Source organism: Equus przewalskii, chromosome 28, assembly GCF_037783145.1.
Source record: "Equus przewalskii isolate Varuska chromosome 28, EquPr2, whole genome shotgun sequence".
NCBI lineage: Eukaryota > Metazoa > Chordata > Mammalia > Perissodactyla > Equidae > Equus > Equus przewalskii.
Window position 1 is genome coordinate 14,744,949 of NC_091858.1, and position 71,681 is coordinate 14,816,629.

General features: G+C 42.8%; 2 protein-coding genes across 7 annotated transcripts; one reads left to right on the plus strand and one right to left on the minus strand.

The window, feature by feature from the left end:
- The first annotated feature begins 5,827 nt into the window (after positions 1-5,827).
- On the plus strand, positions 5,828-49,610 carry LOC103557597 (low-density lipoprotein receptor-related protein 2-like). 6 transcript variants are annotated; one of them, XM_070599080.1, is made up of 33 exons: positions 5,828-6,404; positions 9,091-9,204; positions 10,906-11,025; positions 11,415-11,654; positions 12,485-12,598; positions 13,664-13,783; positions 16,899-17,024; positions 17,904-18,107; positions 19,090-19,258; positions 19,571-19,739; positions 20,587-20,812; positions 21,597-21,722; positions 23,519-23,743; positions 28,855-29,166; positions 29,835-30,047; positions 31,343-31,537; positions 32,095-32,310; positions 33,909-34,147; positions 35,056-35,185; positions 35,410-35,594; positions 36,190-36,376; positions 36,920-37,150; positions 38,178-38,361; positions 39,374-39,575; positions 39,664-39,828; positions 40,007-40,207; positions 41,085-41,634; positions 42,057-42,182; positions 43,239-43,349; positions 44,757-44,993; positions 47,042-47,519; positions 48,986-49,094; positions 49,531-49,610. In XM_070599080.1, the coding sequence occupies exons 1-33, from the start codon at positions 5,963-5,965 to the stop codon at positions 49,558-49,560; spliced, it is 6,696 nt and encodes a 2,231-aa protein (XP_070455181.1). In that variant the 5' UTR covers positions 5,828-5,962; the 3' UTR covers positions 49,561-49,610. The 6 variants fall into 6 exon arrangements, with proteins under 6 accessions (XP_070455181.1, XP_070455182.1, XP_070455184.1 ...); XM_070599081.1 differs by having other exon boundaries at positions 36,920-37,138; XM_070599083.1 differs by having other exon boundaries at positions 6,146-6,404; positions 9,088-9,204; positions 19,571-19,649; positions 36,920-37,138.
- Positions 49,611-55,782: 6,172 nt separating this feature from the next.
- Positions 55,783-60,790, minus strand: CLDN23 (claudin 23). The gene has a single exon (XM_008512564.2). It carries the CDS (start codon positions 59,722-59,724, stop codon positions 58,849-58,851), a length of 876 nt encoding a protein of 291 aa, XP_008510786.2. The 5' UTR covers positions 59,725-60,790; the 3' UTR covers positions 55,783-58,848.
- Positions 60,791-71,681: the final 10,891 nt, after the last annotated feature.

A 71,681-nucleotide genomic window follows, 5' to 3' on the forward strand; every position in this document is an offset into this window, starting at 1 on the left:
GTGTCTAATTAATTATTAACCCATCCAATTAAATTTTCTATCTCCAAAATTTCTTTTTGGTTCTTTTTAATAATTTCCTTTTCCCCCTTTATTATAGTGATGTTTTCCTTTACATCCTTGAGCATACAGAACACATATATATAATAGCTATTTTAAGGTTCTTTTTTCCTAATTCTAATATTTATGTCATTACTGTTTACTTTTTCCTCTGGTTGTTCTTTTTTCTCCTGCTTTTTTAATGTTTATTTTTTATTGGATATCAGATATTGTGAATTTTACATTGTTGAGGTCCTTGATTGTGTTGTTTTCTTTAAAAAGAGCATTGGGCTTTTTATGGCAGGCTAAGTTAGATTTGGATTAGATTCATCATTTTGAGAGTTGTTTTTAAGCTCCTTTAGGGCAGGTTTAGAGTACCCTTTATTCTAGGACTGTTTTTGCCTCACTTATAAGCTGTGGGCCTTCTGGAGTCTCTACCAAATGTCTTTACATTCACTGAGGTCTCTTCATTCTAGCTGGAGGGAACACAAATGATTCCCAGCCTTGCCTGAGACTTGGAAATTGTTTTACAACTTCTCAATAGTTATTCTTTCCTCAGAAATTGTTTTTGTCCAGGTTCATGGAGCTTCACTCTTTGCATACACAGATCAACTCAGCCTCACACTCAAGGGACTCACTATGCACATTTTTAAAACTCTTTTTCTTTACAGTTCCTTTCTCTTTGGAACTCTGTCCTTCAAATTCTAGCCTCCTTGAACTCAGATCTCTGTCTCCTCAACTAAGCATGTCTTCCAGGCTCTATTTAGGGTCCCTCTCCCCAGGCATCAGTCTGGAAATTGCCTCCAGGCAGAAAGCCTGGGCAATGAGAGGGCTCAATTCATGTGCTTCCCTTCTCTCAGTGGTCACAGTTCTGAATTGCCTGTAGTCCAATGTCCGAAAATAATTGTTTCTTATATTTTGTTCAGTCTCCTAGTGGTTTATGGTGGGTGGGCATTTTGAAACCCTGTTATTCTCTTATGGTCAGAATCAGAGGTTTTCTCTTGTCTCCTTTAAACCTTTGGCCAAGTGATACTTCTCAGTGAGGTCTCTCATGACAACACTCTTTGAAATGGTAACTCTTCCCCACCCCCACACCAGCACGCCATATTCCTTTTCTCTGTTTCCTTTTCCTCCATAAGAGTTAGTTATCACTTTATTACATACTATAAAATGCAATAACTTATTTCATTTATTGTCTATCTCTCCCAACCCCTTCCCCAACCACCATTACTAGAATGTATGCTCTGTGAAGATGCATAGTTTTGTCTGTTCTGTTCACTGATGTAGCCTCAGTACCTAGAATAGCACTTGGAACATAGCAGGTATTCAACAATTTGTTGAGTGAATTCGAGAAAGGCGTGAATTTTTTTCTTTTTATTGAGTTCATAATAGTTTACATCAATGTGAGGTTTCAGTTGTACATTATGTCTTGTCTATCACCACATAAGTACTCCACTTCACCCCCTCTGCCCACCCCACCCTCCTTCCCCTGGTAACCACTGAACTGTTTTCTTTGTCTGTGTGTTTGTTTATATTTCACATATGAGTGAAATCATCTGGTGCTTGTCTTTCTCAGTCTGGCTTATTTTGCTTACCATAATACCCTCCAGGTCCATCCATGTTATTATTGCAAGTGGGATGAATTTGTCTTTTTTATGGTATGGCTGAGTAGTGTTCCATTGTATATATAAACCACATCTTCTTTATCCAATCATCAGTTGATGGGCACTTGGATTGTTTCCATGTCTCAGCTATTGTGAATAGTTCTGTAATGAACATAGGGGTGCATATGTTACTTTCGATTGTTGATTTCAAATTGTTTGGATAGATAGCCAGTAGAGGGATAGCTGGGTTGTATGGTAGTTCTATTTTTAGATCTTTAAGGAATCTCCATACTGGCTGCACCAGTTTGCATTCCCACCAGCAGTGTATGAGGGTTCCCTTTTCTCCACACCCTCTCCAACATTTGTTGATTTTAGTCTTAGTGATTGTAGACATTTTAACAGGCATAAGGTGGTATCTTAGTGTAGTTTTGATTTGCATTTCCTTGATGATTAGTGATGTTGAACATCTTTTCATGTGTTTATTGGCCATGTGTATATCTTCTTTGGAGAAATGTCTGTTCATATCCTCTGCCCATTTTTTGATTGGGCTGTTTGTTTTTTTATTGTTCAGTTGTGTGTTCCTTATATATTATGGAGATTAACCCCTTGTCAGATACATCATTTGCAAATATTTTCTCGCAATTGGTGGGTTGTCTCTTTGTTTTGATCCTAGTTTCTTTTGCCTTGCAGAAGCTCTTTAGTCTGATGATCTCCGACTTGCTTATTTTTTCTTTTGTTTCCCTTGTCTGAGAAGATATGGTATTCAAAAATATCCTTTTTAGTTTGATGTCAAAGAGAGTACTACCAATATTATCTTCCAGGAGTTTTATAGATTCAGGACTTTTCTTCAAGTCTTTGATCCATTTTGAGTTTATTTTTGTGTAGGCCATGAGATAATGGTTTACCTTTATTCTTTTTCATGTGGCTGTCCAGTTTTCCCAACACCATTTATTGAAGAGACTATCTTTTCTCCATTGTATATTCTTGGCACTTTTGTCAAAGATTAGCTGTGCGTAGATGTGCAGTTTTATGTCTGGGCTTTCAGTTCTGTTCCATTGATCTGTGTCTCTGTTTTGGTACCAGTACCATGCCATTTTGATCTCTATGGCTTTGTAGTATATTTTGAAGTCAAGGATTGTGATACCTCCAGCTTTGTTCTTTTTTCTCAGGATTGCCTTAGCAATTTGGGGTCTTTGGTTGCCCCATATGAATTTTAGGATTTTTTTGCTCTATTTCCATGAAGAATGTCATTGGGATTCTGATTGGGATTGCACTGAATCCGGAGATTGCTTTGGGTAGTATAGACATTTTAACTATGTTTATTCTTCCAATCCATGTGCATGGAATCTCTTTCCATCTCTTTATGTCATTATCAATTTCTTTCAGTAACATCTTATAGTTTTCATTGTATAAGTCCTTCACCTCCTTGGTTAAATTTATTCCTAGGTACTTAATTCTTTTTGTTATGATTGCAGATGGAATTGTATTCTTGAGTTCTCTTTCTGTAAGTTCATTATTGGAGTATAAAAAGCAACTGATTTTTTGTAAGTTGATTTTGTACTCTGCAACTTTACTGTAGTTGTTAATTATTTCTATTAGTTTTCCAGTAGATTCTTTGGGGTTTTCTATATATAAGATCATGTCATCTGCAAACAGCAAGAGTTTCACTTCTTCACTCCCTATTTGGATTCCATTTATTCCTTTCTCTTGACTAATTGCTCCAGCCAAAACCTCCAGTACTATGTTGAATAAGAGTAGTGATAATGGGCATCCTTGTCTTGTTCATCTTCTCAGGGGGATGGCGTTCAGTTTTTGTCCATTGAGTATGATGTTGGTTCTGGGTAAAGGCATGAATTTTTATGCTTGCCCTTAGAGGACCTGCATCAAAATATTTGATAAAGAAACTATAAGAAATACAAAAGAGGTATACAATACAATTGCTGTGTTTAGGAAATTTCAGGTAAGAAATCAACAGATTCATTTCTGTTAAACCAAGGTCCTCATGGCAAAGTCTAATTGAGTGCTGCGATGTGTAGTGCAGGTGATACTCATTGAGGAGGTCTCCATGGAGAATGGGACAGACGGAGGAGGTGAGATGGGCCAGGTCTTGCAAGAACAATGAGGTTTTGTTAGGTATGGAGGGATCAGGAAGAGCATTCTGAAAAGGCTTATCTTTCTTTACATCCCCTAAACACATCCACTTCCATGATCCTTATGCTGATGACAAACTTAGAGGTTACTTTCTTTTAGTCAGAGGATGGGGAGAAGCAGAAGGACTGGTGACGGACACAATGAAGGAACAGTAAAGTTAGGAGAACAAGAATAAGGTCTCAGGGGATCTATACTAGTGCCCTGTTGCTGCTGTAACAAATGACCACAAACAGTGGCTTAAGACAACACAAACTTATTCTCCTAGAGTTCTGGAGGTCAGAAGTCTGAATAGGTATTATGCGGCAAAATCAAGGTGTTTGCAGGGCTGTGTCCCTTCTGGAGGCAGTAGGGGGAATTCATTTCTTTGCCTTTTCCAGCTTCTAGAAGCTTCTCACCTTCTTCGGTGCCTGACCCCCAGCCAGCAATCGCATCACTGCAACCTCTGCTTCCATCATGGGATTTCTTTCTCTGACTCTCCTGCCATCCATTTCCTTATATAGACCCTCATGATTACCTTGGCTCCACCTGAATAACCTGGACTATCTCCTCATTTTAAAACCCTTAATTTAATCAGTCCTATAAAGTGCCTCTTGCCATGAAAGGGAACACATTCACAGGCTATGCAGATTAGGTGAACTTTTTTGGGGGGGCGTTATCCTGCTTACCACAAGCTGACAACGTAGATTTAAAAGATGAAATGTCAATGTGGGGGGACACATAGGAGAGAAGGACAACACACATCACTAAGAAAGAGTGAGTCCAAGAATATAATAATTTAAAGACAAATATAAATGGTATTTAAATTACTTGTCACTCATCATCTATGTCTGTGGCTTCCTCAGCTGGTACGGGTCATTAGGAGCTGATGCTCACTGTTTATGACAATAATAAAGCTGCCATTTATATGGATTTATAATCTCATTCGGCTGAGATTTAAACCCAGGGTCTACCACTCTCCAATCTCAGATACTTACCACCAACTTCCACGGCTTCCTATGAGGAAAACTAGTCCATATTCTGATAACTCTGAATTGCTCAGAATCACGGAACACCATTAAGCATCTGAAATAATCTGGTGCCAAAGCAGCAACATTTCTGCAGAAGTCAATATATCTTAGGAGACTTTTATTAAAAGCAGAAGGGCCCTTTTAATTGGCTTATGCAATCAAAGCATACAATGAATTTAAGGAAAACTTCAGAGCATATGGCATTCCAATGTCTCCAAAGTGTAGTTTGATGGGACCGGCAGCGAACATGAGGAGGAGGTATGATTTTTGAAAAGCTGTTGGAGTATTGTGTTGCAAATAAAATCTAAGAAGGCATTTTGCAATTCACTTTTCTGTTTCTATTTTTTTCCCGTGTTTTATTGCTGCCTTTCATTCCCAAACACTATAAATGTTCCTTGCCAGCTTTACATTCCAAATTCTAACTCCATGTGTTCTCTCCAAGAATCTGACACTTACTTCTCCTGGTGTACTGGAAAGAAGGAATGTCACAGTTTAGCTAAGTAAGGAGGGGAGGGTGGCCGGTGCCTGTGGGAATGTGTCAAGAACTCTCATTTTTATCCATCATTTCAGCCCCAAAAGGCAGCATTTGGATTAAAAGGCCTCCAAATTCTTCCAGTCCTATGAGTCTATGACCCTACAGGGATGCGGTTTGACTCTGGTTTGGACCCATCAAATTCCATACGCGTCCAAGTTCAACTGTTTGTTAAGACATGCCGCTCCTGGCAGTGATGCAGTCTGAAAGGGGAGCAGTGTTTTTCAGGGCTTTTGTGCTGTTACTGTTTGTATTTACAGCTTGCTGATCACCAAACAAAGATGACTGAAGTCTCAGAGCTGTGATCACAGACCGAGGTCAGGAAGCCCTGATTCTGCCCAGGCGCGCTGGGATGACAGGAGGCAGACAGGGAGTCCTCGCAGAGCACAGCCCCAGACACCTGCAGTCACAGTGACGCCCTCAGCTCGGAGCTATTGAGCCCTTGCTTTCCAAAGTGAGGTCCGAGGACCAGCATTGAAGGCATCACCAGTGAGTTCGTTGGACATAGACTCAGACCCGCAGGATGAGCGTCTGAGCGTTAAGATTTCCAGATGACTTGTGTGCACATAAAAGTTTGAGAAATCTTGAGTTAAGTGTGGCTGACCACCCCTACCTTGCCCCTAAGGGTGGCAATGGCAGGCCCTGAATTGGCTGAGTGTCTGCTGTCCCACTGCAGGAGGGGACACGGAGCCTCGGCTACTCCTCGCCCCAAAGAGCGGCGGAGGGACAGATGCGAGGCGTTGCGACGCTGCCGCAGCCCCGCTCCTCCCCGGCCAGCTCTTCCCTGGGAGATTCCGCGTCCCCCTCCCCCCTCCCGGCCCTTACACCCCCGCCACCAGCCGTCCCCAATGAGCGGCGACGGCGGGAGTAAAGCCCGCCCCGGGCGCCCCCTGCGCCCCGCCTGCGGTTCCCTCGGGCGAGGGCGGCTCCAGCCCGGAGGCGCCGGTACCCAGGGCGGGCTCTCCCGCGCCTTGTCCCCTCTTGTCCCCTCCACAGGCATGGGGCGCCAGGCGCTCCTTCTGCTCCTGCTGCGGGTGCTGGCCGCGCTGGGCGGCCTGGGGGGCTCCGAAATGGGTGAGTAGGGCGCCCTGGAGAGGGGCTGCACTCCACGCTGCGGGGACCAGGGGTGGCTGGCTGCCGGGGCGCAGCAGGGCGGGGGAGGCACAGGGGAGCTTGGGGCACCCGTGCTGGGCGGGCGCGGCGTCTCCCCAGTCTCCGCATTCTGCAGGACCTTTTATCTAGGAGGGCGAACCTGGGCCTCCCCGAGAGGCGGCCGGGTGAGTGGCGTGACCCTCCTGCTTCTCGGCCCTTTGGCCTGGGTTGGTGGCAGGGTAGTGGGCTCAGGGGACGAATTCGGTGTCTTTTCCTCTCCTGTTCTCAAGCAGGTGGGAAAGGGAGCTCTCGCCACACCTGAGTGCGGGGTGCACCCTCCCTTCCAGGTTCTTCCTTCCTCCAACGTCGAGGGGAGGCCGAGTGGGATGCACTTTCTAGCCCTGGTCTCAAAGAGGCCCGTCGCCCAGGTCTACCAGGCAGCAAATTTAGCTTCTTGGAACCCGGTCCCTCGGGAAGACGGACCTCACTCCAGAAACGGATCTGGGGAAGTGGCGTGGGCCTGAGGTGCCGTTAGGAAGCAACTTCCGGGGGCACTTGTTGATAGCACTCAGGTTTAGGCAGACCCCAAGGCAGAGGAGAGGTGAGTCGGGGTCCCAGGGTAACCGAGACACCCACAGTTCCCAAACGGGCCTGGCTGGTGAGGTAGCCAGGTGTAGTAGGTGCCCAGAGTGTGTCCAACGGCCTGGCCTGCGGGCTTGTGGATCTGTCCTGCAGGTGCTCTGATTGCCCCTCACAGAAGGAAGGCAGGTTTTAAATCATTTTAACTTATGCAGACTCTCTTGGTCAAGGTACAGTTAACTAGTTTGGGGGAGGTGCCACTTAACAACTGGGTTGTTTATCTTCCAGGAAGGATTCTAACCCTCAGATTTTTGCCTAACCTGGTGGAGCATCTCTTGTAACAGGAAGTCCTTGTCCTGTGTGGTCTGTTTGCACCACTCCTGAAACAAGACTTAAAGTTACTTGTGTTTTTTACTGAGCAGTGATTTCCAATGCCTTCTGGTATGAAGACATCTTTATGAGGTCTGTTTTAGAGCAGCACATGATCACTGTACTTTGTCTATTGATAAGCTATGAGAAAGCTACCATAGATTTAATATGCAAATAAATACATTCATAAACAAATTTCTTATTATTCACAGTGAGCATCTACCTAAATTTGAACAGTAATGTTTGAGACCCATCTGCAGGTGACATGTAGAATCTGTACGCACATTGCTCTCCAGACTGAGACTCAGCAGGGCCAAATGTCGTTCAAAGTGTGACTCACCCCGCAGTGTGAGTCTTTGAGGGCTGATTGCAACCCTAATTGGGATCCTTCTGGAAGGATCTGCTGGAAGAAGGAGCAAAAGAGTTAATGCTTTGTGAGCATTTGTGTGGTGGGCGCTGTGCCAAGTGGCTTTGTGCTCATTTAATCCTTGAATCTTCTTCTTGGGATCACTTATTTACTAGCCTCATTTTATAGACGAGAAAACTGAGGTCAGAGAGAGGAAGTAACTCTCCCAAGGTTGTTGTTGGTAAGTGTTCTAACCCAAACTCCAGGCTGGATAGCCTGACGACTGAGCCTGCGCTGCCATCTTAGTGGTTGCTGACATCACCTCCTCTTGATTTCATGGTTTTGGTCAAGTCAAGAGAGATTGCCTGGATGGATGTGAGGAGATGACAAAGTTGTTAGCTATCCATTAATAAACAATACTTCCTGAGTATTTTATTAGAAATGCTTTTCATAAGCCAGGCTTTAAAATCAAACATTGAGTGGTAAAAGCACTGTCTTAGAGGGATACAAGACAAGGTATGATCCCTTACCGAAGAAGGTGAGTCTACGCAATGGCCTTCCATGGTCAACTTTCATGACATAGCTTTGCATACCACTTTCCATTCCATACGCACAAATTGTCCCTGGGAGTAGAACTTGCTGGTCTTCACTATATCTTGCAGAGACTTCTACCAGTACAGGCCATGTGGTTTATGTTTTCTAGGAACCAAGGATTGGCTTCTTCGCTTTGAAAGTTAGGACAATATGGTAAATTAAGTACAATCAGGCCTTCTTGATGCTTCCCTCTGGGGACCACATTCCATAACAGGCTTATTTTTGACCATGAATCATTCAAGGTTGACAAACACAAGTTCATGACTTGAATAAAATTGATAGTAAAAATCAATCTCATGTAAATAACCGAAAACTTACAAATATTTGTAACCAGGCTATTAGAGGCATTCTTAGAAAGATGGTAGGTAGGACCGAAAATCCTCCTCTCATTTTAAGATGTGTCTACACATGCCTAAAAGTGGAGTCAAGTACTTTGAACCTAGACCTCTAAACTTGCAACTCTTCATGCTCTGAGTCTTTAAGACCAGACCAGAGCTGGAGGAAGCCAATCTACCCCATTCTGGTAGGAAAACAGGGAGGCCAATGACAGTACTCCAGCAACAGCTCCACGACACCAGAAAAAATGGTTCCCAAGGATTGTCACTGGCGAATTTGTGTGGGTTTGTAGGGTATGGAATCCCCCTAGTGTTCTCCTGGACATTAGTTGAAAGAAGGTCTTTCAAAATGACGTTTGACTACAGCTTATCGTGAAAAGGTGCTCTCTTGTACCCAAAGGAGCCAGGAGCTCTCACGGCTTTGCTTCTTGGCCCTCCAAAGCAGATGAAGTCAAGTGTAACCTGACGAGGCAAGCTGCGTGTGGTGGAAGCTGCATTCCTGTGGCCTGGCTCTGCAATGGAGAGCAGGAGTGCCCAGATGGGACCGATGAGCAGTGTGGTAAGCTCTTGTCACCACTGTGCCAGGTACTCATCCACAGCTGGCCCTTGTGGCTCTGTGCTTGGTTGACAGCATCAGTTTGCATGGTCTGTACCCTCTTCAGGGGTATTCAGAAATATTGGTTGTTCTGGCTTGTTGCAGGCTTCCACTGAGTAAGGCCAGGGATGTTTCTTTAAGCGTTGGTACCACTATTGTCAAAACAAATGTAGCGGGCTGGCTGGGATGGAAAATCCAGCCCAAGTCTGGCTCCTCACCTTAAATTCAGGCTTAGCCATCTGTGGCAGGTAGTCAAACTGGAATAATACAGAGATCCCTTTATAGGAAACCCTTGCCAACTCCAACACACACAATTACTTTTATATACGATAAACTAGTTCAACTTTTATATGCTTCAAGATTTTTGTATGACTGAAAAATCACCTTGTAAATTGAGTACAAAGAAAACTACAAAACCAATAGAAGCCAAGTTAGCCATTCTAAATGACTTGCTAAAATGAAACTCAAATACTGGGGCCAGCCCGGTGGCGCAGCAGTTAAGTTCGCACGTTCCGCTTTGGTGGCCTGGGGTTTGCCGGTTCGGATCCTGGGTGTGAACCTATGCACCGCTTAGCAAGCCATGCTGTGGCAGGCATCCCATATATAAAGAGAAGGAAGATGGGCATGGATGTTAGCTCAGGGCCAATCTTCCTCGGCAAGAAGAGGAGGATTGGTGTCAGATGTTAGCTTAGGTCCAATATTCCTAAAAACATATAAAAATAAAACTCAAATACCTCTGTGCTAGGAGTGCTCAGAGCCCCAGAATGGACGCCTGAGCACCGGTATATGAGGAGCCGTCTTAACAGATACCTCACGTCGTAGTGTAGCGCATATGAAAGGGGGAAATCCCTCATTAAAGGAGGGAACCCCACCCCCACCCCCAAAGAGTTTGGCGAGGGCTATGTTCCTTCTCTCTACGTGCACGTTCCTGGGATGGTCACCTACTGTAACTCATTTAACATGAAACCTTTGATATTAAAACGTGTAACATTGCAGGTGGAATAAAATTTCATACTTGCAGAAATGCCCTGTATTCTGACCTCCATACACTTCAGCCCAGCCCCTCAAGTTTGCTTGCTTCTGCCATAGGTATACATAGGTGGAAATAATTGGAGGTCTCATTAAACCCCAAACCAGCAGTTCCCAGGTTGTTCTAGATCTTCATGCAGCCGCAAACGCCGATGGAGTTCAAAGAAGTGAACCAACGACACTAGAGTGTCCAATGCAGGGGCCACTAGCCACTTGTGGGGATTTAAATTTATTTAAATACATTAAATAAAAGTAGAAATTCAGTTCTGTCGTACTAGCCTCATTTCAAGGGTTCAGTAGCCACAGAGGACTAGTGGCTGCCATTTTGGACCACACAGATATAAAAAGCTTCCATTGTCACAAAGTTTTATTGGACAGCGATGTTCTAGAAGAACGATGGGGAGGATAAGCTTCATTGATCTGCTAGGTCATTGTCCCTTGGTCAGGTAGGGGTACTATGTGATGTCAGGGGTGACATGAAAACGACAGTCAAGTTTAGGGTTGACTCCACTAGCAAATTGGGAATTATTCTTTGGCTAATGAAAATACTTAATATGAAATCCAGATTTACAAGCTGCTAGTGTCCTGACATCTCTTCCTTTCTGCCTCTTCTCGAACACTGCCGCTGGCCCCAAGAGGAAATATGTCACGGACATCCACAGGCCTGGCAGTGTGATGACGGGAAATGCATTTCTGTTAGCTGGCTTTGTGATGGTGTTGGTGACTGCTTAGATGGCTCCGATGAGGTTGACTGTGGTATGTGTAACTTATTCTTATCTTTAGTCGTGTTCTGTTTCTTAGTAACATTGATTAACGTCAACCATATTAGGTAACCAAGTCACTCAATAGCCTATGCCATACGTGCTAAACCCAGATGTTAAATTGTCTGTGGCTTTACAGGTGACTTTTTTTACCCGCTTCTCCATTTTTCAAAGTTATATAAAGTAGATTATCAGCTTTATTGACTTTTTTTAAACTTCTTTAGGGTGAAACTTCAGTATACAAAGTTGTAGCCACTTCTCCAATGGCTACCATCTCTTTCAGTTCTTGGTTTTCCATAGGCTAAATCCATGAGCAAACTATAAGTCCTATAAAAAGTTCATAATATAGCAGTCTGTCTCACTGAGCCAACTCCTTCTTTTTAGAGAGATTGACAGGGTGTCCAGACCAAAAAATCCAATGTCCAGGAAATTCTCAGTGTCGTGATGCCTGGGAACTCTGTGATGTCCATAAGGACTGTGAGGATGGGTTTGACAAAGCGCGCTGCCCTCGGAACCATTGCCTGGCTGGCCAGTGGCAGTGCAAGAACAAGGTGTGTGTCATGGATAGCTGGAAGTGTGATGGCATCGACAACTGTGGGGACTCCTCAGATGAGGAAGTCTGTGGTGAGTCTCCCCTGATGCCCGACTTTTGTTTAAAGGGAAGTTTGTACTATATGGGCTGCTTTCTGCAAGTTGCATTTTAATGCCTATGACTGAGACTGCCATCCTATATCTAAAACAGCATCTTTCCTAGCAGTGGCCAAGAGTTAGTTATCCATGGAAACATGGGGCAGTCTTAAATAGTAACTCTGCAGTGGGCACTGTAAGCATTGCCTGGAATGCTTCCACTATTCAGTTATGGCCAACGCACAGAACACCTGAGCGTCAGCATCTTAATGAGGCCTCCTAACAGATGCCTCACCTCCTTGTGTAGTGCATACAGAAGGGGAAGATTCCTCCTGAAAGGAGGAGAACCCCAAAAGAACTTGGTGAGAACCGCATTTCTTTGGCCCATATACACAATGCAGTGGAGCCTCCAACTTCTTGGTCAAGCACAATCCCATTCAATCTTTCTTTTCTATAGTTAAATCTGCAATGTTGAATATATTCAAATTCTAACATTTTTCTAATAAAGTATAAGATGGTTTCTTGGGAGACTACTTCTTTTAGGGCTAGTGTTGACTAACTGTAACGCCATATCAATTAGAAATATTAATACTAGTTCACTTAAATTTTAATACTATTTCAATTCAGTGCCCAGAGGTCTTAACGTCTTTGTTATCAAGTCTTATGTCCTAATTCCCTGAAACTCTACTTAAAAAGATAAAACTTTCTTTCCTACCTAGACTTGCCTTGGGTTATAGAAATATTGCCGCCTTGCTCACTGTAAGACTGGTCTATTTCTACCCCCCACCATAAGTATTAGTGAAAAAGAGTCCTAACTTCCTACGCAGCTTCCTGTCCAGAAGGCATGGTTAGATGTGATGAAGGCAAATGCATCCTAGAATCCCTGATGTGTGATGGGGAAGCAGACTGCATGGATGGTACTGATGAACCCACTACATGTGGTAAGAATCCAGCTACTGGGCTTAACATACGAGTTGGGAGAATAAGATAAGTAACTCAATGCCTTGGTTATCATGGGGGTCTGCTCTCTGAGAGAATGCTTGGACCCAAACTCCTACATAAGCAGTTATCCTTCAGTGATGGATCCCTCACACTTTACAAGTTCTAGCCCTTGGCGTTAGTCTCCTGAGTGTGAGCAAATGTTACCTGAGCTGTAAAACTTAGAGAGTTATTATCCCTGAAGCTTCAGGGAAATAGATTAAACACCTCAAACTATATAGTGCTCCTAAAATTCTGGAATAAAGAATACAAACTCTGCCACTGAGAAGCACATCATTTCTTGAAGACAAAATAGTGAATTCTTTAAGGATTTAACAGAGAAAGGACTGAGGAAGATAATTTCCTAGTGCGGAGGGAGGTGGGGGTGGTGGGCACTGAGCAAGCAGCTCTGGCTCTTAAACCCTTGTGTTTCTGGCTTAAACCATAAGTAGGGGTAGAAGGAGAGCGAGCATCTGTCCCCAGGTCATTTTGTTGTCTTATTTTCCCCCCAAAATCTGGTCTTAGACATGGATGATGAAACCTCTTTAGTACTGTTAAAGGCTTTGAAAGAAGGTTTTTACTAAAGGAACACATAAGAGATTCTAAGAACCTAAACAATGGGACAAAGTACAGCTTTCTGGTCCTGTATAGAGAATTTATTGGGATTAGAAAATTATTACATCACTTCCTGACATAAAGGTCCCAGCCACCCATAAATTCTCTAGAGAAAATAGAGAAGAGGGTGCTGGCCTCTCCCCCCGTGAACAATATACTAGCACTTGGGATTGTCTAGACTGTGGGCCTGCAAAGAAATGCCTTTCCCCTGCTCCATGACTCCTGGCTTTCCCTCTTCCCTAGTCCTCCCTTGAAACCTCCACCTTCCTAGGTAAGAGTTCTGGGTTAAAGGTTATTCTTAACCAGTCATCTATTCCTCATAGAAGTGTAGAGGCTTGTGTCACAACATGGTTTGTAAAACGTTTGATCTTTACTGCGTTCAAGGGTGCTGACCATTGTCTTGTCTCTACCAGGTAAAAACTGCTCTCTGGCCAACGGGGGCTGTGAGGGGCAGTGCAGTGACACACAGTGGGGTGTCCAGTGTTCATGTGGAACTGGATGGCAGTTACAGCTGGACGGTCAGAGCTGTGGAGGTCAGAATTCATTTGGTTCATCTTTTTTTTTTTTTTTTAAGGTTGGCACCTGAGCTAACAACTGTTGCCATTCTCCTTTTTTTTCCTGCTTTTTTCTCTTTTCTTTTTTTCTGCTTTTTTCTACCCCAGTACATAGTTGTGTATTTTTAGTTGTGGGTCCTACTAGTTGTGGCATGTGGGATGACACCTCAGCATGGCCTGATGAGCAGTGCCATGTCCGCACCCAAGATCCAAACAGGCGAAACCCTGGGCCACTGAAGCTGAGCGTGTGAACTTAACCACTTGGCCACAGAGCCAGCCCTTGGCTCATCTTTTAAAAAAAGTTTTTATTGAGGTCAGCCCAGTGGTGTAGTGGTTAAGTTCATGCACTCTGTTTCGGTGGCCTGGGGTTCGCTGGTTCGGATCCTGGGCACAGATCTACACACTGCTCATCAAGCCAAGCTGTGGAGGCATCCTACATACAAAACAGAGGAAGACTGGCACAGATGTTAGCTCGGGGCTAAATCCTCCTCACCAAAAAAAAAAAAGGTTTTTATTATAGTGAAATATACATAACATAAAATTTACCGTTTTAATCATTTATTTGATCATGCCATCAGTTCAGTGACATCAACTACATTCACAGAGTTGTGCAACCATCGCCATTATCTGTTTCCAGAAATTTTGCATCATCCCAACAGAAACTCTGTACCCACTAAGCAATAATGCCCCAGACCCCCTCTTCCCCATCCCCTGGTAACTTCTGTTGACTTTCTCTCTCTATGAATTTACCTATTCTAGTACCACATGTAAGTGGAATCATAAAGTATTTGTGCTTTTGTTTCTGGCTTATTTCACTTAGTCTGTCTTTAAGCCTCATCCATATTGTAGGATGTATCAGAATTTCCTTTCTTTTAAGACCAAATAATATTCCATTTAATATATATACCACATTTTATCCATTCATCTGTTGATGGTCATTTGGGTTGTTTCCACCTTTTGGCTACTGTGGATAATGTTGCTATTGTTGGGGAAGTGGGAGAATTCCGCCTCCCCCCCTTCACTTTCCCTTAAGGTTCTTATGGCTGGTCAAATAATTGAAACGGCAGGTTAGCGGGAAAAAAATCAAACAAAGTTTAATAACGGGTATACATGGGAGAAACTCAGGAAAAACTGAGTAACTCAGCCGTCTGGCCAAGGCTGCCTGTTTAAATATCTTCAGCTCCAGACAAGGAGGATGTTGGGGGTAGTGATTTGGGATTTCAGAGGGGAAGAAGACAATTTACATGGAGACGGAAATGCAAATGTTTGTTAAACAGGTTTTGCTGGGCCAAAAAATGGGTTTGTTGGTGTCTTTCTATCACACTTATTTCGTATTACACTATAGCTGTCATATGGTATGAGCACCTTCTTGGAACAGGCCTTCTATGTTAAATTCAGTTAGGCAGTTTTAGTGGGGAAAGCTCGAACGTTCTTCCTGAGTCTTCTGAGCTTTTATTGTCCTCATCTCGAAATAACACACACACGAGAGTGGCGCATCTTGGGGTGGCCTGCCCTGAACCCCATCACTATTAACGTTGGTGAACAAGTATATGTTTGAGTCCCTTTTTTCAGTTCTCTTGGGTGTTCATTAGAAGTGGAACTGCTGGATCATGTGGTAAATTATATGTTTAACTTTTTGAAGAACCATCGAATTGTTTTCCACAGCCGCTGTATCATTTGACATTCCCACCAGCAGTGCGCAAGGAATCCAATTTCTCCACATCCTTGTCCATGCATGTTATCCTCCTCTTTTGTGGGAATTGCAGGTCAACTGTTGACTAATGAGAAAATGTTAAATTTAGCATCTTTCTCTTATGGAGTTGATGGGTTTCTGTCAGGGAATGAGTACAGCTATCACTTCACAGTGTGGGTGACAGGACAGATTCTGAAGTCAGACCTATTGTGTGTTTATCCTTGCTTGTTCCTGCTAGCTGACCTTCTCTGAGTCAATCCTTCAAGGCTCACTTCTCCCCTTTGTAAAATGGGATTATGACACCAGAATGGCTAAAATAAATTTCATGTATCTTCATTATTTAGTAACAATCTGAACAGGTTATGGCTGTTAATTTGTAGCACTTGTCCATAAAAATATGGGACTGTATTTTAGGTTAAAATGTGATTAGGAGGGTAAAAGACTTATTGTCTTGACACTTTGGCCTAAGGGTGGATCAGTGCTGCACCCTGAGCCTGGTCAGTGACCCCTATCCTATAGTTTCCTCCCTCTCCGTGGGTTCTGCCTGCAGTCCTACCTGCTTAGGTGGGAAAGGTTCAAGAGGAAAGGCCCTGGCTATTAGATAGCATCAGAGTTACCTTTACCAATGACTTTTATATTAAGAATTCATCAATAATTGTAATGACTTCCTCATTGGAAGTCTGGTCATGACCTTGGAGGGGGTCTGGGTCTTGTACACGTGCCTGGGCTTCGGCAGCAGCCTGTTGAAGTAATGGCCCATTGTAGGCCTTGATGGGCCGCTCAGCTTGACTTGTAGCCATGTATTGATTATTCTTCCCCTGGGCTTTGAAGGCGTTATACTACTTTAGGACTCCGTGGTTTTGGAGGAATAATATTTTCCTGGCATCGTTGACTATAAGGAACCACATTCCTTCCTGCTAAAAAAAAAAAAAAACCAACTCTCCCAGTTCTATGACTCATACCGTACAGGGTCCCTGCCATCCAGCTTTAAGTACTAAGAGAGGATAGTACCTTATCTAAACTCTGCCTGTTATACCTGTGAGGCTTAAGCCTTTTCCATCAGCTGGGTGAGATGTCACATGGCACAGTAGGGAACTCTAGGCCCTAACATTTGTCATTCTGAAGTAGGCTCTGGCTGGCTTGACAAGTGACACGTCCCCAAGAACGTTGCTAGGTAACATAGATTAGTATTCTGTACCAGCCAGACATCTAGGGTCCCTCTATGGACGTTTCTGCTGAATTATCTTCATGTGCGTGGGAATTGTAGGGAGGCAGGGGTGTCGATTGCAGCACCTGCACCCTGACTTCCACATAATACACGTCCAGTGAGCATCTGAAAAGTGGCCCCAAAGAACAAAAATACTCAAGAGATTGCCCTAACTTTTCGCTCTCTGTCTTCAGATGTGGATGAGTGCTCTACGGCCTACAGTCCTTGTGGCCAGCTGTGTCATAATACACCAGGCTCTTACTCCTGTGAGTGTACTCAAGGTCACCAGCTCTACAATGGCACCGACTGTCGAGTTACAGGTGGGTTTCAGTGCCTGAAGCAAAGCCTACCTCCTGCTCTATTCTCAGCAGTAATTATAGAGAAAAGTGATATAGATGATTCATTTGAAGTTCTAGTATCAGAGATGACTTTGTTCTTTCCATAAAGAAGGTGCTGTTAATAACATTCCGTGGTCTATTTGAATGTCAGTTGCTATTAAGTGTCTTTAAAATGACTTAGGGGCTGGCCCCATGGCTGGATGGTTAAGTTCGCATGTTCCACTTCGACATCCTGGGGTTTCATCAGTTTGAATCCCGGGCGTGGACCCAGCACTGCTCATGGAGCCATGCTGAGGTGGCGTCCCACACAGCAGAACTAGAAGGACCTACTACTGGAATATACAACTATGTACTGGGGGGCTTTGGGGAGAAGAAGAAGAAGAAAGAGGAGGAGGGGGGGAGAGGGAGGGGGAAGAGGAGGAGGAGAAACGATTGACAACAGTTGTTAGCTTAGGGCCAATCTTAAAAAAAAAAAGACTTAGTTATTCCATAGGCTACACAACTAGGTACTCCAGAGACCCAACTGATGCCTCAGTGTGGCCTGCGCTTTTACTGCTGGAACATTTAAATATATTTGGCTACTACGTTCAAGGCATGGAGAGGATTTCTGTCTAGGTGGGGAGAAGTGCTGAATCTGAAGTCAAATAAGGCAGTAAGGTTCCAAAGATTACTTTTAATGTGCTGGAGTTCAGAGGAGGAAGAGACGCTCGAGGCGGTCAACTAGATCTCCTCTGGATACACCTGCGTCTGGACTTCAGAAATAAGTGAATTTGGGCATGGGAGATAGGACAACGTATTTAAAAAGAATGATGTGGAAGAAAGTTTCAAAGTAATGTGTCACTGCTTCTACTTCTATTACAGGTGATGCTGTTAAAATTCTTATCGCAACAGACCAAGAGCTTGGTGTCCTGAATCGAAGAACAGGCAGTTATGAGACTCTGATACCTATAAAATCAAGGCCAACTTCTGTTGCATATGATCTTGAGAGAAACATGTACTTCTGGGTGGATGAAGTCTTAAATGTTTTTGTCCTTGGGAAGCCAAACTCTGTTTCCCTCTATCCAGGTATGTTTCTTGAGGTTAAGAGCCCTAGTTTCTTAAAGCTGCTTAAACATAATGTAAGAAGCACATGTTTCATCCAGACGTCTTCCTCTGTGACTTACTTGTCATGAATCGTGAGAGTAAATAAAATCCCGATTGAGATTAAGACTATGTAGTTTGGCCTTACAGGAGCTTGATAGAGCATAACCTGAGAATTAAATCACTATTGAGCAGTATAGAAGGTTTGGGACATGGGCTCAGGCCAAGGTTAGTCTCAGCCCCATCACTAGGTATCGGACCTTGGGCAAGATGTTAACTCCTTTGAATTTCCCTCTCTAAGATGAGGGTAATAGCCCTTGTCTCTTTGGGCAAGTGTGAGGATTCAACTGACAGTGCCTGTGAGGAAGTGCTTAGCATAGTCCTGGGCACAAAGAAATCCTCTGGTAGCAGTTAAGAGGGACTGTTCATGGGGCCGGCCTGGTGGTGTCGCGGTTAAGTTCGCACGTTCCGCTTCTCGGCGGCCCGGGGTTTGCCAGTTCGGATCCCAGGTGCGGACATGGCACTGCTTGGCACGCTGTGGTAGGCGTCCCACATATAAAGTAGAGGAAGATAGCCACGATGTTAGCTCAGGGCCAGGCTTCCTCAGTAAAAAACAGGAGGACTGGCAGTAGTTAGCTCAGGGCTAATCTTCCTAAAAAAAAAAAAAAAATGAGGGCGAGTTCATAACAATTCGCCTGAGACTTCTGTAATAAATATTGCCCCAAGTGAGGTCACATTCTCTTGGATTCCTTGGTTAGCTTCTGCTAAGGTCTTTGTTTTTCCTTACCGCCCACTCTATCCTGAAAACACCTTAACACAACTCTGGCCCCCACTAGCTGTGCTCTGTTTGCCTCATTGTATTGCTTGAAATCAGAACATGTAGAAAAGTTTTGTGCGAGTCTCTTTTCTCAAGGTAAGACAGGTGTAGAAGAATACAGGAACGTAACACTCTCTCCTGTTTCTCCAGAACTTAAAACAGTGAACAGCATCTCTTTGGACTGGGTCACGGGGCAGTTGTATTGGGCTAGCAGCCTCACAAGAGTCATCTATGCTGGTTTAAGTGATGGCAGAGGCTACGTCAAAATTTTGGAAAAGGACCTGGTGCCAGAGCAGCTGATAGTGTTTCCTGAAAAGAGGTAAGTAGCGTTTCTTTTGGAATATATCTGAAATCATTGGTTATCTTAGATATTTAAGATGACAAGAGAACACTTCAACCTTTTCAACCTAGGTCCCATTTGCTGTAAAAAATTCTGAATTTGGAAGTCTAAATTGTATATTATAGAGTCAAACTTTTCAAAGTCTACTGAGTCTAAGAGCAGGAATATCCAGCATTCTCTGCAGTGCAATGATATAAGGCCCATACGAGAGAGCTAAGCGAGCCTGGCTGTTTAGCATAATGTACATGCAACTGAGTTATTCTCTAACACCTGTGCTTGTGCTTTTCTCAGGTCCTTGTACTGGGTAAATCGAGGTGAGAAAGGCATGAGGACTATTGAAACTGCAGGGATGGACGGCTCTGATAGGAAGGTGCTTGCGGTTGTAAACATGGAGGAACCTGTAGGACTGACACTTGACCATGTGATGGGCAGGCTCTACTGGATCAGTAAATATAAAGAGGTACCATAGATAGGTCAGGAGGAAAAGGCAAACCCTTTTGGTAGGGGCTTGGGATGACGATGGGTAAGTGCAAATTTCTTTTGAGTCTTACACCAACTTGGTGAAGTATCTTCTCGCCATGAAAATTGAGAATAGCAAGCTATAATTGCATAGTGTGTTTAGGTAGAGCCAGATTGTATCAGCATAGGTTGGGAGACTTACTGTGACTTTCTTAAACATTCTGTGTTCAAACTTGGCACTGGGATTTCCTGGTAGCATAGGTCATGTTCTGTGTTGTATCTGGGATACAAAACCTTTTTAAGATGGCAGACCACTTCCTTGAAAGCATGCAGTTACTTAAGTACTTCCGTGTCTTGTACTCATATTTCTAGGTTTTAATATTACAGTTCATGTTATATCATTTTTGGAAGCATCAAACTAAAAGACTAGGATGACATGGTGGCTAAAAGCATAGGCTTGGGAGTCATATTTTTAAGCCTATGACCTCCAGCTGTGGTTTTGGCTACTTATGGTGCCTCTTTGAGCTCCCACTGCCCTCTCTGAAAAGAGATAGAATGCCTAACTCAGAAGGCAGTTGGAGAATGTAGTGAAAGGATCTGGTACAATGTCTGGTTGTGGACAGTAAGCTATAGTAGCTACTTGAACAATGTGACCCCAGTTTGTACAAGAAGCAGTCCATTCCCCTGGCTTTGGCATGAACCTCCATGAATCCTAAGGTAAGGTCGTCTCCATCAAGTTGATATCACATAAAGATGTTTAATCAGTGTCCAAGAAACTGGGGTTCCCTAACGTTGTCAGCACCTCTTGCTAATGCTGCCATGCTCTCATGAGCCTCTCTAACCTGCAGTCCATAGAGACGGTAAACGTGGATGGTACCAGAAGGCACACCTTTCCTGAGATCTTCTTGCCACATGAAGAGCCAATAGGACTAGCTGTATTTGAGAACTCTTTCCTCTGGGCAAGTAAAATACAGCTGTTTCATACCTCACCCCACGCCCCAAAGAAGAGAGAGGTGCTGCTGAATACCTCCATATCTGCTTTCTCAGTCCTCCACAAATCCAGGCAGCCTAAGAGTAAGTTGACAGCTTGCTTTCGAAATGCTTAATGAATCAGATTGCATACTAAATGGAAAATACCTAAATCACTACCTCGGTCTGTTGTTGGAACTTGCTATTTTAAGGGAGGGGGAATGTTTTGGTATCGTTCCAGACCTCTACAGGACTTCTAAGTAAGATGAACTGAACGAAAAAATCTACTGGGAAACTCATTCCAAGCATGTACCTTATGCTTGTCCAATGTAGCAACCAGATTTTTAATGTCTGAAATATACAAAACAAGGTAGTAAGCTGTTCACAGAAGGGCTGGAATAGCTTACTCACTGACATGTCAATCGATGACAGAAAATTGAACCAAGCCAAGCATCTTGCTTATAGAAGGAAGTCAAATGTTCATTGATTAGGAGTTAAAAACTTTTGTTAATCTGAAATCGTATGTCAGATTTAACTCAGATAATGCTTCTTAAATGGATCCGAGAAACTAACCAAAGTAGAGAGACTGGACCACTATTTCCTTCTAATGGAGTCTTCCTACAAGCAAGTTAGACAGTCATTTTGCCTTAACTTTATAGGAGAAGATGCTGTTGGTTGAAGCTTTATTGACCCGAGCTCAGTATAGATAGATAAATGTCACTGTCTGAAAGACAGGAGTTCAGAGGTCAGCCTGCCTAACCTAGAAGGTAACAAGTATACTGGGGTTTCTCTTAAGGCGAAAGTGACTTAACTCCCCTTGAGTATTAAGTTTTGGACTAGTATAGATAAAAAAAATCTGAAATTATATCTTGTTTCTGTTTTGAAATAGGCAGATACCCAGCATGTGTTCCAGGTTCTTGTAGCCACCTGTGTCTCCTCTCCCCCATCCATCCCAAGGGCTATAAGTGTGTTTGTCCAGAGGGGATGTTTCTTTTACCTTCTGGCTCGTGTACTGGTAAGTACACTGGGTGTAATGGGCTTGGCTCAAGGAGGCACGTTCCACGGTAGACCTGGAAATAATGTAGCTTCTATTTCTGGATCAGTCATTTTTAAAATGACAACCTACTTTGATAACAAGTGTTGTTACCAAAATACCTTGATTAGTTTTTTAATTGTGCTAAAATATTTGTTGTTAGTGCCAATTCTGACTCCTAGCACCCCTGTGTACAGCAGAGTGAAAACCTACCTGGTCTTTCTGTGCCATCTCCCCTCTTCCAGCGCTGTATCAGACAATGCTTTGCTGCTGTTCAGAGAGTTTTCATGGCCAATTTTTTCAGAAGTTGGCGGCCAGGTTCTTCTTCCTAGTCTGTTAGTCTGGAAGCTCTGCTAAAACCTGTCCACCATGGATGACCCTGCTGGTGTTTGAAATACCAGCGGCATAGCTTTCAGTATCACAACAACACGCATCCACCAGAGTATGACAACCGACAGACAGGTGGTGTGGTTCCCTGACCAGGAAACGAACCCAAGCCATGGTGGTGAGAACACCAATTCTTAACTATTAGACCACCGGGGCTGAAATACACATAATATAAAATTTTCCGTTTTAACCATTTTAAAGTGTACAGTTCAGTGGCATTAAGTACAGTCTTGTTTTTGTGCAAGCATCACCACTATCCGTCTCCAGAACTTTTTCATCTTCCCCAACTGAAATTCTACATCATTCAACACTAACTCCGCATTCCTCTCTCGCCCTAGCCCTGGGCAACCTCCATTCTACTTTCTGACTCTATGCACTTGACTACTTTAGGTACCTCATATAAGTGGAATCATATGGTATTTTTCCTTTTATGACTGGCTTATTTCACTTAATGTCTTCAAGGTTCATCCATGTTGTAGGATGTGTCAGAATTTCCTTCCTTTTTACGGCTGAATAATATTCCATTGTGTGTATGTACTACATTTTGTGTATCCATTCATCCATCAATGGATATTTGAGTTTTATTAGTTTTAAAACAGGAGTAAATAGTTTAAACCACTCAGTTTTACATGAAAAATTAATGACTAAGTTGGTATAAGAAGCAAAGCCTCTATATTCTTATGACTATTGTGAGTTCTGACTCATTTGTAAGCAGAGCAGCTCTTCAATATTGTTAACATAAGTTCTTTATGTTGCTGTTCCATCTTTGAAATATTTAAGGCTGCATAATCCATTGAACATCTCTGTCCAAATTACTTGACTTCTTTCTCTAGAACATTGAGGTTTTAAGCATAACTGATGTAAATGTGTTCATGTTCTAACTATCTTTAAAAAATGCAATTCACAGGGATAGCCGTGGAATGCAATCATAGTGTAATAGGCTCTTATGCCAAACTCAAGACTGCAGCTTAAATTGTATTTTGAACATTATATATAAAGCTAAATACCCAAGTAACTTTTCTTTAAATAGGCAGTAGAGTTTAAACTTCTTTGCACTGAGCCTTGTGTGCTATGAGCAAGGATTTGATGACATTCCTGAGTCAAATGGAGCAGCACACCTGCCCTCATCCTCAAGATTCTGTGTGAACCTTTCAGCAGAAATTCAAAAGACTTAGTGCCTTGGGAAAACCGAGCAACACTTTCATTTGCCCAAATGACTGACGTCTTTGAGGAAGCTGGGGTGTGCGTGTTGTCCATGTGTTTCAGAAGTGAACTTTCTAAGATCCCTTTCTCTGGGTACCTTAGCTGGAGGGAGGGGCGTTGCTTGAGTAGGGAGCCTGGGACTTCTCTGACAAATGGTCAAATAGTAAGTCTCCTCTTTTCCTTGGTAGAGTTAAAACTTGTCTTTTCTTCTGGCAAACGTCTCTACTTGTTGAAAGTTGGTTTTATGGGAAGTGCTATAGAGAAGACCCTAGTTCAAGAGCATCCTGGGAACATCTATTTACTAGATATTGACTGGAAAAGAAACCTCATCTACTGGACAGATGCCCAGGGACAACTGTTGTACTCAACTGGCTATTCAGGAGAAAATCAAGAGATCTGGACAGAGCATACAGGTACGTTGGGGTGGTTATTTTGTGTTTTTCCCTTTCTTTTCTTTTTTTTTTTATTAAAGATTTGCACCTGAGCTAACATCTGTTGCCAATCTTTTTTTTCTTTCTTCTTCTTCTTCTCCCCAAAGCCCCCCAGTACATAGTTATATATTCCAGTTGTGAGTGCCTCTGTTTGTGCCACGTAGGATGCTGCCCCAGCATGGCCCGATGAACGGTGCCATGTCTGCGCCTGGGATCCGAACCAGCGAAACCCCCGGGCTGCCAAAGTGGAGCACGCGAACTTAACCACTTGGCCTTGGGGCTGGCCCCCTCCCTTTATTTTCTGACTCCAAAATTAACTAGAACTGGGGCCAAAAAATCCTACCTGTTCCTGATCTGAATCAACGTTAATGCCAAAGAGTGGTTTTAACTAATTTAACTATTAAGTGTCTCTGCTTTACCCTTGTTCTTATGAGGAGCGTGCAGACTGTTAAAAGGCTACTGTGATTTGGGAAATCCTAGGGTCAGTGATAAGGTTTTTAAAATTCTATTTTCTGGCCTGAAGTCTGGGTAGGAGAGAAATGGACCTTAAATACTTCAATTTTGCATTGCAGATTTTTCTTATACTAATTTAGAAGTGATTTGCAATTCAGATTTCAGAGAGAACTAGCAAGATATTTTCTTAATATGGTAATATATACTTTCTCTCCCCTCCCACACTCCTAAATGCCACACCCTATCCCCAGCTCCCTGTACTCAGCCTAAATGCAAACGTCTACTTTGTAAAAGAGAACTGAGACTTGAGCTCTAGGGTGAGTAATTTTGATTTCTTAATGTCTGTGTCCTGGGGACTCTGAGTATATGCTTTACTACAAGAAGTGCCATATTGAAATACATGTTCCTGAGACATCTCTCAGAACAGTAGATGCTACCCAGAGTCCTGTGGGCAAGCACAGTGCCTGGCACCTAAAGAGCTTCCAGTTCCTGACCTAGGGAAGTTTCAGGAGAAACTGAAATGGGCAGCGATCTTGTGATACCTCTGATGGCTGTCTGGGAAGCCCCTGATGGTGAATTTCTTCCCACTGAATTAAAATGCTATCTTCTCCCTACTGGCTAATCTTTGCTAATTAGTTTCTGCATTACAATTATTATATCAACGATTTCTAGGAGACTGACCATTTCATTTGAGACAGCTCTAGTGTTGAATATTGGTCCCTGTGGTAGGTGGCTCTGAAAAATAGAAAATATATTATTGGTCTCTGTCCCCAGTTACCAGCACAGAGCTCCTAAAACCTTTGTAATATCCTGAGTGACAGGAGCTCCTGACATAAAGCTACTAAATCCCTTAGAATTTCCTAGGTGATAGAAACAACTTTTGTTCTAATGAGGCAACTCTTGGTGGGTTCTGCAATACAATGCAAAATTGAATTTCAGGTCCATTTCTACCTTACCCAGACTTAAGGCCAGAAAAATTTTAAAAACCTTATCACTGCCTCTAGGAAGTTGGTCACTGGAAAGACCAAGCCATGACTAGAAGCTTAGAACTTTTAGCCCCACTCCCCATTCTTTGAAGAGGGGAGAGGAGCTGAAAATGGAGTTAATCAACCATGCCTATGTGATAAAGCCTCCATAAAAATCCCAAAAGTATGGGGTTCAGAGAGCTGCTGGGTTGGTGAACACATCCATGTGCTGGGAGGGTGGTGCACCCCAACTCCACAGGGACAGTAGCTTCTACTCTTGGGACCCTTTGGACATTGTCTTATGTGTCTCTTCGTCTGTATCCTTTATATAGTAAACCAGTAAACGTAAACAAGTGTTTCCCTGGGTTCTGTGAGCCATTCTAACAAATTATCAAGCTCAAGGAGAGGGGTTACAGCAGCCCTGGTTTAGAGCTAGTTGATGAGAAGCACAGGTAACAACCTGGCACTTGTGATTAGCATCTGAAGTGGGGGCAGTCCTGTGGGACTGAGCCCTTAACCTGCGGGAGCTGATGCTGCCTCCAGGTAGATAGGGTCAGAATGGAATTGAGTTGGAGGACACCCAGCTGGTGTTGCAGAATTGCTTGGTGTTGGGGAAAATCCCAGCCATCTGGTGTCAGAAGTGTTGTGGTATGGGTCAAGGAGACACAAAGGGATGTTTTTCCTATACAGTGGCTGAAAAGCTTGACAAACCCAGGCAGGCCTTTTATAGACAGTAGTCAGCTTCACCCCTGTTTCCAGATCTCAGGGCCTCTTTACACCCATGAGCGTGCCGCTTTCAGTTTATCCTTACATCAAAGTACTGACGTCGGTGTTGTTTTCTCTTGGGTGTGTTAATCTTGTCCTCATACTGAAAACTGAGGCTGGAAAGCACAGATGAAATTCCTAATCAAAAATGGGAGGGCTTCCTAACTCTGTTTTAGAAGAGAATTCATGCATTTAGGAACCTGTGTGGTATCACTCAAAGAGTATTTTGTGACCCTGGCACCTGGACTTTCCACCTTGAATCTGTGTAGCGCCAAGGTTAAATCTATCTCTAGAGGCGAGCACATGTTTTCTGCAGATGGCAGAGCCCAACACAGAAGAGAGAAGCTGGACTGAGTATGGCCAGTCTATTCTTAGTAACTTGCCAATCTTAAGTCATTTCTTTCCTGGGCAAGAGTGGCTGGAGAAATGTGGAGAGAATATAGAAGTACAATTCTATGCATATTCCTCCACATGAAAACGTGGGGAATACTAGTAAAGCTATGCTCCCACTCGAACACCCAGGAGTAGGAAGAACTTACAGCACATTAAGCGTGGTGTGTACTGGCTTCTCCATTCTGTCACTCGTGCCTGCCTTCCATGCCATGCCTGTATGTCAACTTCCCTGGTAGTTAACATTTGAGTTCGTAATATGATACCCAGTGGTCTTCTGGGATGTATTTAACAACTGGCTCTCTGGGGAGAAAAAGTATGCACATATGTGTGTATATATATATATACCTGCGTACATTTATAATAAAGCTTACTGGTATAAAGGATGTGTAACACAATTTACAAATAATGAAATATACAACATTCTTTATGGTAAATTTTATATAGCCAACTGATTTTCACACATTGATCCAAGAATTCAAAATGAAAAAACAACCTATTGTTGCAATTTAATCAGGATTTAACAAAATCCGACTATGAACAAATGCTCAATCGCCATCTGATTTGGCAAAGACGTTGATGCTGTCATTGATGTGAAGGTTGCCGCCCTTGTTTCTGTAAACAAAGTGAAGTAGTGAAGTAATGAAAACTAGTTGGAATTAGTTCATCAATGACATAAATGACTTATTTGCGGAATTGGATAACAGTCTTCAAATACTAGAAAAATATTTCCTCAATTTTTTGTGGTATTTAAAATGTAACGGCTATAGACACAACACCTGTGAGTTTAATCTGCAATACTAACATTTTCTCTATCACTCTCTTACCCCTGTAGACTAGAGGTTGTCAACCTCTTTCTGTAAAAGGCTGGGCAGTAGCTATGTTAGGTTTGTTGGGCACTCTGCCATTGTATCTCAAAAGCAGCCATAGACAATATGGGAGTGAATGCCATGGCTGTGTGCCACTAAAACTTATTTACAAAAACAGACCATAGTCTGGATTTGGCCCAAGTGCCATTGTTTGCCTGTCCCTGGTCTAGAAAACACAACCCAAACCAACTCAAGCCCTGATTTGTAGTGTTTGCCAATTTCCGTGGTGTAAATACTCCCACAAAGCCAGACGTCAAGCTGGCAGTGTAACGTCACTGAACGTGGAGCTGGGAAGGGGGTGTGCAGTAGCAAAGCTTGAATGTGGTGTTTCCACCATACAGATGCAATGGATGTAAACAAACAAGAGCAAAGATAAGGGGAAATGTAGGAAAATGATTAGGCAATGATTTGAATATTTATTAGTTTTGTTTCAAATATGATTTAAGTTTATATACTTTAGTTTTTAATAATAACTGTATTGAACCACAAGCTTACGGAAGCCCTGAATTTAACAATTGGCTGTTAGGAGCTTGTGCAAGCTACGTCCAGCACACTGCTCTAAAATAACTGGCACTATTCTAAGCTTTTCATATGTATAAACTCTAATCCTCATAACTCTATGAGAGAGGCATTGTCCCTATCATACATTTGTGGAAACTGAGGCACAGAAATGAACTGACACCTTATTATGGAACAGTGCTTCAAACAAGGCAGTCTGACTTGCTAGCCTACTACTGCTCTTCACCTTTATGCTACACTGCATCCCAGGGGAGGTAATACCTAGCTTAGACCCAATGGCATAGCTAGCTGTGGTGGGTGTTGGGTGTAGGGGGAACACTTTGTAGGTTAGTGTCTAACTGGGTTATTCATATCTAAAAACTAACACTTTGTGCTTTTATCTACTTGGTCCCTATCATATCTGTGTCTTCTAGTTGTAGATCTCATTGTCCATCCATTCTACCAATGGCCTTTCATGTCACTGTCTCGATGTCACTTTAGTTCAGCCTTTGCTTTCCTATAGCAATTTCAGTCTTAGTCACTTGACATGTAATTGATTGATTTTTTCATACTTAACCTGTGAAGAGGAAGGAATGTGACTGAAGTTGCAGACCTGCATTCAAATGCAAGCCTTGCCACTTACATATCTAACTTATAAAATGCAGTGAATGTCTACCTTGCTAGGTAGTTGTAAGGATCAGATGCGCTCATATGACAGACAAGATGCTAGAATCAGAGTAGGCATGATGGGACCCATCATGTGAATGAGGTGTGTAGGCTTGTTAAGGACTGGTCTTTGCATCCCCCAATTGTCTACCCCCCTTTTCTTGTGTGAGGGAGATTGACCCTGAGCTAACAACTCTTGCCAATCTTCTTCTTTTTGCTTGAGGAAGATTTTGCTGAGCTAACATCTGTGCCCATCTTCCTTTGTTTTGTATGTGAGATGCCACCACAGCACGGCTTGATGAGTGGTGTGTAGGTCCATGCCCGGGATCCAAACCTGTGAACCCCAGGCTGCTGAAGTGGAGTGTGCGAACTTAACCACTACACCCCCGGGCCAGCCACTCACTTCTGTTCTTGACCTAAAGCTTAAGACAGTGCATGAACATGTTTGGATGTCCTTTGTAATGGGAGTTACTTTTCGTCCTTGCAGTCTGCTCAGCAAGTGTGGACATATCCACTGGGGACTTGTACTGGCTCCCCTGTGACAGAAGTGCTATTCAGAAGACTAGAATCACTGGCCCAGACACAGATACCCTGTACAGAACGGGCAGCATTATACTGCATCTTCTTCTTGATTGGCCAAAGAGAATGCTCTACTGGGTAGAAAGTGGGAAATACTTGCAAAGTATGACCTTCGATGGCAAAAACAGACAAGAAGTCTGGAGAGGCACCTGGACAGCAGAAACCCATGTGGCCTTAGACCTCGGTGCATCTAGCATCCTCTGGACCACCAAAGGGTTAGGTAAGCACTACACCACCAGTGCAGTTGGAAGAAGCTCAAGGGGATGAGCAAGAGTCTGGTTTTAGTATAATGATTCCAGTCATTCTTAGAACTTTTTAGACGTAGGCTCAAATTCTGATTTTCATAGTTAAAGCTGGGGCACAAGTCACCGACCTCAAGATCAGTTCTCATCTATAAGCCTAGATTTATGATTTAAAAGAGAATACTCCAGAAATAACATACTTAATAGCTTTTTGCAGTGTTCAGAATTTGTTTCTACTTCTATAAGAAGTCATGGAACCAAACTTCCATTGCAGATGAGGTACAGGTGCTTCATTTATAACTTGATGACGGTATCCATTATACCACGTAGCCAGATTTGGTAGCCTTCTCACCGAGAAGGCATCCTTGAGGCCTTGCTGCTATGTGCTGGTAACCGGGTATTTTAGTATAGATGTGGAAGATGGTGAAGTCACATCTGATGTTCCCACATGGCAGACCTCCCTTTCCTGGAGCTTTAAACACTTCCTTTGACTATCTTTAACTAAAATCTGCAAAACTTGATAGGAAGAATCTTCACTTATTTTCAGTTCGCGCTCATTGAACCTTAATCAAATGGTACCCATGCCTCCCCACTGTCACGGCCCACTTGTTCCATATCAACTTGTAAGAGCTTGGCTCTTCCTTAGGGTTGCAAAGTCTGAGTCTCCTAAAAAATAGAACCTACACTTTGAACAAGACCTGGAGTGACGGCATTATAGCGGCCCATGAGCCCTACCTGGTGACCGTGAACAGAGCAGCTCTTATGCTGTGGAACAGGAGGATGGTGGAGCCCTTCTCGGTGTCAAAAGAGCCACACATCAGGAAAATGATCATCCTGGCAGAGGACCAGCAGGTTCCTGGTGAGTCTTCCTCTGTGGGATTATTCTGAGATCTCCTTTACCTGGCTCTTCTCAGTGGGTTTTTATAGGATCAAATCCTGGGTGTCTGTATGTTTGCTTTGGCAGTTGTTCCAACCCACAATTCAGTAGGCTTTCTCCATAAATGTCCGTGTCCCAGAAGAGCAAGATTCTAACACGTTTCTTGAAGACGCTAAACAACGCAAGTCCCTGAGCAATACTCCAAGATGTTTGCACACCATAACCTCTTTTGGGAATCACCTTGCACATTAGCATATTAAAGCTCTTAGTCTGGCAGTAAAGAGATCCATTTAATTTGCCCTAAACCAGCTTCCCAAACTGATTTCACCAAGGAACCCCTATGTTCCATAGCAGTAGCATCTTGCAGAGGACCCTTTGCATAGCTGCTCTGGGGCTGCGGACACCAGGAAAAGCAGTGCTCTCCACTGAAGCTGCTCCTTGTCGTTCAGATGAACCTCCTGAAGGCTGGTTTACCTTTTTTCTTTCCATATAAACTTGTGGCACAGAACCAAAAAATCTGATCCTGGATCTTGAGCCAGGAAAAGAAGAAATCCTATTGTAGGCTTTGTCAGCAGAAGCAGCTGGAGGGAAGAGTAGACACAAAGAGGGGCAGTACCATTCCTGCCTCTGTAGCCACTCTGTAGAGGTCTCTCATCTCCCTCTTCTGTCTAAACTAACTGACTTTGAGTCACTGGTTGGTTTAACCTGATCTTAAGGATTAAGAGGCCTTAGCTGTAGGAACATATTTCTTAGGTGGCAAAGTGTGCCAATAAACAGTTGACTTTTTGATGAGAAATCCAACTTTGATTATTCTACTAACAAATCTGTTGGGTTGCTGCAGTAGTTGCTGCAGAGTGATAACGAGTAACTTTGAGTAGCATAACTTAGACATCACAACAAATGAGTGCCTACGTTGTGTGGCCCCTGACCCAGACCATAAGATGCTAGAGCAGGGTACTAGACACTACAAGGCTCTAGCTTCAGAAACTTACCTTATTTTTCATTCCTAGAATATAGCATCAGATAGTGAAAAAATTAAGGTTAAAGTTAACAGACCTGAAAAGAGAAAAAAGTGCCCAAATTCAAAGCCATTAGATGATGAGTGAATGTATCCCACTTAATGGAGGGCTCTAGGCTTTGGGTCAGTTTCACTTTTTCTTCCCATGAGGTAGGAGAATGTCGCTACCCAGCCATGACATGGTTTTCTGGAGGAGGACAGTGCAAGCACATCTCCGTTGCCTAAGGATCTGACTTGCTGAAGCAACTGTTTATTCTAGATCCTGAGGCTGAAGAAGTAGCCACAACCACCCCTCCTACTCGTCCTCCACCACCCCCTCTACTTTGCACCCGATCCTCTGTGCCCTGTCGGAATGGGCAGGAATGCATTTCTCGGGAGAACCTCTGCAACGGCGAGCCGGACTGTCAGGATGGCTCGGATGAAGAGAACTGCTCCCAGTTCTGCAACAAACCAGGTGCGTCACCATCTCCTGGTCTCAGTCTTTTGTTCCAGGTATATTGATTCCATTTTGGGTGCAGGGTATGAATTGCCAGAATGTTTGTTATCATCAAACTTGCCTTCCCCAGATAAATTATCATAGATAAGTCACAGTCTGGGATTCTGGGAGTGTCCATCTTATCACATTCAAGTCAAGTGTTTTACCAGGTATAATGCAACTATTGCTTCCTTACATTTGCTTAAATGTTTCAATATTTGCTTTTATATATAGGGGCTGAGCCATAGAATGACCTAAATGGACCACTTATAACAGACGTGGTAATGTTCTAACAAGTCGCTAAAGTAACCAAACAAATATGAGGCCTTATTTAAACAACCTCGTTCAGCTTACTGACTTAATTGACCTGAGCACTTTGTTGAAGCTTGCTTATGGATCAACTAAGATGTAAAACTCGAGAAAATAAAATGCAGCCTATTTAACCCTCAACCTCCGGAATGAGGGTGCATTAATCCAATTTCAGAGCTTCAGCATGACTGAGTATATGGTGCTGGCTTTTGGCCCTTTCCATTCAGGGGTCTTCCAGTGTCTGGATGGAGACAAGTGCATTGAGGAGAAGTACCACTGTGATGGGGCTCGGCAGTGCTTGGATGGCTCTGATGAGTGGGACTGCTGGAAGCCCACCGAGGATTGTTCTCTGCGTTGTGACAACAAGACCCGCTGTATCCCTAAGAGCTGGCTTTGTGATGGCCACCCAGACTGTGCTGACAAAAAAGATGAACAAAGATGTAGTAAGTTCCAGGAGACTTCCTTGGAATATATTTTAAACTGTATTATGCATGGTACTTAACGTTCTATAAAGTTGCCACACAAAGAGTGAATTAGTGAATATTGAATCATTGTTTCTACAAAAATACAGAGTGGGGTTTCTGTGAGTCTCTGGTCACAACGTTTTGGTCAACCAATCAATATATAACCCTGTTTTGTGTCTGTTTCTGTTTAAAGACAGCTTAATGTATATCGTTGTCTCATTGACATTGAAGTCACAGCCAATAGCACTGTAACTCCTGCCTGAACAGAGCTTATAGGACACATGTATTTTCTCCCTGAGGCACATCATAGACTTCTTGCACCTAAGAACACTAGACAGCATTTCAGCACTGCATTCAGGGGCCATTTTAAACAGCAAAATCAGCAAAAAGTATAAAAATGGGAAAAGCATGGTCCTAAGTAGACTCCAGAAAGGACACTTGTTTATAGTATGAGAGCTGAAACAAGAAAGCAGAACGTTGCTTTGTTCAACCTCTACTGGAAACATGTGTGTCGGGCAACTCAAATTTTTGCTGCTTTGTGTATCTCTGCAAATGACCATGAAAGTGTGCAAGTGCTGAGTTTAGGGGTTTCAAATAAATTTGAACAAGTAGGTGAATGTGCAAATACTGAATCCACAAATAGTGAGGATGGACTGTAGTTACTGCAGAGTTAACAGACTAAGATGAAAGTTCCTGAGTTGGAGGGACCTTGGATATCACACTGTAACATTCCCTTTTCCATGACAAGATTTCCAGTAGTGGAAAACCAGTCTACTTACCAAAACAAAGTAGTATTTCTTGTTGAGCTCAAATCTACCTCCTTGAAGATTTTAATTTTGGTCCTGGGTCTTCTCATGTGATGAGCCATCTTATGTGTAGGTGTTATCACTATCTCCTCATTTTTATGAGATACTCACACTTTATTTTTATTCTTCTCAATGACATGTTTCAAAGACCTTCATTGCCCTGTGGGCATAGGATAGAGAGAGAATTTGGAGACTTGAAGTGGGAAGAAGAGGAGGCTGGGTAAGGTACCATGATAGATTTAGATGTGGAGGTGACCTGGCTTATGGGAAGAACATCAGGGAGAAAGAGATACAGGAAGGAAGTAGAGAAGAACCCAAGGTATAATTTACTTTTCAATACGTATTTACAGTTTTGTGTAAGACCTGATCGTTTTTTTTGAACCAAGTCAAGCTACTTCCTTCTGTAGGCACTGAGTCCAAGAACATAAATTGTAGAGTATGTTGGATGTTGTGGGAGAATTTCTCTTTTCATGGATGATATTAAGGTCCCAAAGCTGAATCCCCCTACCCTGCCTTTCCCACAGTCCTTCCACATGTCCTCCCATCGCTGTCCCTCAGGCTTTATTCTCCAGGACAGAGAGGATTTTCTGGGCTAGGTCAGTAGGACTTTTCTGGCCTAACACGTGACTTGAACTGCCTTCTGTCCTATCACTTGCTGGGGCTGAGTTTCCAAGGCGACAGCAGAAGGCCAGGGAGTCTTCAAACCATTTTACTTGCCATTGAATCACTTCTACATCTACCTGAGTTCTTACCTAAAGCTTTATTTTCCAGTTCATGAAAAATGCGGCACATCTGAATTTAGATGTAGGAATGGCCAATGCATATCTTACTCTCTGCGTTGTGATGGCAACCGAGACTGCCTGGACCACTCAGATGAAGAAGGCTGTCCTGCTGCCTGGCCGCTGCGGTGCCCAGGAGGGGAGGTGAAGTGCCCAAGGAGTGGAGAATGTGTGTTGGCAGACTGGATATGTGACCACGACTTAGACTGCAAAGATGGAACCGATGAGAAGGTAGTCCAATCTTCTTTCCGAAAAATAAAGTAGATTTCTAATCACAACAGTAACACGTGCTTCCCTGTAGAAAACTTGGGAAAACACAAGAGCAAAGATGTCTCCCATAATTACTGCCCAGGAAGCCACTTGGAACTACTTCAAAGAATCAAGATCATCCTGTTTAAAGTCAAACTTTTAAGAGGCTTTTATTGTAAGAAGGTTTGCAAATGTTAGGTCTTGATGACCCTGGCTTAAATATCCAAGTCAGAGATATTCAATTAATTGTCATCATGCAGTACACTGCAGCTCCCACATCATTTGAGATGCAACCTGGGCTTGAATCCTACTGCTTGCATTTGACCTTGAGAAATACTTACTCCCTAATGTTCCATTTCCTCATCAGTAAAATGGGTGTGAGATAAGCCATGTAATGTCTGAGGGGTTGAGAAGGCCTCTAAAGGTTCTGGGATATAGCATGTGCACAATGTCCCCCTTCTCTTCCTCTTGTACATCCTGCACCAGATTTGAGCTTCCAAGTCAGATTAGGTGCAAAAGATGCTGTAACTTTTAATGCGCCAGGGTTTGCATTAGAAATGGTGGGAAGGATTCTAGAGAAGAGTTTCTAGGGCAGATTCTTTTGCTTACATTTCTTAAATGAAAATAAGACTTTCTTATTAGTTTGGCAAAATAAGACATTTCTTCCAACTTCCCACCCACGTTTGTATCACCTAGAACGCCTCACCTAAACGCCAGCTGTGCAGTTTCTCCTGATTCGCGTCACCTCTGAGTTTTTAGGCTCTATCTGGCCTCGTGGCAGAAGAGACTTAAGAGTTCTCTCATAACCCAAGCTTCTTCCTCCGAGAACCCCTTCCTGGACTCGGAATGCAGATGTCGCTGGCTGACAGAGACACTCACTGTCTCCTCAGGACTGTGACCCTGAGGAGCTTCGCTGTGGCTCCAGGCAGTGGTCCTGTGCAAGTGGAGACCAGTGTGTGCCTGACTCGTGGCTCTGTGATGGGCAGCGTGACTGCAGGGACGGCAGTGATGAGGCTGGATGTAAGTGCAGGGCACTCTCGCTGTGGGAGAAGGCACACGGCTTCGAAGCGACACCTACTGCTGGCTTTCTCTCGGCGTGAGAGACCAGCTTAGCCAGCAGATGCTGCACGACCTGAAATCCATTCCTTTACTAGATGGAGGTGTCTTGATAGTACACAGGGAAGCCTTGCTGTGGGAGGGATGTTGGGGGTTAGACTATCAGAGTAGAAAGTCGTCCTCTCCAGGCCCCCCTGAGAAGTGCCAGAGTTCTGAGTTCCAGTGTCGCTCCCATGCCTGCCTCAACGTCAGCCTGGTGTGTGACGGGAAGGAGGACTGTGCCGATGGCTCGGATGAAGGTGGAAAGTGCTCGTCATCAGCATGCGGCCAAGCGCAGTGTTCTCACTCCTGCTACAAGTCCCCACAGGGGCCTGTGAGTTGGTTCAGTTTCTGTTCTCTAGCAGCTATGAACTTGCTCTAGTGAAAGGGGGCAACACTTCCTGCCCCAGATGTGAGCTCTGGGCAACACTTGGGGCTAAGCAAGAAGTTCTCTCGAAGTTCCTTCCATATGAGCATTTGGAATATGGCCTGCCCTTAAATTGAGGACTGCCTCTGCTCTAGTCCAGCACTGTTAGTTGGCTGAGCGTAGTGAACTTGATTCTGATGGGCAGGTAGAAGAAAACTGTGTTCTGATGTCTGGTCATAGTAACATCTCTATGGGTAGACAATTGATTAATTCAGGTCTGCATGCCTCTTCACTTACTGATTCTGCTGGGGTTTCTAGGTGACCTGGGCTGAACTTGGACACTTTTGTTAACTTGGGACCCATGGTGGTGGCAAAGGTATGAGGTGTGTGGCAGTGTTGATAAGATGGAGAGAGTGACTATTCAAAATGAAGTTGGTTCTAAGAACTGTTTGATTTGCTGAAATTGAGTGTATTGCCATGTGCTTTTTATAGCCAAGTTGAGGCCTTTATGTCAGTGTTGTACTGTCTTCAGAAAGTCTTAATGTTTTCCAACCTCTTTCAGACATGTGCTTGTGAGCAAGGCTTTGAGCTGAAGAGCAGTGGCCAAATCTGCAAGGATGTGGATGAGTGCCAGAAGTTGGGTGGTCAGCCTTGCAGTCAGACCTGTGTCAATACCAGGGGCTCCTACAGCTGTACCTGTCATCCTGGCTACTTGCTGGAGCCTGATGGCCACACCTGTAAAGCAACAGGTAAACTGGAGCTGGGAATAACTCCTCAGCCCTGAGTCATGAGCTTCAAGGTCCTAAATCTTCCAGGAATACCACTGCAAAGCTCTTTCTCAGGTCTTAAATCTCCTGCCTGCTTTATCTGTCTTCAGAGCAAGCCTAGCACATTCTCATTTTTATACCTTGTCTTTGAGACTGAATTTGAGTCTCATAGTGTCTACTCATAAGGCATTGTTATAACAAGACTTAACTCTGGCTCTATCTGGGGGTCAACCTTACCTGAAGTTAGAATAAATGTCTGAAGTCCTGACAAGTACTTTTTTCAGCCCACTTACCTCCAAATATTTAATTAGAAATGTGGGTTTCAATTTAAGCTAATCACGCCTTTATTCTAAGTATCTTCCAACCATGAGTATTGGCTTAACCGTTACATCGAGGGAAGAACTACTCAGACACCAGCTGGCTGGTATCGCAGGCCTGGCAGTGAGGTCAACTCTACTTTGTCCTCCCATTCCTTAGCTGTTCAAACTCCTCAAGGCCATGCTGAAAGTGGTTCTTATTCGACAGGTCCTGAACCAATCCTGCTTGTGGCAATTCAGTTTAACCTGCTCCTCTACGGATTGAGGAGCTTGAAAGAAGATATTCTGGCAACTACAGACAAGAACTTGATTATTTTCTCTATTGACTATGACCTCGTGGAGCAGAAAATCTTCTGGACAGATCTCGGTGCGGAAAGTATCAAGTGGATCAGCATGGACACGAAGAAGAAAGGGACCATGGTGAAAGGTGTGTCCCTGGGTATGCTTTCACCTTGCCCTTACTAAGTACACACAGCATGAAAATAAAATGAATGGCCATTAACGTTCTAAACTTTGGTTTATTACACAGTAGTCCCTCTATATTCATGGGGGATATATTCCAAGACCCCAGGGGATGCCTGAAACTGTGATTGTACCGAGTCCTATATATACTCTGTTTTTTCCTATATGTACATAACTATGATAAAGTTTAATTGCACAGTAAGAGATTAACAACAATAACTAAGATAGAACAATTATAACATACACTGTAATAAAACTCACTGTAGATCTTAGCAGCCTCAGCATACGATTCTTTTTCTTACTGAGTCAAGAACTCCACCTTTTCACTTAAAGGAAGCACTTTATGGCCTCTCCTTGGCATATCTCAATTGCCAGCATCACCACTCTTGTGCTTTGGGGCATAACATAAAATAAGAGTTACTTGAACACAAGCACTGTGACACCGTGACAGTCGATCTAATAACCCAAAGGGCTACTAAGTGACTAAAGGGCAGGTAGCATATACAGCATGGGTCCGCTGGACAAAATGATGATGGGCGGGGCAGAGCGTGATGGTGTGAGATTCCATCATGCTACTCAGAACAGTGCACAATTTAAAACTTGTGGATTATTTCTGGAATTTTCCATTTAATATTTTTGGACTGTGGTTGACTGCAGGTAACTGAAACCATGGAAAGTAAAACCGCAGATAAGGGGTACTACTGTATCTTCTTAACTAAAAAGGATCAAGGCTTGCTGGTTGGTTAGTAATGGAAAGATGCATTTTCATCTCAATAGATAGGGGAATCAGCCAAACCATCAGCCAGTGATCATTATGTTTAATGGTCACCTTCCCCTACAAATAGTACTTTGGAGCATTTTAGAGAAGACTGCTCTGATGGAGATGCATATACAAGTTGGGAAATGAATTAACATGGCATGCAAATCTGAACCCTGTGAGCTCGAACCTAGTAAAAGCTATAATTGAACCTAAGTACACATGTCAAATGGTTTCCTCTCTTCAGGGATAAAGTCAGACTGTATAGTGGTTGACTGGATCGGGAGAAATCTCTACTGGATGGATGGGACAGCTGGCCGGATTTTGGCAATTCAGTTGACTGCTATTTGGAGAGGAAAATCTGAGTACACGATCGTCCTGGACGACGACTTGAATCAAGCACGGTCTTTGGCTTTAGATCCCCTAAATGGGTGAGTCCAGGTGTCACAATGCCTGATCAAGTCCTTTAAGTTTGTTATTTCTTCTTAGTTCTACTTTGGCCGTGTTCATTCAATACAGCTCGAGCGAATAGAAACCTCATCTGACTTTACTTTAGATCTTATGGTGATGTGGGTCAACCATACACATAGTAATTTTGAAAGCTTCTGGAAAAAGTCCTTTATATCAGTAAAGTGAGATGTGCATGTGCCACTTGGTGGTCTATTTATACTTTCTTTCGCTATAATAAATAAGTATACCTCTGAATGGAGAATTTTTATGGCTTTAAAATAGCAGGAGGAGGGCGAATGGAACTGGGGATGGTGTTTAATTTACAATAATGTGATTGGTGGGGGAGGAGGGAATTATTGAGTGTTGGGGTTGAATCTGGGTTCTTCTATCTAGAGTTCTTTCTGTCTGCAAAGAGCCAGGAACTTAGAGACAATATTTCCTACTTGTCAGAGCTAAAGCCTCATTGGGATGGTGTGTGTATCAAATGTAAGAACAAGATAGAGCAAAACTCAGGGTCCAAAGGTGACCCAGACTGGATACCTTCCCTCTGTTTTTCTCTCTTTCCAATACCTTCAGCTAGGAATCTGTTAACGTGGTCCTCAGGAAATTGGCAGTAGTTTCTAATGCATCTAATGGCTTGTGGCCAAGAATGAGGTCTGAGGCACACATCTGCCCATGGAACTAGCCTACTTTCTGGCCCAGAAAAGATTAGCAGTTTCCCTGGATATTTTCCAGGCTGGGGACTAATGTATTTCTTAGGCTTCTTGTACAGCTGTCATTATAGATATTTTACCCGTAAATGATGACTAATCAATTACCATAAAATTTCAAGGAAAACCTTCTTTTACTACTTCACAAATTATGCTTAAGATATAGACCAAGTTTAAGTTTGAGGAAAAAATAGTTGGGCTGTAAATCAGTGTTTTAAGGAATGAATTGATGTTATTTTCTGTGAGGTAATACTTTATCTTAAAATGGACTTTATCCATATAGGTTAATGTACTGGTCTGAAATTGGAGGAGAACCTCAAATAGAACAAGCTGGAATGGATGGTAGCAGCAGAAAAATACTCATCAATCAAGGTCTTGGCTGGCCAACTAGCATAGCTCTTGACCAGTTGAGTTGGAAGATATTCTGGTCTGATGACAAATTTCACTGTATTGGCTCTGCCAATCTAGATGGTACTGGTATTAGTGTAAGTGTTCTTTTAGTATTAGGCTTGTATAGAATGTCCTGTGCTTGGTGTAAAACTCATCCCAGACACCTCACCATCACCATTTTAGATGTTGCAGCTAACACAAATCAAGAACCCCTTTTCGGTCGCTGTGTTTGAAGATGAAGTCTTCTGGTCTGAAATGAAGACGAGAACAGTACAGCGCATGAAGAAGACGACAGGCAAGAACAGGGCTGTCCTCATCAAGCGTTTTGAACAGCCTTATGGACTCAAGGTCTATAGCATACTCTTCAAAATATCCCCCTAATTCTCCCTGAGGAGGCTACATGTATGAGCTCCCGAGTACAAACTGTAGTGACACCCATCTATAATGATTAAAAAGCACAGTTTATTCATTTGCTGTTTTATAAGGATTCCGTAACTCATAGTGACATGTAGCTATTTTCTTCCAGATAATGCATGCTGTGCTACAGCCCAGGTCTTCTAATCCTTGTCTGGACACAGGATGTTCTCACTTGTGCCTTCTGAGCCCACGATCCAAGGGAAGCTGTCATTGCCCAGTTGGACTCCTGCTTGCAGATGACGGCATCAGCTGTGTTCCACTCGAGGAGTCTGCGTTTCTGTTCCTTGTGTTTCCCACAGTTATCACACAGGTACTGTTCCACAGGCTTACTCATGTATCTGTTCTTGGCCCACATTCCATTTCAGACTTTGAGTAATTTGAATTCTCCATTACAGTTATAAATAGGAGGGGCTCTTTCCCTTGGAATATTCTTCAAATACAACTTAAATTTTAATATTCACTGTATTCTGGGAGCTATCATGACCAAAATAAAATAGCTGTGAAATGAAGACCACTCCTACTGAAACACTCATAAGAAACACTTCGTACTTCAGAACACAGTGGGGTTAGGGATCTGAGAGTGTGTTTAACTTTGTTTAGTTGTCCAAGGACCAGCTGACGATGTAGAGTAATTCCAAATACAAGAACTTGGCTGGGTTCTAGCCTGGGGCACAAATACCTTTCATGAGGGAACTTTTCTTAAATCATAGGATAAAAGGTACTAACCAGTAAGTCACCCCTAACTTCTACCATCCAGAAGACTTGTCAACTTTGGCACTTTCACATGACAAAAGACATTTTGGGGTAGAAGATGAATTTCAGTTTCAGTAAGATCTTAAAAGTGGAGTCTCATTTCAAGGAGAGGGCCCTTAATATATAAATGTATCAAATCAACACGTTATACACCTTAAACTTACACGATGATATATGTCAGTTATATCGCAGTAAAAATAAATTTCAAAAATAAAGGGGAGGGCCTTTAACAGAGGAGTAAATCTTCAAAACTCACGGATTCAGGGAATTTTAAGTATTTGAAGTTCCAGGAAGTGAGAGAAATAACTGCTATCTGCTTTTAGAAGGTAGAATATATGAAAATCTGAACTTGCATATCTTAGCATGAATGCAAAATCAAGATGAAGAATTAGACTAGACTCAGCTGGTGCCATCCACCTCATTTTTTTCCACAGATTTATGTGAAAAATCTAGAAACTTCGCTAGGACAAGCAACTTTACCAGAACATAGGATACTTCCCTTTACCAATGTGAACCAGCTTGCGTCAGTGGATTACCTTGTCCAGGAAAAGACCCTCTACCTTTCAGAGTCGGATAGTGGTGATATCAGACTGCTGAGGCTCAAAGAATCTGGAAAGCTCTCTTGGAGGAAAATCATATCTGTGGAGGGGACAGTGATCGACCTTGCTGTGGACTGGTTCAGTGGAAACATATATTGGATTGACAGTGAGAATCCTCACATCAGTGTAGCTTCCCCAAAAGGCCAGTATTCCACTGTCTTGTTCAGTGAAAATCTTTACCGCCCAACCTCTGTTGTGCTCCACCCACCTACTGCAATCATGTGCTTTGTGGACCAGGGTTCCCAGGAGGACAGTAAGCGTGGCTCCAGCATTGAATGTGCCTCCATGGATGGCAGCAGGAGGAAGGTGCTGTGGCAGAAATCTGAGGTCCCTGTGGGCCTGACCTTTTCAGATTCAGAGACCCGAGTGTACTGGGCTGACGCTGGTAAGCAGTTATTATCTATATCCTAAATGTGAGTCTGAGGGACCTTGGTCGGAGTGAAATGGTGATGTTCTGCTTTCTTGTCTCCAGCCATCACTTCAAATAGCTTTTAGGTCTGAGTCTACATTTTCTGAACCACCTTCCAAACCAATACAATCATTGCCCATCCTGAGCAGCATATGGTAGCTCGCAGAGTCGTGCACTTGCACCTTTGTGAAGGAATAAAATCAAGAACTTAACAAACATGCATGAGTGAATCTTTGTGTATCACTGTTAGAGCAGAATGAATGAGAAGAACTGGTCTTCAAAGAATGCATGGCAGACGGTGTCCTCTAGGAGGGGAGGCAGGACAAGACACAAAGAAGCCTACAGGATAGAGGACCACTGTTTGGGCTAAGTGAAATTAACTGACCCTCTCTCTCTAGGGAGAGGACTCATAGAAAGCATTCAACAAGATGGCTCTAGATACAGAGTAGACCGCAGAGGCATTCAGGGCCTTAACCTCTTTACGTATGGCCAAGGCATGATATTCTGGACAACAATTGATGACGGTAGGTCTTAATTCTACATCTGATTGTCTTTGTGATCTGAATTGACTCCTGGGTATCTAAAGCAAATCTGCTACTGCTTAGCACTTATCTTTGGCAGTGTCTTTCTTTTGCAGAATGGCTAAGTGACTTCCCTGATCTAACATGTATGTATAACAGGGATTCTAAGATTTGGGGGAGCTTTTACTTTTTTGGTTATTCTTTATATATGAATATGCTTAATCCCATTCTGCCTTTCATAGGAGGCTCTTGGCTTTAGAGGACACCATGGTATGGTGCAGAGGGAACTGGGCCAGGAATTGGAATGAGGTGGTATAACTGCCCTGTCAGTAGCTGCAATCCCTTACCTGTAAAATAAGAACAGTATCTGTCTCAGGGGACTAAACACACATGAAAGTGCTGGGTGCATTACAGAGCATTCTGTACTTGCAGGATGATTGTTCTAAACCACAGTGCTCTTATGTATTGTTTCTGGCTAGAGTCTAGATTTGGTGAAACTGGAAAATGCTGTTTAAAATAAATCTATCTCTTTCTATTTGCAAAGGCTGGTCCATAGATCAGTTGGACTGACCACATTAGAATTGCAAAAACAAGTTGTCAGATCCTACCCCAGAGACGCTAATTTATTAGTTATATGGTGAGACCTTTGCCATCTATTTTAAGATGCCCAGGCGAATTCTTGTTGTGGATAAGCCATTTGCAGAAATGTTGTTCCAGAACAATGTTTAAAATCATTACCCATCAATTGTATGGGCTGCATTTAAATGTCTCGTATCTAAATTTTCTATCTTTATATATCTGGACATATATGAATGTGCTTAACATAACTTACACCTGACTTTATTTTGGAGAAAGGCTGGCTGTTTTTATTTATCTTGAAGCTTCTTCCCAGAAAGAAGATTTAGAAAAACACGTCTCTTCTGTAAAACTCTTGTTATTCAACTGGAGTTTATGCAGATGAGAGACAGTTTTCCTACTGAGCAATGTTCTTCATCCAGGAAACTGTCTTAAGATAAAATTTCACTTTTGTTGATGATTGGTCACTGGCTTCTGTTTCAGCTCAAATCACTAAAGTTTGGTACAGCAAGGCAGAACTTGTAGAAAACCGGTGGTTCCAAGTAGACCAGAAGATTGTGGATTTAAAAGTTTATAGTAAACTTAATCAACAGGGTAAGCAACCTTGCAGTGATTATAACACCGAAGTCTACTGAATTTCCCCATGAAGAGGGTACTCCGTCTTGCAGTAGCTCCTTGAAATATCTTTGTGTTTCCCATTAAATTAAAATATTTCTCTGGCAGATTCCTATAGATCTGCATAACTCTCTTGTCTTTACCCAGTTACATATAGTCTGATTCTGCTATATAACTAGTCCTGTTACTTATCTAGGAGACACAACGGTAAAAATTTGGAGCTGGGGTTTGGTATACTTGGATTCTATTTTCAGTTCTGTTATTGTGGACTGAATTACAGCTGAGGTATAATTGAAATCCCCTTTTAGCTCTAAAGTGGAACTGGTCTGCATTGTACTCATTGTCCCTTCTATCTACTTGTGATGTTAACTAATCCTTGAGCTATCAACTTGGGGGTGCTCAGATGTTTTTCTCCACCTTGCTTATAGAGACAGATGGAGTGCCTACCTGAAAGTTTAGGGAGGATGATGATGGGCTTAGTTAAAGTAGTCATAGGTGAAATCTGTTCCTGGTTGAGATTAACACCAACAATGTGGGCTCAAATAATTAGCCACACTTCCCGCTACTGTGTATGATGAATCTGTTAGTCTTAAGGGAATACTGCTCCATTGCTTTGTTTTTGAAAGCTAAAGCTTATAAACTGCTGTTAGTCATGCTTAAACTCCAGAAGTCTTGGCTCTGTGGAGAGAACCTTTTTAGCATTCCTCAGTGTGACAAATTGTCACCCAAGTGATAATAATCTGTGGCTTAGTTCTGAGAAGCAGAAAGAGGGTCCCTGTCACAGTTAAAGTAGGTTTTATCTGCACTACATACATATCTATTCCTCACTTCCTGGAATATCTCAAGAGGTGAAACCTCACTAGAATTTAAAGCTTAAGATATAACCCTTGGAGAACTATGAGAAGCTATAAATGGCTGACAATCAGACTTTTTTTTCTTCCCCCATCCCTCACCGTCCACCTCTCGCAATCACCAATCTATTCTCCCTATCTATGACTCTTAGAGGGATAATTGAGACCACACCCTCCCTGTTTTCATCTAAAGAGAGCTTTATTTCTAAGGCCCTTCTTGTTCTGATGTTGGATACTTGGTGTGAGGAGAGAAGAGAACTCACAATGGGGTCTTGAATGAGCCAGACGTCACCTCAATTTCTCTTAAGCCAGTCCCTGTCTGAACTCCTAGGCTTCTAAAGCCATCCTAATCCGTGAAGAAGAATGAGCAATCACAGGCTACCTAGTCGACTAAAAGGAATTAAATTGAAGAGCTGTCTATACTGGGGAAAACATCTGGGTCTGGTAACTCGGATAGTCTGTTTGCAGAAAATTTGCAGAAGACGCTTCTGAAATGATCTAAATCAATATTTTTTGGGGGGGGGGGGATCCACAGGTAGTAACAGCTGCTCAAAAGACAATGGAGGATGTAGCCATATTTGTTTACCAAACCCTGAAGGACAGACTTGTAAATGTCCCCGTGGGTACTACTTGGCCGACACAAGCAAATGTATTGAAGCTGCCCAATGCGCTGCACCATTACAGTCCTGTAAGGATGGCCAGAAATGCATTCCCATGGAGCAAGTGTGTGATGGTCGTGCAGACTGTCTGGATGGATCTGATGAAATGGGCTGTGAGTAACTCCTACCCAGGACCCATTATTCCTCATCATGAATAATTTACTTTTAGTAATATCTATTTCTGCAACATTCCTCAAAGTTTTATCCTCTAAACTGTTACCTTGTTATCACTGTGTACTCTTTAAACTGAACAATATGAAACTTCTAACTATGGGCAATTGCATATAGATTTTGTGGACTTCTTGTGGAAAGCTAATGTGCCTTCTGATTCGATTTTAGAATAGACAATATGATAGTGAGCTCCAAAGAACTGGATAGTCTGTATGTTGTCTGAAAGAGCAGTCATTTAACGTAGATTTGATTCAGTCCATTTAAACTGATCACACAGTGAGCACAGCCCAGGGGAAGGAGGTTGGGCAAACTATTTAACCTGTTTTGATTCCCCCTTTTTGATGTAGAAAATAGTGTTTTCTACCTTACAGAGTTAAGGAATACAGAGAATGTGTATAAAGTTGTCATATTAGGACATAACACTGTCACTTAGTACTTAAATGCTAGCTGTAGATGGTTGTTATAGAAATACTGTGCCCAATAATTTCTTCATGGAAAGGTGTTGTCATGGCCAGTCAGCTGAGTGATGATAATATCTAATTCTGCTGTAACGACCATCCTCTAATTCTAAAGCTACAGCTCCATTGGTAACCAAGTCACATAAGCTGTAGAACTGAAGAGACAGTGGGCTCAATATTGAAACTGGTCATAACCAGTAAAGAAAAAGATTTGGAAAGGGAATCTTAGAGTGAAGAGTTCTCATTGACTTCTCAATTTAAATTCTCGTCTTCCTAAAACCTGCCTAGCTGGAAGACCAGTTATTACCTCTAATCACTTCTTCTTCACTAGGAAAGATAATGGAAATTGATTCCCAGAGTTGATTCTATGGTCTGGCAGAGGAGAGTGGTTTCCTTGAATGCCCTGTGTAGCAGTGACTCAAGGAAGGGGGATGGGTGTCAACGAGTGAGAAATTTATCACCTTCACCACCTGGTTTTAAACTCAACCAGAAATCTCACATACCTTCACTCTCTCTGCCATTCCCGATGACCTAGGCCCAAGAGTTGGCTCTGCTCCTTAATAATTACTTCACTCTGACGTTTACATGAAACTTCTTAAAAGTTAGACTGGCTTCCTCTGGATACACCTTACTTACCATCAAAGAGTAGAAATACTCCTATGGTACCAACTTAAGGTAGAGACCAAGAATCAGTTTTACTGCTAATAGTGCTATCTTCCCTCCTGGTACTTTGGTCTTCAGTGTTCATATGAGGAATAATACTTGTGCCAACAATGGTGGAGAATATGGTGAGATGCCTTAAAAACAAACTTAACTTTTGGATTCCTCTTTGGCTAGAAGCACCCTGTTGCCTACTCCCCACCTTATGCATGCCCTCCCACCACTGCCACCAAATCCAGTTCAATATTTGCAACTTGTAGACCTTGCTAAGACTATCATTTACTTGGACTTAAAAAAATTAAAATGTTTCCAAATAAACTTACATCTTAAAAATCTTTCTGGTCTAGGTATTTGCTCCTTAGATCTACCACACTAATCCTTATAGAATAAGATATTTTTGTAAAGGATGGAATCTACCTTGGCTAAAACTGTGCATACCATCATTTAAAAAGAGATTGGTATCATAGACTACACTAGTCCCGAAACCCAGCATTTTAAGTGCCTTAAGATATGCAGGTTTTTTATATAAGCTTTTAATAGTTTTTTGTTTGGCCAAGAGTAATAGTAGTGATTATGATTTCGTAAATTCAAACTGATCTGGTTAAGTCTGCTAGAATTCTTGATGTTGTGAAATACAATCGTGTCACCTAACAATGGGGATGTGTTCTGAGAAATGTGTTGTTGGGCAATTTCAACCTTGTGCGAATGTCATAGATGTACTTACGCAAACCTGGATGGTATAGCCTACTACACACGTAGTTTTATGATACTAACCTTATGGGACCTCTGTCGCATGTGTGATCTGTCATTGGCTGAAACATCATTATGTGGTGCATGTATATAGAGCCACACTCATGCCTACTATTTTGTAGGTACCTATCCAGATAAAACCCATTCAACACCAACACCTAAAAAGCCAGAGGCTGGAAAAAGAGTGACTCCAAAAGCAGCCCACTCTCTCCAGGCTCCCGAGTCCACCAAGGCTAGCTATCAGGATCCAGAAGGGATGAATTATCCTGTCAGGAGAACACTAAACCCTCTGATTCCTGCTAGAGAAAGCAAGACCTCAGACACCAAGGAAAGAGGGGCATCTGTTCGGCCCAAAGACTCACAGATGTCAAAACATTTGCCCTGTAGCAGCGATTTCTGTAATGGGAGGGGAATCTGTACCATGGAAGGTGAGCTGAGAAAATGCAGCTGTCTGATGGAATATGGCGGAGAGTTCTGCGAAGAGGCAGTGCGCGGACCTGCCCCTGGCTACATCGCCCTCAGCTTAATCATTACCTTATCAGTTGTTCTGGTGGCTCTGGGAGCATACGTATATTTCAAAAGAGAACACGAATTTAAAAGGTGAGCTGCTATGAATGTCCTCATGGGAGAGTTTTACTCCAAAGAAGGCTTATAAAATAGGATTAAAATAAGATTAATTGGGGTTGGAGGTGTGAATCCACTCTAGAAATTTGCCCTCTGAGGATGGAGTTAGGTGATGAAGCAACTAAGATGCATCATGCTGTTAGATGATCTGGAAAAATAATAATTGGGACCATCTCTTTGAGTGAGACCTGGGGCAAACAATATTATTGTAAGGGGCACATAAAGTGTGCCTCAACAGCAGTCAGTGGCACAATCTCGGATGAAGTGAGAAGATTCCTTTCCAGTGAGGCAGGGTTAGTGCCAATGACTGTGTGGAGGAAAAATTTGTTAGGAGGTGTATTAGTTTGTTAGGGCTGGAGTAACAAATACCACTGACTGGGTGTCTTAAACAATATAAATGTATTTTCTCACAGTTCTGGAGGCTGGAAGTCTGAAATCAATCTGTCAGTAGTGTTGGTTTCTTCTGAGACTGAGGGTTGGTTTCTCCTTGAATCGTGGGTGCAGACTTCCTGCTGTGTCTTCACATGGTCTTCCATCTGTACGTCTGCGTCCTCATCTCCTCTTCTCATAGGATGCCAGTCGTATTAGATTAGCGCCCAAATTAATGATTTCATTTTAACATAATTAACCCCTTTAAAGACCCGATCTCCAATTATGGTCACATTCTGAGATACTGCAGGGTGAAGATTTCCACATATGAATTTGGAGGGGACACAGTTCAGTCCATAACAGGAAGTGAAATAAAGAAACTCAGGAAAGATTTAAGGCAAAAAGCATTAAGTTTTGTCTATGAGCTAGCGAGTCATTGGATTAAAGAGACAAACAAGGACAACAGAATGGTGATTTAGAGTAGGAATGATGACAAAATGCCTTTAGAGTTGGAAGATACAGTAACCGAAGAAACTGATTAAACTGATTACATAAACATATTGTGAAGGGACATTATAGGGAAAGTTACATCTCTGTCCAGGCTTCACTTCACTGATGGAAGAAAAGGCCAGGAGAAATGATATGTCTTTGCCTCAAGGAACGCTATTTAATAGCTAACTGGTTAGTGTTAGGATCAACTGGGATGCTACCCTCGGGCTTCTGGTTATCAACTCAGGTCTTTCTACTACATTAAACTGCTTTCTTGACTCACCTGTGTCCAGTTGCCACTTACCTATCCTTGGATTCAGTTCTCATTGACTCTAATTACCTAGGTTCCTTTAATTGAGAAGATATATCAATTTGAAAGTGAAGTGAATGCCTAGTAAATCATAATTGACTCAAGTGTTGCCCATTCTAGGTCATTTGCTTTATTAAAGAGACAGCGAAAACAGGGCATAATTCTCATAACAATAATTTTTGATAGGGGATGAGTTGGCCATTTCTAACGATAGCCCAATCTCAGCTTCTGCCTCAAGGAGCAACTCTTTTGACTTTGTTTCTTTGATTTCTAGAAACAGTACAGCATCATCGAGAAATTCGACCTGCTATAAAGAAAGTGACCAAGAAGAAGTAAATCTAATGAATAGTGAGACTTTTGTCAATGAAGCCTATGATGAACAGGTATGCCTAGGAAGTGTCTTTGAGGAAAAAACAGATTGTGAGACACAGTTAAAGAACACGCCATCTGGAAAATCCTCGCTGGGTGAAAGTAGGCAGTGTTAACTTCAAGAGCTTTTTGTCATTGGCAAATGATGCTATTATGTATATCAAATGAATACTCAGTATCTTTTTTGACTTTAGACTCTATTCAGTCTTTAGTTGTTCAAACCAAAGTGAAACATGCATGAAATAGTAATCAAGAAAGTCAGCTTTGGGAGGCCTTCCAGAGGGGCTCAATCCTATCATGAGGTGGGATCTTATTAGGGTTAGTTGCAGTCACCCCTAAAATTTACATCCCCTTGTAATCTCTATCTGCTCTGAAGCTCAACCATCACTGTGTTTTTGCCTTGTTTTAATGTAGTCCGTGTTCTCTAACTTCAAGTCTTTCTTCCTACAGGAATTGTTAACCTCTTTACAGACTGACTAACCTGGTAAAGCAGGAGCTGAAACATCTCAATAAAAATTGTTTACACGTTTCATGGTGTACTGTTTGAACTTCTGTAACAGTTTGTCGTAAATGATTATTTATTAAAATAACTGCTTTTTAAATTGGAGGAGGTTATCCGGTTTTGTGAGTGTTGAAAAACTGACTATTTATAGGGTCAGATTTCAGTACAATCTCTGTGTAATTTAGATTATTATTTATCCACAGGAGCTTTCTAATCCGAGAGCGCCTGGCCCAGTACTAGTCAGAAGTTCTAGATTTGAATCTTGGCTCTGACACTAACTTTGAGCTAGTTAATCTCTCTGAACCTGTTTCCCCATTTCACAAAGAGGAATGATCTCTCTTGAATCTTCACCTGTTAGGATAGAGGTCAAGTTTCTGCAGTGTAGTAAATGTTCGAGTGTTCCTTACCCCTCCTTCTCTCAGATACATTTTAGTGCAATTTCTCACTTTTGCTGAAAATTTATAAAACTGTTTTTCTTATGCTCCATTTGAGTCTAAAACTCTGTACAGGTGAACATACTTTACAGATGTAGCTACTCAGACAAATGATTTGTCTAAGACTTCCTTGAAGGGAAGTGGGCGGATACTGTGGGCAGCAACACACAGAGTTATAGGCATGGACCAGGATTCGTCTCAACTAGCTCTTGCCTGCTGGGGAAACATGCAGATGTGACTTTGGTCCCAAAGCCCCTTGGACTGCAAAGACCTCTGCTTGTCTTCCTGGATCACACTTTATTCACACCCACATAAGGAATCAAGGGCATTGAATCTGTGTTGGGAGATAGGTAACAAAGCAGAAGTGTGGTCTAAAATTCTATAGCAGCAATCTTGGGCAAATCACTTAATCAGGAAACTGATTCCCCAATGATAAAAATGGCATTAACAGAACCTACAGCAGGCCAGTTGGGCACTGAATGAAAATACAAAAATACCTGTACACTACTTAGCATAGTATTTGAGACTGAGAACATGAGTCCAAATTCTGATAAACAACTTGATGTGGCAGACGCTTCTTGCTTGGATCTTTTCTAGACTATGCTTATTTAGTTCTTGCAGAATGAGTCTGTGTGGGCTGCCAAGCATACAGAGAAGCCCTAGGCTTATTACTGTGGGTTATAGGACATTAAATAAACTGTGCTCTGCAATCACATAAAAATTCCCAAGTACACATCAACTTGACCTGAAGAACAAATGCTGGGGGCTCCGCCTTTCCTGAGCCTGGGAGATGCATGAGAATCATTCAGTTGCCTCAGGGGTTCAGCTATATTTGACAGAAACCATTTTAGCAACACATACCTCAGACCCCTCTCACGCACAGGCTGAGTCTTAAGTTTCTCTGGCTACTTCCAGAGAGCCATCCTCACTGCCAAGTTTGCCCTTGGCAAGGCTCTGCCTTTCTCTGCGCAAAAGTGCATCACAACGGCACACAGGAATGCAGCTGGAAAGCATGCACGAGTGATGTACAACAGTATCACTACTTTCTCAGGACTGTTTGAGCTGCTGCCTTTGTCTCCTCTAGCCACACTTCCGGGACTTGTGCTCTGGCTAGCTCAGTGTACTTCCCAGGTGCTCCGCTGACAAGTTACTCCAGCCCCACCCTTCTACTCTTCCACCCTGCTTCCTGTTTGGGCCCCAGAAAAACTTCCTCTCTTCTCTTCCCAAGAAAAAGAGCTGACTGCAGCCAACTCTAGTATGTCTTGATGCACCTCCTCTCCCTAGCCCCTGCCCCAGGCTTACGTAATCTTTAATCTTGGCCTCTTATGAATGTATGCCTAAGTATTATCCCACTTGAATCTAGTTTAACATCCTGTTATGCTTTCCCTATTCAAGAATTTACAAAACACACTGAATGTCCCTGTCACCAGAAAGACTTAATTTTATAAATGGATACTTAAGATTTTATACTTAATTCTTAACCATCCCTACCCCCTAAATTGGTTTTAATATGTCAATTTCATAACCTTATCTATTTGTAGCAATGGCACATTATCAACAATAAGAGCCTTCTATTGTGATAATCTCTATATTAGGTGTTCATTTCTTACTTAATTTCTCTCCACCTAATAGATGGAGTGATAAGCCTAGAGCAGATATAAAATTTTCTTTTCCTTATAGAAACTCAACTTCTGTAACCTGGTAAGAGGTTTAAGTTTTCTTCTGGAAGAATAAGGAGCTTTGGAAAAGTTAATTGGTTCATGCTTTAGGCACAAAGAGACCTACACAAAATTTGACCTTTTGTGTCTATTGTTAGGAATTAAGAGTTAAATAAAGCACTTTATCCTTATTCTCTTTGGGAAACAAACAAGGGAGGGATCACACTTTATCAGGCTAATAGCTTCTTTAGGAGGGAATACAGTCTGGAGCAAATTCAATGTGTTTTATAGAATGTTTTCAGAATCAAATATAAACAATTTGAATTATGAATAGCTGGTGAGGAACATTCTATTCTGCCAACGTATAGACAGCCCCATGAGGCTGAGAAAGATATTAGAACCTCAGAGCCTCATCCTATCCACAGAGAGCTGGAAAAGGTTAGTAACCAGGATCTCTCCCCCTATACCCACCCCACATCTTCACTCTGATGTCCCTAAAAGGAAGGGCTGCCATTCATCTCTTTAAGACCCTCAGGATCTTCCTTATATATCATCCACTCAGCTTAAATTCTATTAATGATTTGGCCAAGGCCTGTGTTTTTTCATCCTCATTACTCTCTCCCACGTGTACCCGAAACTACTCCTTTCACCCATCAGCATAGAGGTATTGTATTTGAACATAAGCTTTGAATGTTCAAATGTGTAATTTTCTTGGTGTACTTTCTCATTTGACCTCTAAATTGAAGGTAAGGGCATAGATGGTTTCTGTTTATTTTTAGTTGTAGAATGGGTGCTAACACTTCTTTAGTGCCTGTAAGGAATTTAATAAGTTACCTCTAAAAGCTGTTTCTCTACCCGAGTGCTTCCTCACCTTACACACAACTTGCCATGTACATAGAAAGTAATTTGTGGCCTGAGGTCACTGGCCCGAAACCCAGGGGTGGGAGTGGTGCCAGCCCTGATATCAGTTCCCCTAAGTTAAACCCAGCATATATGGGGTTAAAACCAAAGCACTCTTTCCCTGCTTACTCCCTGGTTCCCTGGCTCCAGAATCCACTATATGCCATGGAGACGGACAGCCAGGGACATCAACCTGGATTCCTTATCACCTCCTCCTCCTCCCTGTAAGCAGCATCCCAAGGCCAAACTCAGACTGATGGGAAAGCTCTGACCAGCAAGGCCACTGACCATGCCCCACCCCCCCAAGAGTCACATTCCTCACAAAACTTTAAAACCCCTCGCCTCCCATCTTTCAGGGAGCCGAGACAAAACAAGACAAATTTGAGGGCTCGCTCTCATCTCCCGGCTGATATAATCCAAAATAAAAACCTTTTCCTTGCCATAAGCCTCATGTTCCAGTTTTTATTTGGCCCCTCTTGTGTGGTGGATAGGGAACCTATGTTTGTAGGTGCTAACAATTTGGTGAGCCAGCCAGGAGGCTCTTGCCCATGGCTCCATGGCCCCAGACTGACTGGGATTTCCTGGGAAGTAGTCCAGCTGCTGCCTAGGTGCTTTGCCCTAGGGACTGTCCCCAGTACTTTCCATCTGGCCTGGCACCACTGACCCTAGGCACATTTCTTATGGCAAGGAAACAGGTTCTAGATTTGTTTGTCTGTTCTTCTGGTGAATCAATGGACTCCATCTGAAATAGGGGAAGTCACCTTGGGGACACCTGTGAACTTCCTTCCCCTCCTCTGGGGTCCCTTCCATTTATGGAGGGGCTATCTGGGGTCCTTTCTATTCACAGAGGGACCACCTGGGGTCCCTTCCATTCACTGAGGGGCCATCTGGGTTTCTTTCCATTCAGAGAGGGGCCATCTGGGGTCCTTTCGGTTCATGGAGGGGCCATCTGGGCCCACATTTGGAGCAGGAACAGTTGTAGAACTTTCTGCCGTAAATCTGGGACACGGTTCACTGGTGTCTGGCTTTTCTGTGTCTGGATCTGTGTGTCTGTTTCTGTGTATCAGAATGGGAAACATGCTGTCTGTGCCCAAGCAGAGCCCGTTGGGTCTGGTTCTGAGTAAATGCTCTAATTATAGTTATAAGCCAATGTCTAAAGGGGATGATTTTCTTTTGTAACACTGCATGGCCACAATATTCTTTAAACTCTGGAGAGAAAATGGCCAGACAATGGATCCTTAAGTTGGAAAATTTTTAGAGTGCTCTCGCCATAAAGAGCTGTTTTATTAGTACCTATGAAAGGACCAAATTAAAAGGAAAATACAATGACTAGTCTTACAAACTTAATCAGACTTGGGGGTCTCAGCTTCTTCTTGTGGTTTTACATGTGCTTATGAAAATATTAAGTTAACAAAAAGAAAACAGAAAGGGAATTGTCACAGAACTCACCCCAACAGGATGGAAATCTTTAGCTAGTTATTAAAGGGTAAAATGGGATCAATAGAACAGACATAAAGTTAAGACAAAGGTTTTATTAAAACACTGCCTAAGGTTGAATGGGCTAAAGGGATCCCGCTTTTGGCCCCCGAACATGAAAGGACATCAGACAGGTCTGTTCTATTCACCCCAGTTTGAAAAAATTTAAAAGGTCAGGAGGCTGAAATCACAGTGAGAAACCTGACCAGCAATTGTTTGGGACAACAGTTAGGCTGCTCAGGTTGATAAGACTACAAAGATTAAAGTGTTTAGGGGCTGGCCCCGTGGCTGAGTGGTTAAGTTCATGCGCTCCGCTTTGGCGGCCCAGGGTTTCCAGTTTGGATCCTGGGCACGGACATGGCACTTCTCGCTGGGCCACACTGAGGCAGTGTCCCACATGCCACAACTAGGGGGACCCATGGCTGGAATGTACAACTACGTATTGGAGGGATTTGAGGAGGAAAAGCAGGAAAAAAAAAAAAAGATTGGCAACAGTTGTTAGCTCAGGTGCCAATCTTTAAAAAATAATAATAATAAAAAAGATTAAAGTGTTTAAGCTAATATTATATGAAGAGGTTATGTCAACTTTGCCTGGATGTTTTCTTTGGGAATGGATGTTATGTCTAGCTAGAAATGCTTTCCCTACATAATAATGTAATACCAGAACTTGCTAATGGAATTCTAATATAAGTTATAACTAGAAGTATAAGAGTTGGAAAAATTAAGATAAGGTTTTGTAAAAATTGGTATATTTAAATCAGCTTTATATAAAATGATTATATCTCTTTTGCCTGATTGTATTATAGATTATATTGTGGGGATAAACATTATGTCTCACTGGGGGACGTTTCCCCTGCCTGATATTGTAAGAGCATATAAATCCACCATTCAGGCAACATTAATTAAACATACTAAAGGAGATCTCACTTTAAAATGGCCAAAATGAGGCAATTTCAGTTTACCCAAACTGGTGTATTTACATATGCAACTGGAAAAACCCAGCTACAACAACTGGAAGCCTCTTTTAATCAGTTGAGGCTTCTAAATAAAATCAGGAATACTTTACTGCCTCTTTAAAAAAATAAATAAATAAAATATGCCAGCAGCCAAAGCCAAATCTGCTGCTCCTCTCTCTTCTCTCACTGAGATTCACCACTTCAACTCCCCCAAAATTCCTGATCTAAAATTAAGCAAATGAAAATAAGCAAACTTTTGAGACAATTTGGAATTGTAATGGCCATTCTGGGGAAGATCTGTCTCAGATGAGTCCACCTTAGGGGTCACCCTTCAAAGACACGATTCTAAATCTCTCCTAACGAAACGCAGTCTCTAATATACAGAAACTTTTAAAAAGCAAAGTTATTTAACATGATATAAAATGACCTTTGGTAAATAAAAGCCTGTTTAAGTTTGCTGGTTTGATTTAAAATAGGCATGTCCCCTGAGTTATCAGCATTGGATGTGATGCAGAAATGAGCTCATGTTTTCTCTGTTACAAAATTTGTCAGCAAGAATAATAACAGAATAATAGCTGATTTTGTTTAATGTCTGATGAGGTTTTGATAGACGATCTAAATATCATTGTTGAAAACAGGTAAATTAAATAGATGTAAAAAGATAATAGGTTTTTGGAGAAACTTTTTAACAATAATTACGTTTTATGGTCTGTGTACTTAAAAAACAGCTTCCAAAATCTTCTTGGAAACAAACTTTATAGCTTTACTAAGTTAAGTTAAATAATAACAGTTTATTGGGTATCTAGGTCATTTCCACATAAGATAAAATATTAAAAGTTGATTAGTAAGCATAGATTTGTCTGCCTTTGGTTTCTTATCTCAAAGAAACTGAAAGGTGCTCAGGTTTATCAATAAACATGTTTTATGCATACTGAGGAACTTTCTATGAAAAAACATTTTTAAAAGGTCTGTGTACAAGAAAAGTAAAATATATGTTTTCAGTTAAAAAGGTATAAAGAATGGAAATATTTTTGTTTGTTGAGTTAAGAAAGATAAATTTGTCTAAAGTACTGGGACAAATTCTGAATATAAAAAATAAGCGACAGAAGTTTTATGAAAGTAAAACCCTGAAGAGTTTTATGTATGGTCAAGTTGGCTGAGATGAAAAAACATTTAATTAAGTAAACAAATTTATATATCAAAAGTAAACTGGTACAAAATTAAAACTGGGTCTTCTCTTTCTTAAAAAAAGGATAACTTTCCTGAACTTTTTATCTGCTCTTGATAAAAAGATTATAAAATGTTTTTTTAAAAAACTATTTTTACTCTGTTTCCCTTTGACTGTTTCTGTTGTCACTTTGAATAGATACCAGAACATGGTTTCAGAGTCAGCATTGTTACCTAGCTGAACAAATGTTTTGAACGTTTTAATATTTTTGACAAGCTCCCCCCCAAAAAATATTCAAGTCCTGAATAAAAGCTTTCTTTTGACCTGCAAGAGGGAGGAAAAGTTTCTCTTCTCAGCCTGAGGCAGAGTTTCCTTCCACGCCTCTTGCATACTATTATAGCAAAAGGAAGTTTGTATTTTTGAAAGGGAGTTCGGGGTTTACTTCTATTGATAGGGCAAAAACGGAATTCTAACTCTTGGCAACAAAATCTTATTCACCAGAGAGGAAGTGTTTTGAATGTAAGCCAGCGGAGAACAACTGAGAAGAAGGAAAAGTGAAAATATACAAAACACCAGTTTTGTTTGTTTTTATCAAGGCCTCCCTAGAAATATTTGGAATCACCATGCAGGCAAGATTCAGTAGATTCGGTACCTGCCCGAAACCCAGTAGCTTTATGTGTCTGCTAGGTCCTGACTTCTCAGGACCCTAATCTCTGCCTTTTGAGGTGTTAGCTGAAAAAAAAAGCACTGTTGTTTTTTTCTCCCTCTGGCTTTGTTCCCTAGGGCAAGTCCCCTCGCTCTTCAAAGTGGCAGGCTCTCAAAGGTCCGATTATTTGCTGCCAGGTGGGATTGAAATTTGAGAGAGGCACAGTCTCAGGGAAAGCCTTGCAGCCCCCAAGTGGGAGCCATGAACCATCAGCATCTGCATTGCCTCCTGGGAACTAGTTGGGAAATCCATTCGGGGGCCTCATTGCAGACCTAGCCAATCAGAATTTGCATTTGAAAGAGATCCCCACCTGATATGACTCCACATTTAAGTTTGGTCGCAAAAAGATAGAGACAGGTGATTCCAGCACAAAATGGCAAGGGAAGTGAATCTATATTGTCCCTTCCACTGCTAGTGAGCAGCTTGTGCTGTTTAGTTATCAGCCCTTACTGAATTGAACGTCCCTACCTCTGAATTGGCCCCAACGGCAGGTTTTAAAGATGAGATTCAGTTCAGGTAAGGGTACCATTAAATCAACCACTTGGAATTAGGGCTTCCGGCTCATGGAACTCACAGCTGCCTCCCTGTGACTTTAGGCTCCACTGTTACAAGAGGAAAAGATTTCTAGTGTCACCTCACGTAGAAACTGGTGCGTCTAGTTTTTTCAACAATAGACTTGGCTTTGCACAGAAACAGCATGAACCTGAATGCAATCATGGATTTAAGTGGGGCCTATTGGCTTCTTTTAGTAATCTTATGCTAAGAGGTGCAAAGATCTGAGAGCTAGATTTCAGAAACAGTGCCTAGGCAACCAGGATATTGCTAGTAATGAACATTTAAACTCCCACAGGTTGCACAGGAGACAAAAAAGCTTTTGTAGGGGCCTGCCTAGTGGCGCAGTGGTTAAGTTTGAGGGCTCAGCTTCAGCAGCCTGGGGTTCATTCCGGGTGCAGATCTACACACCACTCATCAGGCCACACTGTGGTGGCATCCCACATACAAAATAGAAGAAGACTGGCACAGATGTTAGCTCAGGGCCAATCTTCCTCACCAAAAATAAAATAAAATAAAAAGCTTTTGTAAGTATACTGAAACTCTTGTTTTCAAATTTATAATTTATAAATAAGAGATATATACACCTGTACATTAACCTACTGTGATGAACAGATTCCATTTTGTACCAAATATTTGATCTGTAGTCTCTGTCCAGGGTGAGGCAGCCAAGAAATAGAACAGTAAAGCGTTAGTCCATTCATTCTCCTTCTGGCTTCTAGAAGAGAAACCTGGAGTGACCTCAAGAGTCACTTTCACACCAAAAATAAGTGATAAAGAAGATAACTGCTATTTATACATGAACAAATGTACATAGGAGTTAATCAGCTTATTTCATTCCATAAAAGCCATTAAAGCTGCTGGTATTTGCTCGGCTCTACGTTTCAGAGCCTCATTCAAACATAGCCAGAAATATATTGGTCTCTTGAGAATTTGCATGAAAATGAAGTATACAGCAGAAAAAAGTTGATAATTATACTGGTGCAAAGTTCATCGGCATCTCAGAATATTATTGTTTCAAGGTGTTAAATCGTTTTTGAGCTTCTATTTGCTGATTTGGACTTTTTGTTGTTATTGTCCCTGGTCCACACGATGCAAACGTCACCCTTCCTATACCTCCTTCAGCTAAAAGAAAAGCCTGTTACTCCTTAAGAGGACCCTAATTCCTCTGGGGAGGAAAGCTAAACTCTGTAAAAAAGAAAACCACATCCAACCTGAACTAATCGTCCACGGAGTCTAGTTTGGCCACAGGAGAGGAAGATCGCCTTCCAAACGAGTTACAGGAACGCGTCCGGGGCTCGCCTCCGAGGCAGGTGTTTCCAGGGGCCAGGTAACAGACAAGTTCATGGTCGGCCCCTGGTGGCGCGAGTCCTTCGCCCAGACAGCGTCTGGCCAGAGCAGGCTGCGGGGCGCCGCCTACAGGTCGGAGTCGCAGGGCAGCGAGCCGTGGCAGAGCCGGGTGCTGCGCGAGGAGGCGCTGTGGGAGTCGGCCGCCTTCTCCCCGTCGAGCGTGTCCTCCTCCGGGTCGCTGTGGGCCTTGGGCGGCGGCCGCGGCATGGGGAAGCCCACCTTGGCCGGGCCGGCGGCGCCGAGGTCGGCGGGCCGCGGCCGGTGCTGGCCCCCGCTGTAGTACTTGATGGCGGGCGTGAGCGCGGGCTCGGGCCAGTCCACGTGCACGGTGCTGATGCTGCTGCGGCGCTGGCCGCCCGAGGGCGCCTTGCGACGGCAGCGCTCCTCGCACCAGGGCGCGAAGCTGAGTGCCAGCGAGAAGCCGCCCAGCAGCAGCAGACAGCTGCCCAGGTAGCCCAGCACCAGGCTGTAGCTGACCTGCACCGTGACCGGGCTGGACGGGGCGGGCAGGACGGCGCGGTCCCCCAAGACGTGGTTGTACCAGGAGACCGGGATGAGGCTGAAGAGGCCCGCGGCAAAGAGCACCAAGCCGGAGAGGCCGGCCAGCGCGGAGCGGGGCTCTTCCTGCCAGCAGCGCACGCCGAGCGAAGCCAGCAGCAGCCCCAGGGCCGTGATGGCCAGCGATGTGACCATGAGCCCCCGCGCCACGCGCACGGGCTCGGCCACGAAGTAGCCCAAGTCGTCGGGCTGGCCGCACTCGCGCTCGCGGCTGCTCTGCTCGCGGCACATGTCCCACAGGCCCTGGTAGAGCACCACGTCCACCGGCTGGTTGAGGAAGCCCTTCACCAGCCGCCACCCGGGCGTCAGCGTGCTGGTCAGGTTGAGCAGCAGCCCGCAGGGCGCGAATACCATGCCCACCGTCATCGCCACCGGCGTCCGCATCCCGGGCCGCCGCGCTCCCGCCGGACGGCGCACCTGCTGCCTTCTCCGCGGCCGCGGCCTCGCGATCGGGCCCTCGAACACCCGGAGAGCGCCCCGGACTCCGGTTCCCCGAAGTCAGCAGGACGCCGGGCTCCTGCCCCCGCCCTTTCCAGGCCGCGCTTTGTCGCCACTCGGCCGCTCCGCCCTTCCGCTCGGCCTTAATCGAAACCAGCTCGCGGGCGGGTCTGACCGAAACCGTGGACCGAGTGCCAGCATCCAGGGGCGGCCGCCGGGGCCAAACCCGACCCGGGAGCAGGCGCGGGAGGAACGAGCAAAAAGCGGCGCGCCCCCTCGCGCGGCCACCTCCCCGCTCCCCGCGGCCGGGGCGCTCCAGGACCGAGCAAAGGTCGCCCCGCCCCGGGCTCCCCGCGGGCCGGGCCGGCGGGGGCGGGGCTGGAAAGACGGCACCGCGCGGGCTGCCGCGCCCGCTCCCCGTGCGCTCTTGCCCTGCTTCTCGCTGGATCTCGGCTGCTAAAGTGTTTCTCCCGTCCTGGCCCGTGCGCCCTGCAGACCTAGCCTCTCCTTCCTCCACTCCCAGCGGGATGCGATGGCCCCTCGAAGCTCTAGGTTGTTGACTTGCAGCCACCCGTGGCCAAGTGGGCGGTGCCCCGCTTCCCGCGCCGCCTGAGATGCGCCGGGCAGGTGTGCGCGGAGGATCTACCTGGTGGAGTAACGTGTCCCAGAATGTTGCTTTTGTTTAATTTGTTTAATAAACCTTGCTTAGTGTGCTTAATAAGGTTCCATACTCCCGATTAAATTTGACTCGAAAGAATCAAAGTTGGGGCCGGCCCAGTGGTTAAGATCACGTAGGGCTTCCAGAACGTGGGGCCCCCGGTTCCACGTCCCCTGCGCGGTCCTAGCACTGTTCATCAGGTCATGCTGTGACGGCGTCCCACATAGAAGAACTAGAATGACCTACAAATATGTACTAGGGCTTTGGGGAGAATGAAAATAGAGGAAGATTGGAAACAGATGTTAGCTCAGGGCCAATCTTCCTTACCAAAAAAAAAAAAAAAAAGAAAAGAAAGAAAAGGAAGGGAGGAAGAGAGGAAGGGAGGAAGGAAGGAAGAAAGGAAGGAAGGAGCAATGAAGAAAAAAATTTACCAAACACAAAAAGAATCAAAGTGAGTTACAGAGGATTTTATTTTACTTTTTTCAGCCAAATAGAAGACTTAAGCAGACAAAAAGAGAGGGTGTTACTGGGTGTCCTGTCTAGCACACTTTTCAGGTTTATCTAACTGCAGAGGATCCTGTGGCTTTGTCTTTGAACTATTTTACAACTCTGCAAATTGTGGAAAACCTAGTATTGCCAATGATTTTTGTCCACAGAAATGCAAATGAGTCGGTGTCAGGAGAATGTAAAGGATTTTGCCCAGTGGGTACTGAGGAACTGACATTGATCTGTAAACTCATTTTAGCGTGCCTGTTTGCCTGGAGATGTCTCTGTGTTCTTTGCATTCTCCTTTGAATTAGTCATGACACTGTTCTGGTTCCCTTATTAATAATGAGTTACATAAAATCTTTGACACGTGTTCATTTTATATTTGTGTGAGAGTCATGATTTCACATTTCTCTAAAAATTATCCTTTAGCAATATTTTTCTCCTTTTCCATATTTCTTACAATGGAAATGGATTATCGCTATAATCGGTTAAAATTAAAACTGCTTCTAAAAATCGAAGTTAATTAAGCGTTGGTTTGAGTGGACGAGGGATAGGAATCACTACTTTTGTTTTTCGAAAAGCTTTAGATTTTTAAGAAATTGTGGTAAAATACGCATAACATAGAATTTACCATCTTAACCATTTTTAAGTGGTCAGCTCATTGGCATTAAGTACATTCATGTTGTTGAACTACCATCGCTACTATCCATTTCCAGAACTTTTTCATCTTCCCAAACCGAAAGTCTACCCATTTATCAATAACTCTCCATTCTACCCCCTTGCTTTACTCTCAGCTCCTGGCAACCACCATTCTATTTTCGGTCTTGATCAATTCAAGTATTCTAGATATTTCATGTAAGTGGAGTCATATAATATTTATTACTGGCTTATATGAATTAGCATTATGTCCTCAAGGTTCCTCCACGTTGTAGCATGTGTCAGAATTTCCTTCCTTTTCAGGGCTGAGTAATATTCCATTGTATGGACATACCACGTTTGTTTATCCATTCGTCCTGTGATGGATGGACTTCAGTTGCTTCCACCTTTTGACTACAGCAGATAATCCTGCTATGACCATAGGTGTACTAATATCTCTTGGAGTGCCTGCTTTCAGTTCTCCAGAAGTAGAATTCCTGGATCATATGGTAATTCTATTTTTAATTTTTTGAAGAAATGCCCTACTGTGTTCCACAGCAGCTGCATAATTTTATACTCCCACCAACAGTGTACAAGGGCTACAATTTCTCCAACTACCTTTGTTTTAAATGGATTTAGTAGAACCTACTTTTTTATTTTTTGAGGAAGATTAGCCCTGAACTAACATCTGCTGCCAATCCTCCTCTTTTTGCTGAGGAAGGCTGGCCCTGGGCTAACACCCGTGCCCATCTTCCTCTACTTTATATGTGGGACGCCTACTACAGCATGGCTTGCAAGTGGTGCCATGTCTGCACCCGGGATCTGAACCGGTGAACCCTGAGCCCCGAAGTGGAACGTGTACACTTAACAGCTATGCTACCATGTGGGCGCCAGTAGAACCTTAGTTTTTCAAAGTGCTTTTCAAATGTCTTTTTAATCTCTGTTTTGGTGCAAAGAATGGGGATGGGTATAGTGATGTTTTCCTTTGTTTTTGCCGAGACGTTTTCAGAAAGAATGGGAAAAAAGAGAGACAAACTTGGAATGGTTATTGTATCATGGGTAGTTTACTTCGAGACACATCGGCGTGGGCACTGCGGTGTGAATGAGAGCGTTAGTTTTCATTGAGGCTCTAGTAGGAGCCGGTTGCCCAGATTAGGATGGTTGCACTGAGGGTGATTAGCTGCCATTTCAAAGACTAGAGTCAAAAAGCCGCGCTCCAGAAGCAGGATCTCCAGGCTTCAGTTCTCTTTGCCTCCAATCAGAACCAGACTTTGATGGTTAACACAATACCGGTTACTAACACTCTTTCACTGGTGAATTCATTGCCGTCTAAGATTCGTGGACTGGCCAGCGAGGCATTCTTGCCCCTCCAGGAACAGGGTGTTAGAATCTAGACAGCCCAGTAACAAGACCTGTAAGAATACTGCCCCAGACTTGATTAACGAAATACCCTGTGTTTAGAGGCTGCCCCAGAAGATTCCATCTCTGCCGACCCCAGCCCGAAGGTTGGCCAATCCTGATGCGAGCGAGGATGTGGCCTCCAGTGAACTTTCCCGACAGCGGCTGTTGGAGCATCTAAATGGACAGACACCTGGGACTTCATCACATTTATGGAACAGGCTGAAAGACTGTTTTTGCATCTGCTTACTAATAAAAGGATGAATGTGTTGTGAGATTTGGTCTAAGACTTTCTCTGAGACTGAATATTGGAAGCTACTGGTGTATTTTTTAATTTTTAAAAGTGAGATGTAATTGGCATACAATATACTGCACATATTAAATTTGCTAAGTTTGGATATATGTGTACTCCTGTGAAACCATCTCCGTAATCAAGATAATACGCGAATCCATCACCCACAGAAGTTTCCTTCTGTTCTTGACAATGTCCTCTCTTCTCTCTCCCAGCTCCCCTGTCCGCAGGCAACCACTGATGTGCTTTCTGTCAGTACAGATTAGCTTATAATTTCTAAAGTTTTGTATAAACGGAGTCATACAATATACATAGCGTATACGAGAACATCATCAGTGTGGGTGTCCCATGCCCCAGAAACTCCCTAAGTTGTCTGAAATAAAGATCTCCTGGGGTGATCACTTTGGGAAAGTACAGATTCCTCCTGAATGGGACTCCCCAGGGAAGTGTGATGGGACTTCGCGTGTTTATAAGCCCCGAGGGGATTCTTAGGGTTAGGAAAGTATGGGACACAAAGCCAGTGTGGCCAAAAGCATTGAAATCCCCATCAGTTCTGAGAGGACATTTTTGCTTTTGTTTTTTTTTTTTGAGGAAGGTTAGCCCTGAGCTAACATCTGCTGCCAATCCTCCTCTTTTTGCTGAGGAAGACTGGCCTTGAGCTAGCATCCGCGCCCATCTTCCTCTAATTTATATGTGGGACGCCTACTACAGCATGGCTTGCCAAGCGGTGAACCCCGGGCCGCCGAAGCAGAACATGCTCACTTAACCCCTGGGCCACCGGGCCAGCCCTGACGTTTTTGCTTTTGAAAGTGGTTTACAGTTTGTCTCTACTTTAAAACCTAAATTATTGTTGTTTAGAACAGCAGGGAGTTTCCTTCTCACTTGGACTCCTCTGTAGAGTGAACGAAGCCCCAGTCTTCTTCCCCTGTGAGGGGGAAGAGAGTCCTGTATGTCCTGCCTCCTAAAGCTCTCTAGTCCTTCCACTTACTCCTTCCTACCGCCTCTGCCTAACCCAGACCCCCTCCCATCTTTCTCTTTAAGGGACTCCTAACTGGTTTCCTACACCCGGGCTTGCTCTCTCCCTTTCTCTTACCCACACAGGCCCTCAGAGCTGATGCTGTAAAATTTAAATCAGATCTTGTGCCTGCATTAACCCTTTACACGACCTTCTCCAGTCCAGCCCCAGCCGTGCACCCCGCTCATCTCCCGCTCCTTCCCATCACCATCTCCTCACCCCATAACCCAGGAAAGCCAGATTCTTTCCTCATTTTTCCAAAGTATTGGGCTCCCTTTTGCCTCTAGACCTTTGCAAGTGCTGTTTTCGTTTCCTCGAGTCCCGCCTTCTGCTTCCCAACCCCAATGCGTGCTTCCCATCGTTGCTTAAATGTCATTTTCTCTGGGACGGTTTCTCAGCTCCCTAGATGGAGTTACCTTTTCCTCCTGCGGACTTCCATACGCTCCCTCTTCTATCCTAGCACTTGCCACAGTTCCTTATTACTTGAATCATCTAGTTGTCTAGCTAGTCTGTAAATTCACTGCAACAGGTACCATGTTCGTCTTGTTCTCTTCAGCCCTCAAATCCATCTCGGTGCCCGGCCCACAGGAGCCACTCAGCAAATCAATTTCATCTCTTTCTGCTCTGTATTCTTCCACGTGGTATCCACAGAATCCACGGACAGATGTCTGCTTGGCTAAAATAGATTGTTAATGCATCTCAGTAAACAAGCTTGTTTGTTTGTTGTTTGAATGTTTGCTTGTCCTCAGCATAGAAAACAGTGAGATATAGGATAGCTCCAGATATTTATGACAAAGAATGCAGCCCTGTGGGAGTAACTTTCTGTGGTAATAAGAGAAAGAGAGGATTGCCCTAAATATAGCACCCGATTATGGCCCTCGGCTCTTTGTGCCACAGGCTTCCGAGTTCAGAGTTCAACGTAAGGCTGTGTGGGAAATAAAGCATGATTCGCAGTGGGGCAGGAATGAATTATTGCTGAGATTAGTACCTGTCTGTGTAAGCTGATCCCCAGCCCTATCATAGTTTTCTTTCTGAAGAGGGGCCCCGTGGTAAGATAAGAATCTGTTTACAGTGCCACAGGCTTCCAGATGAATAGCAGGCTCCCAGAGACTAATTCTAAAGGGGCTAATGCTGGGTCCCTCGGGAGCCGGCACAGGCTGGATACCAGACACCTCCTACTGCATATCCCAATCACTGCAGAAATCTTGGAAGTCAAGCTACAAACTTTGGCAGACAAAGAGAGAGACCACCAGATCAGCATGCTGTTATGAGGTGTCATCAGAGCCCCTAGACCAGGTCTTTATATTTTACTTTCTCCATAGAATAAGGCCCCAAACACTGTCACTCGTCTTCCAATGGCAAGTCCAGTTCGGTAGGCTATAGAATAAAAGCTAAACTATGACAAAAAGTTAAACTATGAAAAAAAGTTAAACTCTGATCATTCTCTATTTTAAAACAGCATTAACACAGCCTGAATTGAACTAAGCCCTTCAACATGGTATTCACTTTCCTTGCTGGCATATAGCCCAATGGCTGTTTTTCTCGCCTCGTATGCTTAATATCATAGAAAATAAGTAAACAACTTTTGACATCCAATTTAAAGTAGTCCCCAGTTAGCTCAATATCACAAAACCCTAATTTATTTTCTTTATAGAACTTATCACTACCAAATATTTTCTTATTAATTGTGTATTGATCTATTTATTGTCTGTTTTCTCCCACTGCGTTGTAAGTTCCAAACACTAGGGACCTTGCTGGTCTTGTTTCCTCCCAACTCATAGTGGGTACTCAATAAATATTTGTTAAATAAATGAATGAGGTTTTGTAAATTTCCTACACAGTAACACAAAGGGAAGATATAGCATACGTTATTTTTTAAAATCCTGGTAAAATACACCTAACATAAAACGTACCATCTTTATTTTTAAGTGTGCAGTTCGGTAGTGTTAGGTACATTCACATTGTTGTGCAACCATCTCCAGAACCCTTTTCATCTTGCAAAACTGAAACTCCATACCTATTAAAACAACTCTCCATTCTCTCCTCCTCCCAGCTCCTGGCAACCCCCATTCTACTTTCTGTCTCCGTGAATTTGACTTCTCTATGCAACTTACATAAGTGGAATTATACAATAGTTGGTTTTTTGTGACTGACTTATTTCTCTTAGCGTAACGTCCTCAAGTTTCATCCATGCTATAGTCTGTGTCAGAAGTGTCTTCCTTTTTAAGGCTGAATAATATTCCCCTGTACGTGTGTACCACATTTTGCTATCCATTCATCTATTGATGGACACTCCGTTTGCTTCCACTTTTTGGCTATTGTGCATAATACTGCTATGACAGTACATCGTTTTTAATTTATGCTATTTCATTTGTGTGTGGTGATTGGCTGTCTAAAGCAAGAATCGATATGTCATCCCTCATACATATCAGAAGGTATCATGTGACATCATGCCATTTAAAAAAAAAAACACCTGCTTCAGTTTTGTCTTAGAGACTTCAAACTCTTCTTGGCTTAGCATCAAGGTTGTCTCCTTTACAGAGGTGGTGGGAGTGGAGATAAATATCTAACATGAGAAAGATTTTCTAACCCAAACATCAAAGATGACAATTATAGAGAAAAAATTTGATAGACTTTGCTATACAGAAGCTTAACATTTTTTCACTTCAAAATGCCTGAAACAAAGTTAGGACAAATCCTTTTGGTTTATGTGGCAGAAAAGAGGTAAATATTTCATATCTAACTGGCAAATCAATAAGAGTACTTATTATCACAGTGAAAAAATGTGCAAAGAAAATGTAAGATCACAGGAGAAAAGAAGTGCCTAATAAGCATTTTCAGAGGCGATCAATTAAATGACCCTTTTATTCACACAAATGCAAAATAAAACAAGGAGAACCCATCTTTCTCTTCTTAAACTGGAAAAGTTCAAAGGAAAAGCGCTACCCAATTTTGGCTAGATTTGGGGGAAATGTCATTACTGGAGGTAGAGTAAGTAGTATAGTTATTTCAGAGGTGATGTTGCAACTTGCTTTCAAAAGCCTTAAATATTGCACTTTCCCTTTGATTTCTCAATTAGCCTTCCAGATATTTGCTCCAAGGAAACAAACAGATTGTGCAAAGATTTAGCCTTGAGGATCTTCACTGTGGTGCCCTTTATAATAAGCAGATTATAAAATAGTACTGTAGTATAAAACCAACTAGGTTAAAAAAGAATATATGTGTATAGAAAAATACTAGAAGGAAATACGCCAAAATGCGGTCATTCTTGGAGTGGTAGAATTTATAGCTGATTTTTATTTTCTCCGAGCTTTAATAAATTTTCAAAATTTCCTTTCTCTAGAACTTTTTAACTTTGAAAAAGCTTATTTTTAAAAGTTCACTGCCAGTTAGGTTTCTCCATTTCGTTGACTTTGAAGTCAAGTCCGATATTCTTGTGACACACACTTCTCTTTGCTAATCGTGAATGTCCAGTCTTTTATGGGCATGACTAGGCTGAGACTTATGTGAAAAGCAGAAGAGTTGAATCCTGTCTTGATGTAACATCAAGTTGTTCACAGAAATGCATGCATAATAAACTATATGCACTTATTCCAGGAAGAAAATTGGGTGGTATTTGTCTATATATTTCCAGTACTTTTCTTATTTATGCATGATATAGAAACACTCTTTGCTTAGCAAGAAATAGCAAGGGCAAATTTCAACATATAAATCAGCCATAAGCCTCAAAATTCACATTTGGCATTGACTTTGAACTTCAAGAATATGTTTGGCAAATATGTTGTATACCAGTAAACAGAAGAACCATTTGACGTGTTTTCTCATTTTTACATTACTTCTTGTTTTGGAAGGTCATTTTTACCACCAACATGTTCATAATTGTGGTGAATGCTGTATACTCAAATATATTAAGAAGCGTACTTCCTCTTTCTATTCTTGGAACTCTGATTACGTTTTCCTGTGGTCACTAAGCAAATAAGACAATTATATGAATGACCTAATGTTATGTTTACAATGTTACGCTATGTGAATTGTGACTACACGGGAGAAACTCATCGAAGCTAGTAACACAGGCAAAAGTTGCATACGGCTAGCCCATAAACTTCAATTAGAAAGTTTAGATTAGATTAAAGGGGAAAATTTTAGCCTAAAGATATCAAGTAGAACTATAGTGGCTTTCAAAGGGACTATTGCCCCATCTCATGGGACTTAATTATTTTGGACGAAGTAAAATTTAATGAATTTAACAAATGTTGTTTTGACTGATGGAGCCTCTGGACTTGGGAATAAAAAGGAGTGAAAAAAAGTGTCTCCCTGCTTATTTTCAGAGCAAAGATAATCCCGGTTGCCTGTACAATTGTAGGCCATGTTCCTTCTTTGCCACTCATTGCTAAAAATAGAAAACAGGGTAGAACTGTGCTGGAAAGTTCTTTGTCCTGTCTTGCTTCTGTTCACAGTTACGCTTCACACCGACAGACAGAAATGACATGAACTGCACTGAAACAACCACAATACGAGAAACAGAAATAGAGAACAAAATAGAAATGGAGAACTAACATCTAGGTAGTGATTTCACAAGCACATCGTATAGAAACGTGCAGAAATTTCTATTACTTCTTGGTTGGTGTGAGATTTGCTTATTCTAGTAGCCAGAAAATGAATATCGTAAAATAGAAAACTTTCTAAGCATGTGCTTTTGAGAAAGACCATTTTCCCATCAGTTCAACATTCTTCTCCACCTCCATCTAGCAGAAGCAATTCAAAACAGAACTTGTTAAACTTGCAAAACTTGTCCGTTGTTTGTGAAGTTTGATGCCATCAGTCAGACATTTTATCAGTGTTTCGGTTCACCTGGATCAATAGTAACACATGATGTTAACAACTGAGCAGGCATACTTCAGTTTCCTGACCCTGTAACGCATCATCAAGACTTGAAGAGAAGCCAACAATAGAGAAATGGGCAAACCCACCATGATAGACCCAAATAAACAAATGTTGGGGCTGGAAGGACCATGAGAACACAACTTCTAATCTCCTTATTTTCCTGATGTGAATTCAGAGGCGCCGAGAGGAGAAGCAACTTTCAGACTGATGTAGTGAGAGTAATTCGAGGCAGCTTTGCCATGGAACAGATCTGACCGTAAAGCTGGCTCTGCCAGGCAGTATTTGCCTTTGTGCAAGTTGGACTCTCAGAATCTTAACTTCTTTCTTCAAGTGTACAATGGAGCTCTTTCTACTCAACAGGATTCGCGTGAGGATGAATGCGATAACTTTTATAAAATATGTAACATATTTTACAAAATAGTATTTTTTATTATTATTAACAAAACTGGATTAATCCATATTTGAGTGTTATTGAGTTTAAACTTCAGTTTAACTCTTTATCTAGTGTTTCTAAAATTTATAATAAAAATGGAACCTACAAGTCTCACGAATATAATGGAGAGGGGCCCCCCAGTGGCATAGCGGGTAAGTTCCCACATTCCACTTTGGCGGCTTGGATGCCTGGTGAGGACCTATGCACGCCGTTTGTCAAGCCACGCTGTGACAGGTGTCCCACATATAAAGTAGAGGAAGATGGGCATGGATGTTAGCTCAGGACCAGACTTCCTCAGGAAAAGAGGTGGATTGGAGGCAGATGTTAGCTCAGGACTAACCTTCCTCAAAAAAAAAAAAAGAATATAGTGGAGAGTAGTGTGCTCTTATTGATGATGTGGCAGTGACTTGAAACAAAAGGCAATATTTAGGTATATCTAGTTTTCTGTAGCTATGAGTTAGAAGATAAAGAGCCAACATACAATGTGGTGGCTTTAGAACAAGCGTGTGCGATCTACACCTCCATGTAGAGCATGGAGCACTGGCGATACCCTGAACCCTGGCTCTTGCTCGTTGTGTCTTTAGACCTGAGTTATTCATTCGGTAAGTCAAATTCAAATGTTGAAAACCTAGACACTTGAAATTGAGTTAGTTTTGCAGAAAGAGTTATATAAAAATCTTAGAAGTTGGTTCTGGCTAATTTTGATACAGAAGTCTAAGGCTAATCAAAAATATTTTTTCTCAGTCATTGAAAATGTAATGGGCATTTCTGAAAGTAGACTGTTTATGATAATTGGACAATTTGGATGTAAAGTTCCGAATTGGAATAACACTTTGTTAAGGGGATACAAAGCACAGTCGGTATGGGGAAGACAGAGAATCGAAAGAAAGCAAACACATTAGGATGGGAATGTCTCTTTAAGAAACCTGGAAGGAGGCTCTACCCTACGCTATTATCACACCCCAGCCACATGTTCTTTGTGTTTTTCATTTAAACGTGTTTTAAATTTCTCGGACAATTGATTTGATTAGAGCAATGCATGAACCACTCTAGTCAGGATGTTACTTGGCTCCTGGATCTGCTCTCAGTAGCAGGTTTAACCGGTTGGGAGATGAGCTCCCTCTTGGCCCAGGGGAACGCCTGCTGACCCCATGGGGAGGAGGCCGGCTTTAGAGGATTAGTCAGCTGGAAGAAAGTCATGAATTAGGATCCAGATGTCCTGGCTATGCCACTCGTTGGTCACATCCCCTACGAAAAGTTACTTATTGTAGGGGCAATAAAACTTGCCACATGGAGGCAAGAGTGCTTGTCTATAAATGGTCAGGAGAGGAGGAAGTTTCTTGAGAGAAACCTATAAAGTATGTAAATTTTGAACTGTATGATAAGGCCCATGAAGTTAGGGAGGACATTGGTAAGAAATGACACACCAGTGACATATTTGGCTAGTTTAAAATCCATTTGTAGGAGACTTTAGGGAATTTGGCAATGTGTTTTATATTTACATATCATTCGATTGAATTATGACCACTCCTCACTATGCATATGGCATGCTCTCTGTCTTGAAGACTGAAAGTATTGAATCAGTTGGCCTTTGCTGCATAAAAATTATATCCAAATTTCGTGGCTGAAAACAATAACATTTTATTATTGCTTTTGATTCTGTGGCTTGGGTGGGTGACACTTCTGCTGGTCTTGATTGGGTTTAGTCACATGGCTTGGTCTGCTGGCACTGGGGCTTGGGGCTGGGCTCTGCTGGGACAGCACGGGTGCCGAACACAGCGTGGCCTCTCTCCTCATGGTCTCTCATCCTCTGTGAGGGTACCCAGGGCTGCTTCACTTGGGGTTTCAGAGTTCCAGCAGCAAGAGAGGGCAGCCCTAATGCACAGCACTCTTCAAGGCTCTGCTCATATTTACTAAGTCACGTGGCCAAGCCCAGGTGAGTGTGGGAAGGGATTATCCAGGGCATGGATAGAGAGAAAGATGAGAACAAATCAGAGCCATTACTGCAACCATCCATCACAAGTATGCTTAACTATCTTTGAATAGGAATTTCAAAATATCTTGGGAATATTTGCAACCAAGGAGTAGAATTCATCTA

Coding starts and splice junctions, on each gene's coding strand:
- LOC103557597 (XM_070599080.1), top strand. CDS start 5,963: ATGGCAGGCCCTGAATTGGCTGAGTGTCTGCTGTCCCACTGCAGGAGG. Junction 29,167..29,834: donor CTGGACCACCAAAGGGTTAG/GTAAGCACTACA, acceptor GCTCTTCCTTAG/GGTTGCAAAGTCTGAGTCTC. Junction 39,576..39,663: donor TAGATGGTACTGGTATTAGT/GTAAGTGTTCTT, acceptor TCACCATTTTAG/ATGTTGCAGCTAACACAAAT.
- CLDN23 (XM_008512564.2), bottom strand. CDS start 59,724: ATGCGGACGCCGGTGGCGATGACGGTGGGCATGGTATTCGCGCCCTGC.